Below are 72,089 nucleotides of genomic sequence, written 5' to 3'. Positions count from 1 at the left end.
GTGTGAAGGACTAAGAACTCACACGGTAAATTTTTATAAAATATATATAGATATCCTCATGGCTATTTCCAAAATGTTAAAAAAGGTCCTTAAAATGGCTGAAACTGTGTCTGTTTGTGACCCCAGAACAAAAGAAGCCACTTTGCAGTTTCGGAAATCTCACACCTCATTATCTCTGAGGAGCTACTAACCATCACCTGGGGACTGCACAACCCAACTTCAAAGGGAGATACATCGAAGGGCCTTTGTATTTGCTAACCCAGGCTGGCCAGCAGTGATGGAACATTTACTAATAGAATGGCCTCTCAAACATTGCTTTTAACCCATAATGGCTAAGAAATTATCAGCCTGGACACCAAGCCAATTTCCAAATACTGGATAAACATCCTTTGTTGAAGACATTGTGGAAAGGTAAAGACACATGACCTAGGCCTGTGGCTTGTTGAACAAATAACATTGCCTTGCTGGGCTGAATAGCTTAATCTGCTGTTTACTGTCTAATTGGCAACCTCACAGAAAGGACCTCCGCTCAGGTTGAACACCTGGCTCCATCCATACTGCTTCTGCAGGAAATTATGCACTATTGCCAACAAGACTGATTCATTAGGTTTTGATTCTGGACACTGGAACCCATGTGAAACAATATTCCTTTTCTCTGTGGTCTCTGCACTGTAAATCTTTCTTTTTGCCATCCCTCTCTTTACAGCCTGAATGTGGAGGCAATGTGACAATCCTCCATTTGCATTTTGAGTGTGCAACTAGAGCACTAAAGCAACCCTTTGAGTTTATCCTATCTTGAGTTTGCTGTGGGGTTATTAATAGAAAATTGGATTGCATCAAAACTGAGGGGTTGGAAAATATGCCGCTGCTTGTAAAGAGGGAAACAAATCAAAAACATCTTTCTGTTTATGGATAGGTGGTGGGAGGAGAAGTTAATGCTGTTTAAATTAACTCCCCCCTCCTGCCTGTAACAAAAGTAATGTATAAAGTACTTCATTGGTTGTAAAGCAAATTGAGACATCCTGCGATGGGAAATTGCACAATAGAAATGCAAGTTCTTTCATTCTAAAGTAGTGAAGTCAATGAGGAAATTTGGATCCAATAAGCTAGTTCATGAAGTTCTCCTGAGAGACAAGAGTACAGTTGGAGATAAGACATTTACAGCCCCATTTTTCTGCTGATGATATGAGTAGTGTGACTCTGGACTGAATTTTTTGTCCCTGCTAGACCCTGGAAAAGAAGTGAGAGGGTGGACTATAAAAATAGCACCTAGGCAGGTTGGAAGGCCTTCCCTCTTTGTTGAGGTGTTTCTGCAGCTGCCGGCTGCTTTGTAAAAGGGCCCCTCCCCTTCCACCATTGGCAGCTTGGCCACCAAGGCCATTTTTTATTTCAAATGTTAAGAAATAAGAGGGCACTTCCATTTTGAAGCACCTCTGCTTCACTTATCTTGAATGGCATTTTGCACCTGCTTTCAAGGTCCAAGCTCTCTGATTGGCCCTCTTGCTTCAATGATTTCTTTCCCTCTTTACAAGCATTGTCATAGAGTCATAGAGTCATAGAGGTCTACAGCACAGAAAAAGGCCCTTCGGCCCCTCGTGTCTGCACCAGCCAAACTTACTATTCTAATCCCAATTTCCAGAACTAGGCTCATAGACTTGTATGCCATGGCATCGCATGTGCTCATCCAAACACTTCTTAAATGTTATGAGGATCTCTGCCTCTACAACCCTTTCAGGCTGTGGGTTTCAGATTCCCACCATCCTCTGGGTGAAAAAACTCTTCCTCACATCCCCTCTAAACCTCCTGCCACTTACCCTAAATCGATGGCCCCCTGGTTATTGATCCCTCCATCAAGGGGAACAGTTCCTTTCTATGCTCCTCATAATTTTATACATCTCAATCATGTCCCCCTCAATCTCATCTGCTCCAAGCAAAATAACCCAGTCTATCCAATCTCTCCTCATAACTAAAACTCTCCAGCCCAGGCAACATCCTGATAAAACTCCTCTGCACTGTCTCGAGTGCAATCACATCCTTCCTTTAATGATTCTCATGATAATACAAAGGGGACTGGTGAAGATTTATTCAGTGAAATGAGAAACATGTTGGAAAAGAAAAAAACAAATTGATTTTGTTAACTCTGCTGCTGGTACACACTCAAAGAGCTGAATTTGCAGCCCTAGTGCGGAGATATTGCCAGTGACTGTCATCACATTATGGGCTACTGGTGATTGTAGAATCTGTACATACCTGTTAGCTGAAAAATCTCACCTGCTGAAGGCAGTGAAAATTGGATAATTGCCATAGACACAATCCTGGGAATGAAGGCATCATGACAAAACTCAATGCCAAGAATCTTCGAAAGCTCAATGGATTTTCCACAAAGAAAGTAGCATCTTGCATCATGAAAATAAGATTTACATCAACTCTTTATCTTTTAAGATTGTTATTAAGACCATGCAGGGTATTTATGTGTAATTTGTGTGACTGATGGCTGGAAGTTACAGGTGGCAGATTATGTTAGATAAAAAACAAACCAAGATAATGCTTCAGGCCCCGTGAACTAATTGGTGGAATTTAGGAGGCAATTAGTTTATTTTGCATCTTCTAAAGGTGTATAAACCCTAGTTCAAACTCCAGTACAGCACAAACTAGTCCCAAATGCTTTGTGTCATTTAAAAAACAGAGGTGTCCTTGTGAGGTGGGTAAAATATAATCTCTATTCTATGTACTGTGATTGAATGGTCTGATGCTAATGTATAAGTAATACACTGAAACAACACTGAATGATTTAACAGTGTAACACAGCAAAGAATATCAGTTTCATTGGTAGAATTATCTGGACCACACTATTGTAATTAAATGTTATGTAGGAAAAGAAATTAGATTGAAAACTGTTTGAGTAGAGAAATTAATATACTGTAAATAGATTAGCACTTCCATAGATAAGCAAATAGTGGAATGTCACACAATCAACAATATTTTCTAAATGGCGATACATTATCTGGACAAATTCAGTGGGAATCACAGATTCCTGACATCAATGTATTACTGACTGGGACCTTTGCGGAAGTCAAATCTGAGGCTAAAGGCAGCTCGGTCTCTCCCCAAGTTTATCTTCAGGTCCCACACCAGTCACTGAACTTTACAATCTCTGCAACTGTGTTTCCAAGGTAAGTAAAAATTGTTGGGCATCTGGGAATTGACCATTTTAACGTGCATAATGAGAAGAGGCGTTGTAAATTTCACAAACTGATTCTCTCCTCATCTGAATGAATTGGTGATACATATTCTTTCTACAGTTGTTGTTTGAAACAATTGAAGAAAAGTCCTACACCTTTGTCCCACTCTGTTATTATTCCGCCAAAAAATGATGAGATCATACAAAGAATATTGCTTTATTTACAGGACATCGAAATAACAAGGGTAGGTTTGTCAGATTATGCTCTAGCATTACCTCTCCCCGTTCTTCTGATTTTATTGCCCATAGCATCTCACAAAGAAAACCAACCTTGTTGCAGGTTTGACGTGTTCAACGTTTCACCATGGTATTTTTCCTTGTTGTAACGTACATCCTGACTGTTATCTCCATGGCCTCGACAAACCCAATCATTGACGAGAAATGGGAAAGCTGGAAGCAGGAGTATGGGAAGAGCTACCCTAGTATGGAAAGAAACCTAAGCTAATTCTCTAATAGAGCACTGAGGGACTACTACATTGTTTTGAGAAGGTCAATTTGAAATGTGGAAGTCACCCCCCCCCACCTCGCACCTGTTAATATTGTTCAGTAAGAGCCATAATCGAAAAACACAATGTCCTTCCATGGTGATTTAGATATTAAACACCAATCAATACCATGGCAGTTATTGACCATTTCTTTGCGTCAAATTTGCAAAACACAAGTAATGGATTTTTTATCAGTTCCTCTCAATCAAATATTGCGAAGACCAAAGCCATCATCTCCAGTCCCAGAGCTAAAAGCACTGTTCTCTAGCTACCAACTCCATCCCCACCCACCCCACTAGCAGCTGTCTGAGGCTGAACCAGACTGTTTGTATCCTTGTTGAAATATTTAATCCCTAACTAATCTTCTGACCACATATCTCTGCCATTACTAAGACAGCCTACTTCCACCTCCTTTACATCGACTGACTCTGACACTCTCTCACTTCATCTGCTGCTGAAACCCTCATTTGTAACTATGTTACCTCAAGACTTCCCTATTCAAATACACTCTTGGCTGGCCACGTTATATCCTCTGTAAACCAGAGGTTATCCAAATTGCTACTGCCTGTATCCTAACGTTCACCAAGTTCTGTTCACCCATAACCACTCTGCTCACTGATCGACTTTAGTTCCTGGTTAAGTAATGTCTCAATTTTAAAATTCTCACTTTTGAATTCAAATCCCTCAATAGCCTGGTCCCTCCCTATCTTTGTAATCTCCTCCAGCCCAACAACCCTCCAAGATATCTGCTGCTTCAAATTCTGGATTGTTGCACATCCCCAATTTTAATTGATCCACCCTTGATGGCCATGCCTGGGTCCCAAGCTCTCAAATTCCCTGCCTAAACCTCTCTGTCTCTCTACCTCTCTTTTCACCTTTAAGATGCTCATTAAGACATACCTTTTTGACCCAGCTTTTGGCCATGGGACTTGATATCACCTAATGTTACTCACTGTCAAATTTTGCTTTAACTCTTCTACATATGAATACAAGTTGTTGTTGTTGGAAGCAGCCAATCATGATATGACAAATTAGGATGCTTCCACAGTTGTCAGGAACCTAAAGTTGGACTTGACCATGCAGCTTGAGGAAAATGGGACTCTATATCTGCAAATGTGAGCCTGGGGAGGGGCAGAAATGGGGATTCTGGGACCTCCCTCACTGATACTGCTGAAATTGACAGGATCAGAGGGAGATCCATTAATTATTATGTGAATGGAAGGTTCTCACACCACCAGAGTTAGATTTATGGTGCCTGTTCATCCAAATCTTGCCTGGCATCATGACTTGATTTAGCCAAGTGACTATTCTATATGTTATGTATTTTGTGAGAACGAAAGTTGGTGTCATGTAAAACCTTGCTTCAGATTTGAGAAGTTGTATTTTTCCCCCGGCTTCTTTGCTCACAGTTTAAATCCCAAGGTTATTCATTCTTTATTGAAATGAGCCATGACTATTGTCTTTTATCCCATGTGTTTTACCTAATTATTTCCAAACGATCTCTTGAAACTTCTTTGGTTTCTCCTTTCCTTTCTTTGCTCCTGACAGTTCTGATGCTAGCTCTGGCCTAGAGATTGTATCTTTGGGCCTTCTCACCTCCAAATTTAATGTTGTTGGTCTTGACAATGCATGCCCTTCTGTCACTCTACCTTGTTCTACCACTGTAGCTAACATCAAGTGGTGCCGCCAACTATTTGACCATTCAAGTGCTTTCACTCATGGAAGGAATCTATTGTCTCCAACTTCAGTATCTTTTTTCTACTTGAAGGCAAGCAATAACATTGGGTATTGGATTCTATTAGTATTTTACTATAATGACCCAATCTCTTTGCATTGGAGGAAGATCAGGCCAGGAGGGAAATTTGGCTGGACAACCTGGAGAAGATTGAAGCTCACAATGCTCAGTATCGCCATGGAAATTCTATGTATGAAATGGCCATGAATCGCTTTGGAGACTTGGTGAGTCTTGCAAATAATGTCAGATTTGCTGGTTTGATACTGGACATGATGGAGAGTAACTTTATCCCAGTTAAGCCAACCTGCCTTGCTGGAAAGCATATATCAGCTGGAATTATTTCTATTTCCATTGGTCCAGTTGTCATATCTAACTAACATATCTAACTTCATGTGGACAAAACATTTCAATGAACAATCAATCATTCAACATTACTACACCCTGCAACGGTTCAATAAGGGGGCTGACCTGGGTAATGATTGTGGTCTTGGCGTAAATGGTCACATCCTGAGAACAAATATTAAAGAAGGAACTTGGAATTCTGGAAAAAAATCAGAAAAGTCTTTGTAGACCATCTGGCTGCTTTGAAAACCTAATTTCTCTCAATCATCCACTCCCTCAATCATCTCCCTAAATCTCTCTTCAACTTTTCTGCAATATTTGCCTCCACTGACTTGGTGGGCAATCTAAAGCATACATTTCCGTCACACCCCACCCCACCACCGCCCCCACAACCCTCAACACTCAACACTGTGTAAAATAGTTAAATCTAAACTGTCTCTCCATCTTTTATGCTAATTTGAGCCCAGTCTCTTGGTTCTACGATCTGTGACAATCCCATATGTATTTTTGGATTGAATGTATCTTTTTCTTTAGTATTTTGAATACTTGAATAATAACTCCCTGAGGCTTCTCTCCGCCAGAATAAAGAATCCTGGGCTCTTTAACCACTTCTTCTCACTTCAATGTCTGAACCTACCTGTCAGCTTGTTTTCCCTTTTCTGCATTGCTTGCAATGCTTTGTTATTCTAGCTGCAAGACTGCACCCAGAATTATACACTTCAAAACAGCTCCATATACAACCACTTTTCACTTGAGCCAATTACTAACCCACCTCAGACGCTTGGCTCATATTTGATGCCTCCTTGACTTGTGGGCTAGTTTTCTGTGCGGCCCACTGTCACAAACCTTGTTTAAAATCAAACTAAATCACTTCCACTTCCTTCAAATCTCGCAGAATCTTGATAATCAAGAGCTTTCTGCCATAGTGTCCCACTCACTCTACAGAGCTTCCATTCTATATGCATCTAGGCTAGAAAGTTCCATCTCTGTTATCATCAATCATGGCTGCAAATGATAAACATAATGGAACAATGTGGAGCTACAACTGTGCAAACAAATAGATTTTGGCTTTGCATTTTTTATAGAAATAGTCTTGTTGTAATATGCCTTTAAGGGATTCAAGCATGACCCACTTCCCTCTAGCGTTGTCATTCTGCAATCAATTTCACTTTTGCTTTTCAACAGAACATACAGCAGCCAGCTCTGCTGCTGGTGTCTTCAAGCTTTCTACCTCTGTATAAATGTTCCCACGTGCCTAGTCTAAATAAAGGAAGCCACAGCTTGTTTACCAAATCCCTTATGAGTGATTGGCGCTTTAATATCATTATAACAACACAAGTCTCATAGTAAGCATTCTTCAACTATTTCCTCTAGACGCCAATGGAGTTTGAGCATTTGTTCACTGATGCAAGGATTTCCGAAATGGCAAATTATACAGAAGTTGCGTTGTCAGATTTTGGAGGAACTGGAAGAAATCACCAGATTTTGGATGAAATGGAGGACCTTGCTCACTTTCCCAAAGATGTGGACTGGCGTCGAATGGGCTATGTTAGTAATGTAAAGAACCAGGTAACTACTACTTCTCACCATTTCTGTTCAATGCAGGTTAGTTGCTAAGTTTGAGTTTGTTGGGCTGTATTCTTGTTTAATATTTTGACTCCAGGGATGATTATTTTCAAGCTTTTATCATTTTCAACCACCTTGTGTTTCAAGAAATTGGAACTGTGGCAAATAGCAGAGGGAACAATTCATGGGTGCTGTTATTCTAAGAGCCCGTAGGTAGCGATACTAAGAACTGCAGCAGGCAATTGGGGTCTAAGTGTTTGATTCAGATTGCTAACAGAGAAACATATTCTCATCAGGAGAATTTTCTCCCCATTGTGGCGTGGGGAGGGGGGGTGGCGGTGGTGCAGGGGGAGGTGGTTGGGTGGAAGCAGGTGTGGGCAAGTACGCTGCCAATCGCCTGGGTGCTGCCATTTTGAGTGGGTGGGCCGATTAAGGCCTGCCCACCGTGACACACACCAGGATGTGCTGAGTGCTCCCTTTGCGGGCGGGTGGAGTAGACTGAGCTGGGGCCTGTGTTCTTTTGTGCATAATCGCGAAAGAGAGCAGAAATCTCCCCACGGCACAGAGCTGCCTTAGGGAGATTAGTTTGATTTTTAAAAATTTTATTAAAGAAAAAAAAAATTTTTAAGACATGTCCCCTCATATGACAGTGTCACATGAACTGGGACATGTCAATGAACTTTAGTAAAAACTTAATTTAATATTTAAATCCTTCATGAAACTTCATCCCACCCGTGGATGAGGTTTCATGATAAATGCGAAGACTGCCTGGGCTCTTCACTTGCCCGCGAATCTTAAGGCTGGACGGGCAGCTCAATTAATTACTTTAATTAGTTTTTAAATAGAGCATCAGAATGACGCACGGTGATGTCGAGAAATTCTCCCCCTGGATGTTAATAAGGATACATACACATTAAGGGTCTTCAGAATTTTCCAGTGCCAATGTTCCGCTCTAACACTTCACTTGATTGGCATATTTTCAAAATCTGTATGAGAAAATAAAATAATCAATGCTGATTTACAAGAGGACTTTTAATACTTTCATGTTATGAAATCACATGGTTCAAAAAAACAATGATAAGGAGCCAATGTGTTCTTGCATAAAGTGTGTGCAACCACAAGATTCTGTGCATCGAATTTTACCAGGTTTGGGGGGGGGAGCGTATTGCTTGCATCCTGGATGAAAAATTGGCTGGACACCAACTTGCGTTAAATAAGTCCGCCCTGCTGCGCTAATAGGCTCTGGGTGGCCTTAACAACAGGGAATGGAATGACTGTCCCTGAGTGGAAGAAGTCCCAACCTGAAGAGCCAATTAGATCGGCTGGCAGTCTGAGCGAGAGAAGTGGGTGCTGCTGGGACTGGAAGTGTCAAGGACTCCGGATAAGATGAGTCTGGGGTTTCTTTGTCGGGAAGGGATTGGATGCGCTAGGGAGGAAGCGTGAGGGGATTGAGGGGCAGGTTTTGGGTGCCAAGGTGGGGGAAAAGGCAACGTAAAATCATATTTGTGGGGGTGTTCCTCTGATGCATACAGGGAACCCCTTGAAGATGGACCCCGCCCATCCTAACACTCCTTTCAACAAAATTGGTTAAAAAAATACCTCCTCACTTTTGCCTGCCTTCCAATGCTCAGGGTATTATGGTAATGGAGGTGGATTGAGGCCTTAATTGCCACTTAATTGGGCAGTTAAAAACCTTAATAGGCCTAAGGGTAGGTGGTCTAGTGGGTGCCTGTATCATTGGAAATGGGTTGGGTATAGGCCGTGGGCTAGCCACCCATCATATTTTATGTGCCCCCGCAACTGCCATATTTAACGGAGGGTGGGGGTGGTGGGGGGGGGGGGTGGGGGGGTGGGGGGGGGGGGGGTGCGGGTGGGGGGGTGGGGGGTGTTGGGGGGGTGGTTGGTAGGGGGTGGTGTGGGGGGGAGGGTGGTGCGCGGTTGCAGGGAGACAAGAAGGCGCTGTAAATCCAACCCTGTATCAGTCTGCTCTGTGCGGTTCTTACTTGTGGCAATTTCTCCAGAGGGCAAGGTTACCCTGGGGATTAATTCTTCGATCCAGCAAGAATTGGGACTTTGGGTTGGGAGGACAATTGAAATTGAAGCCGTGGAGTCCCTTAAGCATGATGCGACTTGCCCGATTTCACCACATTACTGGGCTTGAGAAAGTATAGAGGTGGCATGGATGAAAGCCTTGTGATCATCTATACTCCTTGGCCACTTGTGCTTTCTCCTCCTCACTTACACACTGTAATTCACCTGCTTCTTGATTCTCAAGCTGTGCTGCTGAACTCAAATTATGGTGAGAGGAGCTGGACTGTTGTGTTCTGCCACTTGGGCAGGGTATGGACCATGAGTTGAGGTTTGGACACCCCAAAGTGAATGGATATTCAGGTAAGGGCAATAATCTGCAGCTGAATATTTTGCAGAACAGATTGCATGTCCATTCTCTCCCCCTGGAGTGTATATCAGCAAGCAAGGCAAAGATATAGTCAACCATCGGAACTCTTTATTAGTTTTCATTCAAAATAGTGAAGATCATGAAGAAAAGATTTAAAAATTTTGGCATTTGCCAACTTATCTGTTTTTCCCTTAGGGTTACTGTTTATCCTGCTATGCGTTTACTGCAGTTGGAGCTCTGGAAGGTCAGTTGGCCAGGAAAACGAACCAACTTGTAGACCTGAGTGTACAAAACATCATTGACTGTTCTGATGGATATAAGAATTATGGGTGCAATGGAGGCTTGCCATACCGTGCCTTTGAATACGTGCGAGACCATGGCATTCAATCTGATCAGTCATACCCGTACCAAGCAAAGGTACACTTGCTGCACACTGTACACTGATTGTCTTCCTTTCCCACAGTTAAACAGGGCTGTCATAAAGGCTGTTCTGAAAGATATTCTGGTTTAAGGTACAGCTTCATTTAGCTTTTACAAAAAGTGTTTACAGAAGTTGCCTAGATCCGAGTGTCCTCATGCAAAGTGGCAAGCAAGTGACATTTTGAATATCAACAGTAATGTCCTTCATTTTTAAAGTGAATTGGTGGAGTAATTAGTCCATTGTCTTTCCTAACAGAACTTGTCTCTCCCCAGTAATCATTTCTCAATTATAGCACCTTTCAATGATGCTCACTCCTTGATGAATCAAATGCTGTGAAACATTAACTAGGAAGAGTTAAACTTGTGAGAAAAAGGAATTCATCAATTGTGAATTCTTGAACATGAGGGACCTCCAAGTTATGGCAGGCACGATAATTTGGGTTGACTTTTCCCCTGATGGGGGAGAAGTTGGTGGGCGGGCACGTTTGGGCGAGCTTCTGACCAGTGTCCCTTAAGGGAGGCGTGGCGCCAGTTTGCGTGGGCAGGCCAATTAAGGCCCACCCAACGTGACATCTCCAGGGATGCGCTTTGCACACCCTGTGTGGGCGGGCTGCAATGCCCAAAACCGCGAGTGCGCTCTTTCGTGCATGCGCAGGAAGACCGCACTCATCTCCTTGAGGCTAAGTGCAGCCTCAGTGAAAACGGCTCTACATGTAAAAAAGCTCAAAATATAAAAATAAAATTTCCCTTACATGTTCCCTCATGTGACAATGTCACATGAGTTGGGACATGTACATAATTTCAAACAAAATTTAGTTAAAATTTTTAAAACCCTACATGAACACTCATCCCACCTGTGAAGATGCAGAAAAGCAAAGGGGCTTAGAGAGAGGGAGAGATTCAAAGTGGAAGGGCTGGGTCCAGATGGGCCTGACAATGATCGGTGAGTGAAAGGGACAGGGGAATGCACAGGATCCAAGTGATGGATCTTTCTTGGACTCGAACTCAAGTTCTGTCGAAGGGTCATGAGGACTCGAAATGTCAACTCTTTTCTTCTCCGCCGATGCTGCCAGACCTGCTGAGTTTTCCCAGGTAATTCAATTTTTGTTTTTGTTTTGGATTTCCAGCATCCGCAGTTTTTTTGTTTTTATCCAAGTGATGGATGATTGGTTTAGGAATTTTCAGCTGAGAGGCTGTGGAGAGTTTGGAATAAGTAAGGTTTCGATGAGGGTGAGGTACTTGAAATTGATGTGTGAAGGAAGAAAAGATAGGGGAGGAGAACAAGGCTGGGCTGTGGTATTTGAGTGGGGTTTTGCCTGTGATACAATGTTGAAGTTTATGGAAATTATTATCAGCCAATTTGCTAAACAGACTCTTATATTTTAATTACAGAGGAATAATGAGTGCTTATTTAATAGCTCGAAGAGTGTCACCAAAGTTAGAGGATTCAGAAGGATTAAGAACTATACTGAGAAAGAATTAGCTGCATTAGTGGCAAATGTTGGACCAATTTCAGTACTTATTCGTTCATCACATGATTCCTTCAAATTTTACAAATCAGGTAAAGAAAATTCTAAACCTTTATTCATTTACCATGGTTCAGATTCTATCTCACAATCTCCCTGTGCAAGACATCCATGCAAGACGACCAATGGGCTAACACTCCATCTTCAGGGATATTCTAAACATCTTCACTTTGCTACTGCTCTCTTTCGAAACTCTCTTTTTCACCAGGCCAGTCACCTTCCCTAACCACATTCTGTTTGGGTGAACTTGGGACAAGTTGCTTGATGAAAGATGGCATACGAATACTAAATCATGTTGTCTGACCTTCCCAATCTTTAATAATGTTATTTCAGATATGAGTTTAGAGTTACTTTCATGTATGGTACTATCCTCCATTTTACAGGTATCTTTGAGAATGTTGACTGCAACAGTAAGAAAATTGATCATTCAGTGCTCGTGGTAGGGTATGTGGATGAACATCCAAAAGGCTATTGGATCATTAAAAACAGGTAATTTATATCTACAAATTTAGAACATCAGGCATAATGGGAATCTTTTGGATCTTTATATAGATTATATAGAGGGATGCTGGCCAAGAAGGCCTAGAAATCAATTATCTGATGAGGAAGGATTAAGGAACAGAGGCTTGATCCTAACATGATCATGAAGGCGAGGCCAATTATGAACGAATGCAATAAAAGATATGAATGAACACTATACAATCTTTACAACGTGATTCATTTATTTCGCATTGCACCTTGTGCGATAAATATAATGAGACTAATTAAACTTGCCCCATTGCCGTGTAAGCTCTCTGCCTACATAGCAGTCTCTCAACTAACTGGCACTTACCATCAGAGTACTCTCACAGACTCTATGTGTTTATTTATTCACTTAGAGCCTCTCAGCCTCACTTTTGTTGAGTAGTAAGTGAAATCTCTGTCTTTCTGGCTGCCACAAATTGATTTATCTAGGGAAAGATGAGAGGCAAAAACTGATCTTTGATTCTTCCCCTCGACTATGTACTGAGGATTGTACTGACCAGCTGCTAATCACTGTTTCCACCTTCAGTGTAAACCCCAGCCCACTTCCCAGGATGTGAACGCTCACTGTATTGTTTTTTTAGCTATGTCCTCTACTATGCAATTTGAATGACAACTATCCTTCCATTATGGCTGCAAGCTGGCTGCACTCAATAATCCCTCATTGTCTCAAAACTAATCTGATCTGTAAAATTATACAAATATGTTGGCTGTTCCATTTGGTATTTCACCCAATTATCCTAATAATTTTTCTACATGGATTGTATAACTTCAGAAGCAAACTCTATGTAAAGTGAACCTGATTTCCTGTTGATAACATAATCTAAAACCAAATGCATTCAAGCCAAATGAAAAAGTTGCAAATATTACAGAAGCAAGGTTGCAAGGATCCTTACTCCATTCATTTTGTATGTAATTAGGTTGGTTTTAGATATTAACAAATAGTCTTGCTTTTCTAGCTGGGGAACTGCCTGGGGTGAGAGTGGCTACATGCGCTTACTGATGGGCGAAGACCTGTGTGGAATTACCTATTGTGCTTCATACCCTATAATCTGAAGAATTTCAACTTCAACAAATATGCGGAAGAAGTATTTTAGATGTCGTAATGTATTTAGCAACTATTTGATATTGTAACTGAACTTCCAGTTTCTTAACTAGATCTGTATTTAAGACTCTATCAATTCTAGATGCAACATGGAACAACCTCACCTTGTCTTCAAGTGCATTTTTGAAAATGTTGCAATGTGAGCTGAATTTTGTTGCTGTGGTCTTGGATTGTTTGAAAGGTGCTTCTATTAGTCAATAAAAGAAAGTTTCAGACAATTTGACTGTCATTGTCTCTTCCTAGTGAGGGAATGCAATAGCTGCTTGAATAAGAGAATTGTAAAGAGTACAGTGTGTGATCATGTGAGTGGAAGGATACTAGATGGGTCAAGTGAAGAAAACTATCTCGAGGGGCTAAATGGCTTATTTTTGGGCTGGAACATTTTATAATTCTGCAACAACGTTCAGAAACATACAAGTCACTTTACTCCAGCTTACAATTATAAAGTAATTAACAGGATGAGAACAGTGTTGGTAAGGTCATGCCTATCCTTAGTTGTCATGAGAGTCTAGTGATGGGTCTTTTTGAGGGGTAGTCCTCCCATGATGATTTTCAGGGTGAACGCCAGCCTTTTGAACCAGCAATGATGAAGTCATAGTTCCGGCAGGGTCACTCGTCTCCTGACCTCATTGCAGCCTTGGTCCAAAACATGGACAAAAGAGCTGAGCTCATGAGGTAAGGTGAGAGTGACTGAACGTGATATCAAGGCAGCATTTGACCAAGTGTCACATCAAGGACCCCTAGCAAAACTGGAGTCAATGGAAGATCTCCACTGGTTAGAGTCATACCTAGCACAAAGGAAGATGACTGTTGTTGTTGGAGGTCATTTATCTCAGTCGCAGGACACCACTGCAGGAGTTCCTCGGGGTAGTGTCCTAGGCCCAACTATTTTCAGCAGCTTCATGAATGGTCTACACTCCATCATAAGGCCAATAATGGGGATGTTTATTGATGATTGCGCACTATTTCAGCACCACTCGTGACCCTTCAGATACTGAAGCATCTGGTGCCTATATACAGCAAAACCCAGGCAACATCCAGGCTTGGGCTGATTAGTGGCAAATCACAATTTTGACACACAAGTGCCAGGAAATGACCATCTGCAACAAGGGAGGATACAACCTTCTCCTCTTGACATTCAATGACATTGCAATCACTAAAACTCCTCTATCAGCATTCTGGTGGACCAGCCATATAAACGTTATGGCTACAAGAACAGGTCAGAGGCTGGGAACTCTGTGGAGAGTAACTTACCTCCTGACTCCCCTCAGCCTGTTCACCTACAAGGCGCAAGTCAGGAGTGTGATGGAATACTTTCCACTTGCTGGATAAGTGCAGCTCTAACAATGCTGAAGAAACTTGACAGCATCCAGGACAATGCAGCCCCCACTTGATTGGCATCATATCCACAAAAATTCACTCCCTCCTCCACCAATGCACAGTTGCAGCAGTGAGTAACATCTACAAGATGCACTGCAGGAACTCATCAAAGCTCCTTCGAAAGCATCTTCCAAATTCATGACCTCTACCACCAAGAAGGATAAGGGCAGTAGATCATGGCAACACAACCACCTGTAAGTTTGTTTCAAAGCCACATATCAGTCTGACTTGGAACTATATCAGAGTTCCTTCACTGTCACTGCTTCAAAATCCTATAACTCCCTTCCTAACAGCACTGTGGGTGTACCTACATCACAGGGACTGCAGCGGTTCATGAAGCCAGCTCAGCACCACCTTCTTAGGGGCAACTAGGAATGGGCAATAAAAATTCTTGTCTAGCCAGTGACACCCACGTCCCGTGATTGAATGAAAAAAATGATAGCACATTAAGAATATGTTTTAAATCTAGTTTAAATTTGCTGCAGAAATGAGGTGACAATTCTTGAAACATACCACACAATCCAGAAACCAATCAGAGACTGCCAATCAAGTGGCTCAGAAGAATTAAGCACGAAAGCAGTTGCCATGCAGCCAAAGTATAAAATCAGGCTGAAAAACCTTATCGAGGAGGTTTCATTGGGATTAAAACAATCAACAGAATTCATGCTGGAAGTGGATCAATCTTAGTCAGGTTGGGTCCAATTAGACTGTAGTCAACCTAGTCTGACTAACCAGGGGATGACTATTTTAAAACATTCTGTATTGTTTTCAAGATTAATTTTTGGGCGATAAAGACATTGGATTTGAACATTCTCTCGAACATTACATATATTGCCAGGCCAGGATGGAGAATGGAGGTGGTGGTGTGCTCATGGTGTTCCTGCTCTGGTCCTTCTTGTTGGAAGAGTGTGTGAGGCTAAAAGGGGCTATTGAAGGCAGTGGGGTGAGTTGGCTGCAGTGCATCTCAAGTTAGTTGCTGCCACAATAAACTGATGGTTATTAAGCAAGTGTTGTTTAAATGACTGCTCTGTTGTGGCTGGGGTCAAGCCTTTTGAGCGTGGTTGTGGCTTCATGCATCAAAATGAATGAAGAATGTTCCATATTACTCATGAGTAGAAGCTTGCACATGGTGGAGACGGTTTGACAGTTTAAGATTTAAATCGCTTAAACTTGGCTACGAACTTTAACTTAATGTACATTTGTGTAAAGGAGCACATTTCAGTTCAACAATTTAACTAATTAATTACTGAAACCATAAAATGTTGTAAGCACTCACGTTAAATGACTGATAAAAGATAGACTCATGCTTCATACAAAGATGAAGAGATATGCAACTTTATCATGTCTTCATTTCAATTCCTTATATACTGCAGCATCTTACCAAAGCTCCATCGACAGCACCTTCCAAATCAGCAACCTCTATCACCTAGAAGGACAAGGGCAGCAGATGGCACCCCTGATAACAGCAACAATAGCTTGTATTATAACATCTTTAATGTAATAGTTGCTAGTTGCCAGTTGCTCCAAAGGAACAAAATGAAATAAAATTTGACACCAAGCCAGGGAAGCCAAGGGCAGGTGACTAAAAGTGTAGTCAATGAGCATCTTAAAGGAGGAATTAGGAGTCTGCTGTGGCATGTCCAGATGGATTATGCGCTCATTAGGAACCTGAATCCATAACAACTAGTAACTATAACTGCAGCATTGTGCTGAAAATGGGCAGCGACATTCCTATACTGTGATTATTCTATGAGATACAAAATACGATTGAGAACTACTGCATATGTTGTCCCTTTGGTTAATCTGTAGTCAGCATGCTAATTGATAGTGCAAATTCTCCATGTCAGCAAGGTAGAACAATTGAGGATCATGGTGGCTTTGCTCCTCAATGGACAATGCTGTGTCTAAGATGCAGTCGAACTCTGTTTCTGTTGATAACAACATATGCTTTTGCCAGCAGGACTCTGCAATATCCCAGTCTGGATCCAATGGGTGGGTCATCCAGCTGTAGCTGGAATTTGGGGCAGAACTGAATGTATGGTTATTGGCTTGAAATTGCTTGCTGGTGGGTGGTGGTTGAAAGTTGTGGGTTCCGTCCTACACCAGAAGCTGGTAAACAATGTGTAAGCTGACATTTCAGTGTAGTACTGAGGGAGAACTGCACTGCCAAAGGTGCACACTTTCAGGTGAGACATTAAACAAAAGGTTGTCTGTCATCTCAGGATGTAAAAAGATCCCATGGATGAGATAACAGAAGAGTTTTCCCATTGCACTGTCAGGAAGAATTCCCTCCTGTATCCTGTGCATGACAGTTGTGCTTGACATATTGTGTAATGTTCAAATGATGGGGTTTTTGGTAAAGTATTCGACGATGACAATGAAGTCAGTACCATGAACATGAAAGAGATCGGATGCCATTTTGGACCAAGAATGCATAGGAACTTAATGCAGAATCATTGATACTTTGTGCTGACTTGGCATTTTCTCTTGACATTTCATGCACTTCTTGGAAATGACCTCAATGTTTTGTTCATACCCTGCCAATAAACTGTATCTTGCAGGTCGGCTTGTCTGATTTGTGCCCACTTGTGAGTGATGACATTGTTGAAGAATATCAGTTTGCAAAGTTTCTGATGTGATAACTGGCTTACTTTTTAAAATTAACTGTCCGGGAGATGTCTAGCACATCCTAGTAAGGGCAAAATGGCCTCACATATTCATGAACATACTAAATCCAATCAGCCCATCATTTAGTGATGGTTTTCCACAGTTTCAGGACTGTAGAATATTTTGCTGTTTCTTCTTGCAGCTGCTGGCAATTGCATTGTGCAAAATGCACCAGATCATTTGACAGACTTGCATTCTCTTACAAGCGTAATTTTGAAACTCTTTTGAAACTGCCAATTTTGTGGAAAAACATTCTGGATGTTTGATGTGAGGTCAGAAATTGAGGTTATAACAGCAGTTTTTGAGATTGATCGGCCTTTTGAGGTCTGGCTGATTCCATGGATTGTCACTAGTGCAAGGCCATGGCATGGTGGTAGACCTTCATTTGCTCGGCCTTTTGTTTCTACGATGTAGAACATCTTTGACACCCAGGACAATTGATTGTACTTGCACTCCAAGATGGTGGATCCTGCACATGGACTAAGTGAACCATTGTAAGCTGAAAGTTGTGAGGTAGTAGGTTTTGCCATGGCTTGCCATGTCTGAAGATATCTTTCATTTAGAATTTGCAGAAGGAATATGTCGGCATTTGCCCTGTGTCAATCTTAGCCAATAATCAGCAGTTGACAACTTTCTTATGACAGATAATTTTAATCTTATCAAATACTTCAGATAGTGAGATGGCATCTACGTATTCCATGAGATTGGCAGTGTGAAACATGTGTTTTCCGCTCTTTGCCTCATCATGCACATCATTGTCATGTTTTGGTTTGTTAGTCACCTCATCCCACCTCTGATGGGATAATGGATGGTCATGCTTATTGCTTGAAGGTAGTCATTGTGTACGGTCTGTTTGGATCAGTGCATGGCCGTTTGTAGCTGCATCAGCATTTGCCTGGTGCACTGCTACTGCCAATAGTCCATTCTGCCACATCTTTGCAGAATTGCTGGAAAGCTGGGAAGTACCTTGGTGGATTCAGAAAGGCACGCCTTCCATATGTTTTGCTAGGGTTCGGTGTTCTAATGAGTGCTTCAACAATTGAGGTGGTACTGAGGACCTGCAAGCTTCATCAACCTGCAAGGATCAACTTGTCTTTCCGTCTATCCTTGACCAGGTCCCTCAACTTACTCACACCTAATCCTGGGCACTGAGACCGTTCCTGAGTGTAACAATCACCCCCACGGATGATGCACTCACCCATGTTAATGGAGTTGAGATGAGTGGGCACCTCTTTAAAGAAGGCTGCTTGCTGCTGCAAGCCCAGGGGAGCGTATGCATTCAAAAAGTGAAGGGCCATGCCCCCAGAGACGCACAGTCAGGTGCAGCAATCGGCCTGGCACTTGCTCCTTGACTCCCAATATCTACGGCTGAAAATGTGGGGCAAGCAAGGTAGCCCCCCTGCCAGAATTGGAGGCTAGGTGACTCATGTATACCTCCCCCAATTCGGGAGCCACTTAGCTTTGTCTCCCAGAATGGTAATGGTTTCCTGCAGGAAGCACACCACATACTCCCGTCCTCGAAGACTGTGAAGTTCTGGAACGTGCGCTGTGCTTCTCTGCTGCTGATGATGTTAAAGCTGGCTATGGTTGCCTTCATGTCAGAATCATAGTGCTCCTGCCACCATCGACTCAGTACTGGAGGGAGGGGAGGCCCGAGTATCATTTCACCCCCTCAGGAATCCAACGAGGAAGTTATCCTTTCAGTGCATCACATTTCTGTCCAGGTCTGGCACCCACTCTGCCTTGCGGACAGACCAGATCAGCAGCACCAGCTCCAACCAGAGCTCAAGGCCAGCTGGACTATATTGTGGTGACCACAGTTTAAATTCTTTTTCATGAGATGTGGGCATCGCTGGCGAGGCCAGCAGTTGTTGCCCATCTCTAATTATCCTTGAACTGAATGGCTTGTTAGGGTATTATAGAGGACACTTAAGTGTCAACCACATTATTGTGGATCTGGAGTTACATATAAGCCAGGCCAGGTAAGGACAGCAAATCCCCTTCCCGAAGGGACATCAGTGAATCGGATGGATTTTTTCATAGTTGCCATTTTAACTTGTTAAATGAAAATTCCACCAGCTACAGACGGATTTGAAATGTTGCTCCTAGAGCATAAGGCTGCACCACTGGATATGTAATCCAGTGACATTGCCACTACCCTGTCTCCCCGCTATTGGATATCAGAGTCGCCACAGGACCTATGGATATATTTAAGCATTTAATTAAGTGTGAAGGACTAAGAACTCACACTGTAAATTTTTATAAAATACATGAAGATATCCTCATGGCTGTTTCCAAAATGTGAAAAAATAAATAAAGGTCCTTAAAATGGCTGAAACTGTGTGTGTTTGTGACCCCAGAACAAAAGAAGCCACTTTGTAGTTTCGGAAATCTCACACCTCATTATCTCTGAGGAGCTACTAACCATCACCTGGGAACTGCACAGCCCCAACTTCAAAGGGAGCTACATCGAAGGCCCTTTGTATTTGATAACCCAGGCTGGCCAGCAGTGATGGAACGTTTACTAATAGAATGGCCTCTCAAACATTCCTTTTAACCCATAATGGCTAAGAAATTATCAGCCTGGACACCAATTTCCAAACACTGGATAAACATACTTTGTTAAAGGCATTGTGGGAAGTTAAAGACACATGACCTAGGCCTGTGGCTTGTTGAACAAATAACATTGCCTTGCTGGGCTGAATAGCTCAATCTGCTGTTTACTGTCTAAATGGCAGCATCACAGAAAGGACCTCCGCCCAGATTGAACACCTAGCTCCATCCATACTGCTTCTGCAGGAAATTATGCACTATTGCCAACAAGACTGATTCATTAGGTTTTGATTCTGGACTCTGGAGCCCATTTGAAACAGTATGCCTTTTCTCTGTGGTCACTGCACTGTAAATCTTTCTTTTTGCTATCCCCCTCTTTACTGTCTGTATGTGGAGGCAACGTAACAATCCTCCATTTGCATTTTGAGTGTTCAACTAGACTAACCCCTTTGAGTTCATCCTATTTTGAGTTTGCTGTGGGGTTATTTATAGAAAATGGGATTGCAACAAAACTGAGGGGTTGGAAAATATGCCGCTGCTTGTAAAGAGGGAAACAAATCAAAAACAACTTTCTGTTTATGGGTGGGTGGTGGGAGGAGAAGTTAGTGCTGTTTAAATTATCACTCCCCTCCTGTCTGTAAGAGAAGTAATGTATAAAGTACTTCATTGGTTGTAAAGCAATTTTAGACATCCTGCGATTGGAAATTGCACAATAGAAATGCAAGTTCTTTCATTCTAAAGTAGTGAAGACAATGAGGAAATTTGGAACCAATAAGCAAGTTCATGAAGTTTTCCTGCTAGACAAGAGTACAGTTGGAGATAAGACATCTACAGCCCCATTTATCTGGTGATGATATGAGTAGAGTGACTCTGGGCTTAATTTTTTGTCCCTGCTAGAGCCTGGAACAGAAGTGGGTGGGTGAACGATAAAAAAATAGCACCTAGGCAGGTTGGAAGGCCTTCCCTCTTTGCTGAGGTGTTTCTGCAGCTGTCGACTGCTTTGTAAAAGGGCCCCTCCCTTTCCGACATTGGCGGCTTGGCCACCAAGGGCATTTTTTATTTCAAATGTAAAAAAAAGAGGGCACTTCCGTTGTGAAGCACCCACTCCCTCACTTATCTTGAATGGCATCCTGCACCTGCTTTCAAGGTCCAAGCTTCAAGAGCCCTCCTCCTCCCCTTAATTTATTGTCATGGAGTCATAGAGTCATTGAAGTCTACAGCACAGCAAAAGTCCCGTTGGCCCCTCATGTCTGCACCAATCAAACAAGTTCCTTATTATTCTAATCCCATTTTCCAAGTGCAGGCTCATAGCCTTGTATGCCATGGCATCGCAAGTGCACATCCAAATACTTCTTAAGTGTTATGAGGGTCTCTGCCTCTCCAACCCTTTCAGGCAGTGGGTTTCAGATTCCCACCACCCTCTTCCTCACATCCCCTCTAAACCTCCTGCCGCTCACCTTCAATCTAAACCCCCTGGTTATGGATCCCTCCATCAAGGGGAAAGTTCCTTCCTGTCTACTCTATCAATGCCCCTCATAATTATATACACCTCAATCATGTCCCTCCTCAATCTCATCTGCTCCAAGGAAAATAAGCCAGTCTATCCAATCTCACCTCATAACTAAAATTCTCCAGCCCAGGCAACATCCTGGCAAACCTCCTCTGCACTCTCTCCAGTGCAATCACATCATTCCTATAATGCGGATTCCAGAACTGCACGGTTAGTGAGCTCACCCTCTGGCTACAAATTGGCTACTCTGGGGAAAATCACTTTGAGTGACTGTTTCTCACACGGTGGAGAGGGGGTGGGGTGTTGGGGGATGGTGGTGGTGGTGCATGTTTGGGAGTGAATTTTATGGGGCCTGCAAGAGTGGGATATGTGGTGTGCAGGGTGACTTAATTAAACAGAAACTGAAATTTTGCTTGCCTGACAGTGGGTTCAAATTTAAAGAATAATTCAGAGGTGTATTTGTGATGGGTTAGGGCACAGGCCTTCCCGTGGTCAGTTCTTTCATGTATTACATTGGCAGGATCATATTAAAACTGTTTTGTAATTGTGTCCTACCTTCAAAATTAAGTCAGTGGTGCACGAGAATCTCACAGCACCCGGTTCACGTACATTTGAAGGTGACAATAGTTAGTTTTGTGCATTTGTGTCTTGGGGGCAGTGGATTTCCTTGTTGAACTCTGCAGCACATGTGAAGGGAGCAGGAGATTGGCTGCTTACATGGAGGCTCAGGACTGGCAAGAATGAGTTAGGGTGAGGGCAAGAGGGGATGTGGAGTGGTTTTTGAGGCATGGAGGAGTTTAGTGGCAAGGGGTTCAAGGTATAAAAATTAAGGGTCGAAAGGGCAGTATCAGTTGTGCCCACATGTGGGTCCATTTCAGGGCATAGCCTGGCAGAGTCCTTACAAGGCTTTGAGTTCACCTACAACCTTTCAAGCGTACCCTATGAGAGTGATCTCAGACAATCTCCTTTACAGCCAGCTGGACCTGCAAGCTCAGCCATGTTCCACAGAGTGGTGAGTACTACACTGGACACTAACATGAACATTCAATAAAGTGTCAGACATAAACACATCATTGTTTCTTCTGCAATAAAGAAATGCCCCCGCCATCCCTGTAACGATGTATGCATGCCAACCATGGGGCACGCCAGAACATTTGCAATGAGCAGCAGTGGAGGAAACACCTTACTTGCAACAAAGAGCAATGGCTGATTCAATTGTGCAGATGCATCATTGGTACCGGCCCTACTCTGAGGCTCTGTGATATCAACCATCAAAACAGAGGAACATTGATGTAAAGGACAATGTGAATTCAGATTCTTTGTCCACATTCTAGGAGGCCCATTTACAAATCAATGGTTGAGTATACAGGAAGTGAGACACAGTGAAGTTGGAGGATAAAATCAAGTTCATGGCTAGTCCCATACTACTCCATCCGTTAGAAAGAAAGGCTTGTATATACAAAAAGCAGTTTCATGAGCACTGTTGTATGCTGTTGTGGTTGTGTAAGGGAGAGGTTCAGAGAGATTTATGTCTAAACGCTAATCATTTATTATAGAAAATAACTATGTACATATATACAAGGCAGTATGCTTCTTCAGTCATAGACATGAGCTTTCCCCATTCAGACTCCACTCCTTCCCTAACAGCGCTGTGGGTGTACCTTCATCACAGGAACTGCAGCGGTTCAAGAAGGCAGCTCACTACCACCTTCTCAAGGGCAATTATGGATGGCCAATAAATGCTGGCCTTGCCAGCGACACTCTCATCCCATGGATGAAGGGAAAAAAGGACTCCTACCAATCTAATTCTTGTCATGGAACTCTCTTTACATCATCATGTGGGTGGTGCTGTTTCCCTAGACTCACGTTAACCCTTTCAGTCCTGAAAAACTCACTACAACCACAATATGTCATAAAGCACGTTACAATTAATTAAGCACTATTATGCAGTGCAGTTTCTCGTGTAATGTAAGACATATAGCAGCCGGCTAATGCCACAACAAATGCTACAAGGACAAGGTGACAGTGACAGATCACCTGATTTAGGTATTGGTTGAAGAACAAATATTGGACAGGGTGCCATAGAAAATTCCCTGCTCGTTTACACTATTGAACCATGGGATCTTTTAGATTCACTTGCCAGGACAGATGGGGCCTCAGTTTAACACTTGATCTGGTAGACAACAGCTCCAGCCGTGCTGCACTCCACTTTTCCCTGATTGCTTATGTCACCAGATATAAATGCATAAAAAATTCCAGGCCTTAGAGAGTCCCTGAAATGCACACAATGCTGAGCTGAGAATTGTCATGAGAACTCTGCTGCTGGTACACGCAGAGAGAGCTGATGTTGCAGCCCTGTTGTGGAGATATTGCTAGTGCCTGTCATCACATTATGGGCTACTGGTGATTGTGGAATCTGTACATACCTGTTAGCTGAAAAATCTCACCTGCTGAAGGCAGTGAAAATTGGATAATTGCCATAGACACTATCCTGGGTCATGAAGGCATCATGACAAAACACATTGCCCAGAATATTCAAAAGCAAATTGGATTTTCCACCAAGAAATTAGCAACTTGCATCATGAAAATAAGATTTACATCAACTCTTTATCTTTTTAGACTGTGTTATGAACAGCATGCGGGGCATTAATGTGTAATGTTTGTGATTGATGGTTGGAACATACAGTTTGCAGAGTATTTTAGATAAAAAACGAACCAAGATAATGCTTCAGGCCCCGTGAACTAATTGGTGGAATTTAGGAGGCAATTAGTTTATCTTGCATTTCCTAAGGGTATATAAATCCCAATTCAAACTCAAGTACAACACAATCTGGACCCAAATGGTTTGTGTCATTTAAAAAACAGAGGTGACCTTGTGAGGTGAGTAAAATATAGTCCCTATTCTATCTACTGTGATTGAATGGCCTGATGCTAATGTATGAGTAATAAACTGAAAGAACACTGCATGATTGAACAGTGTAACACAGCAAAGAATATCAGTTTCAGTGGTTGAATTGCCAGTACCTCACTATTGTAATTAAATATTATGTAGGAAGAGGAATTAGATTGAAAACTGATTGAGTAGAGAAATTAATATACTGTAAATGGATGAGCAATTCCATATAAAAGCAGATAGTGGAATGTCACACAATCAACAGTATTTTCTAAATGGCGAGACATTATCTGGACAAATTCAATGGGAATCACAGATTACTGCCATCAATGTATTACTTACTGGGAACATTGTCAAATCTGAGGCTAAAGGCAGCTCGGTCTCTCCCCAAATTTATTTTCAGGTCCCACACCAGTCAGTGAACTTTACAATCTCTGCAACTGTGTTTCCAAGGTAAGTAAAAATTGTTGGTCTTGTGGGAATTGACCATTTTCATGTGCATAATGAGAAGAGGCATTGCAAATTTCACAAACTGATTCTCTCCTCATCTGAATGAATTGGTGATTCATATATTTTCTGAATTTGTTGTTTGAAATATTTGAAGACTAAAAACTACACGTTTGTCCCACTCTTATAATTCCGCCAAAAAATGATGAGATCATACAAAGAATATTGGTTTATTAACAGGGCATCAAAATAACAAGGGTAGGATTGTGAGATTATGCTCTAGCATTACCTCTCCCTGTTCTTCTGATTTTATTGCCCATAGCATCTCACAAAGAAAACCAACCTTGTTACAGGTTTGAGGTGTTCAACATTTCACCATGGTATTTTTCCTCATTGTAACTTATATCCTAACTGTTATCTCCATGGCCTCGACAACCCCAATCATTGACGAGGAATGGGAAAGCTGGAAGCAGGTATATGGGAAGAGCTACCCTAATCTGGTGAGAAACCTAAGCTAATTCTCTAATAGAGCACTAAGGGACTACTACATTGTTTTGAGGAGGTCAGTTTGAACTGTGGAAGTCACCCCCCCACCCCAACCCACCCAGCACCTGTTAATGTTGTTCAGGAAGAGCCATAATCGAAAAACACAATGTGCTTCCATGGTGATTTAGGTATTAACCACACATCAATACCATCGTAGATATTGAATATTTCTTTGTGTCAAATTTGTAAAACACAAATAATGGATTTTTTATCAATTCTACTCAATCAAATATTGCGAAGACCAAAGCCATCATCTTCAGTCCCAGAGCTACCAACTCCATCCCCACCCACCCCACTAGCAGCTCTCTGATGCTGAACCAGACTGTTTGTATCCTTGATGAAATATTTAACCCCTAACTAATCTTCTGACCACATATCTCTGCCATTACTAAGACAGCCTATTACCACCTCCTTTACATTGACTGACTCTGCCAGTCTCTCACTTCATCTGCTGCTGAAACCCTCATTCGGACCTTTGTTACCTCAAGACTTCAATATTCAACTACACTTCTGGCTGGCCACGTTATATCCTCTGTAAACTGGAGGTTATTCAAATTGCTACTGCCTGTATCCTAATTTGCACCAAGTTCTGTTCACTCATAACCCCTCTGCTCACTGATCTACTTTAGTTCCTGGTTAAGCAATGACTCAATTTTAAAATTCTCACCTTTGATTTCAAATCCCTCCATAGCCTGGTCCCTCCTTATCTCTGTAATCTCCTCCAACCCCACAACCCTCCGAGATATCTGCTGCATCAAATTCTGGATTGTTGCACATCCCCAATTTTAATTGATCCACCCTTGATGGCCATGCCTAAGTCCCAAGCTCTCAAATTCCCTGCCTAAACCTCTCTGTCTCTCTACCTCTCTTTTCAACTTTAAGCTGCTCAGTAAAACCTACATTTTTGACCCAGCTTTTGAAAATGGGCCTTAATATCACCTAATGTTACTCACTGTCAAATTTTGCTTTAACTCTTCTACATATGAATACAAGTTGTTGTTGTTGGAAGCAGCCAATCATGAAATGACAAATTAGGATGCTTCCACAGTTGTCAGGAACCTTACGTTGGACTTGACCATGCAGCTTGAGGAAAATGGGACTCTATATCTGCAAATGCGAGCCTGGGGAGGGGCAGAAATGGGGATTCTGGGACCTCCCTCACTTATACTGCTGAAATTGTCAGGATCGGAGGGAGCTCCGTTTATTATTTTGTGAATGATAGGTTCCCACACCACTAGGGGTACGTTTATGGTGCCTGGTCTTCCAAATCGTTCCTGGCATCATGACTTGATTTAGCCAAGTGTCTATTCCATATGTTATGTATGTTGTGAGAAAGAAATTTGGTGTCATGTAAAACTTGCTTCATATTTGAGAAGTTGTATTTTTCCCCTGGTTTCTTTGCTCACAGTTTAAATCCCAAGATTATTCATACCTTATTGAAATGAGCCATGACTATTGTCTTTTACCCCATTTGTTTTGCCTAATTATTTCCAAACGATCTCTTGAAACTTCTCTGGTTTCTCCTTTCCTGTCTTTGCTCCTGACTGTTCTGATGCTAGCTCTGGCCTAGAGATTGTATCTTTGGGTCTTGTCGCCTCCAAATTTAATCTTAATGGTCTTGACAATGCATGCCCTTCGGTCAGTCGACCTTGTTCTACCACTGTAGCTAACATCAAGTGATTCCGTCAACTATTTGAGCATTCAACTGCTTTCACTCATGGAAGGAACCTGCTGTCTCCAACTTCAGTATCTTCTTTCTGCTTGAAGGCAAGCAATAACATCGGGCATTGGATTCTATTGGTATTATACTGTAATGATCTAATCTCTTTGCATAGGAGGAAGATCAGGCCAGGAAGGAAATTTGGCTGGACAACCTGGAGAAGATTGAAGCTCACAATGCTCAGTATGTAAGAAATGGGCATGAATCGCTTTGGAGACTTGGTGAATCATGCAAATAATGTCAGATTTGCTGGTTTGATACTGGACATGATTGAGAGTAACTTCATCCCAGTTAAGCCAACCTGCCTTGCTGGAAAAGCATATATCAGCTGTAATTATTTCTATGTCCATTGGTCCAGTTGTCATCTTCAACTATATAACTAGCTTCATGTGAACAAAACATTTCCATGAACAATCAATCGCTCAACATCACTACACCCTGCAATGGTTCAATAAGGGGGCTGACCTGGGTAATGATTGTCACCTTGCTTCAAACGGCCACATCCTGAGAACAAATATTAAAGAAGGAACTTGGAAGTCTGGAAAAAATCAGAAAAGTCTTTGTAGACCATCTGGCTGCTTTGAAAACCAAATTTCTCTCAATCACCCACTCCCTCAATCATCTCCCTAAATCTCTCTTAAACTTTTCTCCATTATTTGCCTCCACTGACTTGGTGGGCAATCTACTGCATACATTTCCGTCACACCCCACCCCACCACCGTCCCACAACCCCACCACCCAACACCGTGTAAAATAATTAAATCTAAACCGTCTCTCCATTTTTTCTCCTAGTTTAAGCCCAGTCTCTTGGTTCTGCGAACAATGACAATCCCATATGTTGTTTTGGATTGAATTTATCTCTTTCTTTAGTATTTTAAATACTTGAATAATATCACCCTGAGGCTTCTATCCACAAGTATAAAGAATCCTGGGCTCTTTAACCACTTTTCTCACTTCAGTTTCTGAACCTACCTGTCAGGTTGTTTTCCCTTTTCTGCATTGCTTGCAATGCTTCGTTATTCTTGCTGCAAGACTGCACCCAGAATTATACACTTCAAAACAACTCCATTTAGAACCACTTTTCACTTGAGCCAATTACTAACCCACCTCAGACGCTTGGCTCATATTTGATGCCTCCTTGACTTATGGGCTAGTTTTCTGTGCGGCCCGCTGTCACAAACCTTGATTAAAATCAAAATAAATCATTTCCACCTCTTTCGAATCTCCCAGAATCTTGATAGTCAATAGCCTTCTGCCATAGTGCCCCATTGTCTCCACAGAGCTTCCATTTTATATGCATCTAGGCTAGAAAGTTCCATCTCTGTTATCATCAATCATGGCTGAAAATGATAAACAATGGGACAATGTGGAGCTACAGTTGTGCAAACAAATAGATTTTGGCTTTGCATTTTTTATAGAAATAGTCTTGTTGTATTATGCCTTTAAGGGATTCAAGCATGACCCACTTCCCTCTAGCGTTGTCATGCTGCAATCAATTTCACTTTTGCTTTTCAACAGAACATGCAGCAGCCAGCTCTGCTGCTGGTGTCTTCAAGCTTTCTACCCCTGTAAAAATTTTCCCATGTGCCTTATCTAAATAAAGGAAGCTACAGCTTGTTTACCAAATCATTTATGAGTGATTGGTGCTTTAGTATCATTATAACAACACAACAAGTCTCACAGTAAGCATTATGCAACTATTTCTTCCAGATGCCAATGGAGTTTGATCATTTGTTCACTGATGCAAGGATTTCCGAAATGGCAAATTATACAGATGATGCGTTGTCAGATTTTGAACTGGAGGAACTGGAAGAAATGGAGGACGTTGCTCATTTTCCAAAGAGGTGGACTGGCGTCGAATGGGCTATGCTAGTAAAGTAAAGAACTAGCTACCTATTGCTTCTCAACATTTCTGTACAATGCAGGTTAGTTGCTATGTTTGAGTTTGTTGGGGTTGTATTCTTGTTTAATATTTTGCTCCAGGGATTATTATTTTCAAGCTTTTATCATTTTCAACCACCTTGTGTTTCCAGAAATTGGAACTGTGGCAAATAGCAGGGAGAACATTTCATGGGTGCTGTTCCTCTAATAGCCAGTAGGTAGCGATACTAAGAACTGCAGCAGGCAATTGGGGTCCAGGTGCTTGATTCAGATGGCAATAGAGAAACATCTTTTCATGAGGAGAATTTTATCCCCATTGTTGGGGGGAGGCAGGAGGTAGTGGTTGGGTGGTAGCAGGCGTGGGTGAGCGCCCTGCCGATCGCCTGGGTGCTGCCATTTTGCGTGGGCGAGCCAGTTAAGGCCTGCCCAGCGTGACACACACCAGGAAGTGCTGAGTGCTCCCTGTGCGGGCGGGTGGAGTAGACTGAGCTGGGGCCTGTGTTCTTTTGCGCATGAGCTTGAAAGTGCGCAGAAAACTCCCCGAGGCACAGAGTTACCTCAGGGAGATTAGTCTGATTTTGAAAAGTTTTAATAAAGAAAAGAAAAATTTTAAGACATTTCCCCTCATGTGACAGTGTCACATGAGCTGGGACATGTCAATGAACTTTAATAAAAACTTTATTTAATTTTTAAACTTTCATGAAACTTCATCCCACCCGTGGATAAGGTTTCATGATAAATGCGAAGGCTGCCTGGGCTCTTCACCTGCCCGCCAATCTTAAGGCTGGACTGGCAGCTCAAGTAATTACTTTAGTTAGTTTTTAAATAGAGCATCAGAATGGCGTGTGGTGATGTCGAGAAATTCTCCTCCTGGATGTTAATAAGGATACATACACATTAAGGGTCTTCAGACATTTCCAGTGCCAATGTTCCGCTCTAACAGTTCACATGCTTGGCATATTTTCAAAGGTCTGTATGAGAAAATAAAATAATCAAAGCTGATTTACAAATGGACTTTTAATACTTTGAAGTGATGAAATCACATGGTTCAAAAATACAATGATAAGGAGCCAATGTGTTCTTGTGTGAAGTGTGTGCAACCACAAGATTCTGCACATTGAATTTTACCAGGGGTGTGGGGAAGCATCTTGCTTGCATCTTGGAAGAAAAATTGGCTGGAAACCAACATGCATTAACTACGGCCACCCTGCTGCGATAATAGGCTGTGGGTGGCCTTAACAAGCAGAGAATGGAATGTCCATCCCTGAGTGGAAGAAGTCCCAACCTCAAGAGCCAATTAGATCAGTTGGCAGCTCTTGCAGTCCGAGCAGTGTCAAGCGAGAGAAGTGAGTGCTGCTGGGACTGGAAGTGTCATGGACACTGGATAGGATGAGTCCAGGGTTTGTCCATCAGAGAGGGATTGGACACCCTAGGGAGGTAGCGTGAAGGGGTTGAGGGGTGGGACTTTGGAGGCAAAGTGGGGGGAAAAGGCGGCGTACCATCTTAGTTGGGGGGGAGGTGATGTTCCTCTGATGTATCAAGGGAACCCCTTGAAGATGGACCCCCACCCTTCCTAACCCTCCTTTTAACAACGTTGGTTAAAAAACAGTCTCCTTACTTTTGCCTGCCTTCCAATGCTCAGGGTATTATGGTAATGGAGGTGGATTGAGGCCTTAATTGCTACTTAATTGGGCAGTTGATAACCTAAATAGGCCTAAGGGCAGGTGGTCTAGTGGGTGCCTGTATTATGGGGAATGGGTGGGGTATAGGCCGTTGGCTAGCCACCCTTCATATTTTATATGCCCCCGCAACTGAAAATATGCCATGTCTGAGAGGGGGGTGGGGGGAGGGGGCTGCGTGGTTGCGGGGAGAGAGGAAGGTGCTGTAAATCCAACCCTGTATCAGTCTGCTCTGCACGGTTCCTTAATTGTGGCAATTTCTCCAGAGGGCAAGATTACCATGGGAATTAACTCTTCGATCCAGCAAGAATTGGGACTTTGGGTTGGGAGGACAATTGAAATTGAAGCCGTGGAGTCCCTTAAGCATGATGTGACTTGCCCGATTTCACCACATTACTGGGCTTGAGAAAATTCAGAGGTGGCATGGATGAAAGCCTTGTAATCATCTATACTCCTTGGCCACTTTTGCTTTCTCCTCCTTACTTACACACTGTAATTCATCTGGTTCTTGATGCTCAATCTATGCTGCTGAATTCAAATTATGGTGAGGGGGGCTGGACTGTTGTGTTCTGCCACTTGGGCAAGATATGGACCATGAACTGAGGTTTGGCACCCCAAAGTGAATGGATAATCAATTAAGGGCAATAGTCTGGAGCTGAATATTTTGCAGAACAGATTGCATCTCCATTCTGTCCCTCTGGAGTATAAATCAGCAAGCAAGGCAAAGATATAGACAACCATCTGAACTCTTTAGTAGTTTTCAATCAAAATGGTTGCATTTCCAACTTCTCTGTTTCTCCTTCAGGGCTCTGTTTATCCTGCCATGTGTTTACTGCAGTTGGAGCTCTGGAAGGTCAGTTGGCCAGGAAAAGAAACCAACTCATGGACCTGAGTGTGCAAAACATCATTGACTGTTCTGATGGATATAAGAATTATGGGTGCAACAGAGGCTTGCCATACAGTGCCTTTGATTACGTGCAAGACCATGGCATTCAATCTGATCAGTCATACCTCTAACAAGCAAAGGTACACTTGCTGCACACAGTACACTGACTGTCTTCATTTGCCACAATTAAACAAGGCTGTCCTAAAGGCTGTTTTGAAAGATATTCTGGTTTAAGGTACAGCTTCATTTAGCTTTTACAAAATGTGTTTAAAGAAGTTGCCTAGATCCGAGTGTCCTCATGCAAGTTGCAAGCAAGTGACATTTTGAATATCAGCAGCAAGGGTGTCCTTCAGTCTTAATGGAGTAATCAGTCCATTGTCCTTCCTAACAGAACTTGTCTCTCCCCAGTAAACATTTCTGAATGATAACACCTTTCAATGATGAATCAAATGGATATGAAACATTAACTAAGAAAAGTTAAACTTGTGAGAAAAAGGTATTCATCAAATATGAACCCTTGAATGTGAGTGACCTCTAAGATATGGCAGGCATCACAATTTGGGCTGAATTTTCACCCCATAGGGGGAGATGTTGGTGAGCGGGCGTGCTTCTGAGTGGTGCCCCCACTGGGAGGTGTGGCACCATTTTGCGTGGGCAGGCCAATTAATGCCCACCCAGCATGACATCCACAGGGATGCGCTATGCCCAAAAATGAAAGTGCACTCTTAAGCGCATGCGCAGGATAGAGCACACTCATGTCCCTGAGGCTAACTGCAGCCTCAGGGAGATCGGCTCTACATGTAAAAAAGCTCAAAATAGAAAAATATAATTTCCCTTACATGTCCCCTCACGTGACAGTGTCACACGAGTTGGGACATGTTCATCACTTCCAACAGGAATTTGTTAAACTTTTTAAAACCCTACATGAAACCTCATCCCATCTGTGAAGTTGCAGAAAAGCAAAGGGGCTTAGAGAGAGAGAGAAAGAGGGAGAGATTCAGAGTGGAAAGGTTGGGTCCAGATGGGCCTGACACTGATCGGTGAGTGAAAAGGACAGAGGATTGCACAGGATCCAAGTGATGGATGATTTCTTTAGTAATTTTTGGCTGTGGAGATTTTGGAATGAGTTAGGTTTTGATGAGGGTGAGGTACCTGACATTGATGTGTTGAAGGAATAAGAGATAGGGGAGGAGAACAAGGCTGGGCTGTGGTATTTGAGTGGGATTTTGCCTGTGATACAATGTTGAAGTTTATGGAAATTATTGTCAGCCAATTTGCTAAACAGACTCTTATATTTTTAATTACAGAGGAACAATAAATGCTTACTTAGTAGCTCGAAGAGTGTCACTAAAGTTAAAGGATTCAGAAGGATTAAGAACTATACTGTGAAAAAATTAGATGCATTAGTGGCAAATGTTGGACCAATTTCAGTACTTATTCGTTCATCACATCATTCCTTCAAATTTTACAGATCAAGTAAAGAAAATTCTAAACCTTTATTCATTTACCATGGTTCAGATTCTATCTCACATTCTCCCTGTGCAAGTCATCCATGCAAGAGGACCAATGGGGTAACACTCCATCTTCAGGGATATTCTAAACATCTTCACTTTGCTACTTCTCTCTTTTGAAATTCCCTCTTTCACCAGGCCAGTCACCTTCGCTAACCGCTACCTGTTTGGGTGAATTTGGGAAAAGTTGCTTGGTGACAGATGACATACGAATACAAAATCTTGTTGTCTGACTTTCACAATCTTTTATAATGTTATTTCAGATGTGATTTGGAGTTACTTTCATGTATTGTACTATTCTCCATTTTACAGGTATCTTTGACGATGTTGAATGCAGCAATCAGAATATTGATCATTCAGTGCTCATGATAGGTTATGTGGATGAACATCCAAAAGGCTAATGGATCATTAAAAACAGGTAATTTATATCTACAAATTAAGAACATCAGGCATAATGGAAATCTTTTGGATCTTAGAGATTATATAGAGGGATGCTGGCCAAGAAGGTCTGGAAATCAATTATCTGATGATGGGGAAGGATTCAGGAAAAGAGGCTTGAGTTTGGCCCTCCTAACATGATCATGAAGGCAATGCCAATTATGAAGCAATGCAATAAAAGATATGAATGATCACAATACAATCTTTACAACGTGATTAATTTATTTTGCATTGCATCTTGTGCGATAAATATAATGAGACTAATTAAACTTGCCCCATTGCCGTGTAAGCTCTCTGCCTACATAGCAGTCTCTCAACTAACTGGCACTTACCATTAGAGTACTCTCACAGACTCTATGTGTTTATTTATTCACCTAGAGCCTCTCAGCCTCACTTGTGTTGAGTAGTAAGTGAAATCTCTGTCTCTCTGGCTGCCTCAAATTGATTTATTTAGGAAAAGATGAGAGGCAAAAACTGATCTTTGATTCTTCCCTCGACTCTATGTACTGAGAATTGTCCTGACCAGCTGCTTATCACTGTTTCCACCTTGAGTGTACACCCCAGCCCACTTCCCAGGATGTGAAAGCTCACTGTATTGGTTTTGCTATGTCCTCTGCTATGCTATTTGAATGACACCTATCCTTCCATTATGGCTGCAAGCTGGCTGCACTCAATAATCCCTCATTGTCTCAAAACTAATCTGATCTGTAAAGTTATACAAATATGTTGTCTCTTTCATTTGGTATTTCACCTAATTATCCTAATAATTTTTCCAGATGGATTGTTTAATTTCAGAAGCAAACTCTATGTGAAGTGAACCTGATTTCCTGGTGGCAAAATAATCTAAAACCAAATGCATTCAAGCCAAATGAAAAAGTTGCAAATATTACAGAAACAAGCTTGCAAGGATCCTTACTCTATTGATTTTCAATTTAATTAGGTTGGTTTTAGGTATTAACAAATAGTCTTGCTTTTCTTGCTGGGGAACATCCTGGGGTGAGAGTGATGGACAAGGACATATGTGGAATTACCTATTTTTCTGCATACCCTATAATCTGAAGAATTTCGACTTCATTAACAAAACAAAAATCGGAAGGAATTATCTTAGATGACGTAATTAATTTAGCAATTAATTGTTATCGTAACTCAGCTTCCAGTTTCTTGACTAAATCTGTATTAAAGACTCTATCTATTCTAGATGCAACACGGAACAACCTGTCTTCAAGTGCATTTTTGAAAATGTTGCAATGTGAACTGAATTTTGTTGCTGTGGTCTTGGATTGTTTGAATGGTGCTTCTATTAGTCAATAAAAGAAAGTTTCAAATAATTTGACTGACATTGTCTCTTCCTAGTGAGGGAATGCAATAACTGCTTGAATAAAAGAATTGTAAAGAGTATAGTATGTGATCATGTGAGTGGAAGGATACTAGATGGCTCAAGTGAAGAAAACTATGTCGATGGGCTAAATGGCTTAATTTTGGGCTGGAACATTTTATAATTCTGCAACAACGTTCAAAACGATACAATTCACTTTGCTCCAGCTTATCCTTATAAAGTAATTAACAGGATGAGAACAGTGTTGGTAAGGTCATGCTATTGCCTATCCTTAATTGTGATGAGAGGCTAGTGTTGGGTCTTTTTGAGAGATAGTCCTCCCATGATGATTTTCAGGGTGATCGCCAGCCTTTTGAACCAGCAATGATGAAGTTATTGTTCCGCCAGGGTCACTCAGCTCCTGACCTCATTACAGCCTTGGTCCAAAACATGGACAAAAGAGCTGAGCTCAAGAGGTGAGGTGAGAATGACTGCCCTTGACACCAAGGCAGCATTTGACCAAGCGTCACATCAAGGAGCCCTAGCAAAATTGGAGTCAATGGAAGATCCCCAATGGTTAGAGTCATACCTAGCATAATGGAAGATGACTGTTGTTGTTGGAGGTCATTTATCTCACTGCAGGACATCCTCGGGGTAGTGTTCTAGGCCGAACCATTTTCAGCTGCTTCATGAATGGCCTACCCTCTAACATAAGGTCAATAATGGGGATGTTTATTGATGATTGCGCACTATTTCAGCACCACTCGTGACCCTACAGATACTGAAGCATCTGGTGCCCATATACAGCAAATCCCAGACAACATTAAGGCTTGGGCTGATTAGTGGCAAATCACAATTTTGACACACCAGTGCCAGGAAATGATCATCTGCAACAAGAGAGGATACAACCTTCTCCTCTTGACATTCAATGACATTGCTATCACTATAACCCCACTATCAGCATTTTGGTGGACCAGCCATGTAAACATTATGGCTACAAGAGCAGGTCAGAGACTGGGAACTCTGTGGAGAGTAACTTACTTCCTGACTCCCCACAGCCTGTTCACTTACAATTCTGAAGTTAGGAGTGTGATGGAATACTTTCCACTTGCTGGATAAGTGCAGCTCTAACAATGCTGAAGAAACTGGACAGCATCCAGGACAAAGTAGCCCCACTTGATTGGCATCATATCCACACCGATGCACAGTTGCAACAGTGAGTAACATCTACAAGATGCAATGCAGAAACTCACCAAAACTCCTTCGACAGCACCTTCCAAATTCATGACCTCTGCCATCTAGAAGGATAAGGGCAGTAGATCATGGCAACACCACCATCTGCAAGTTTCCTTCAAAGCCACATATCATCCTGACTTGGAACTATATCAGAGTTCCTTCACTGTCACTGCGTCAAAATTCTGTAACTCCCTTCCTAACAGCTCTGTGGGTGTACCTACACCACATGGACTCCAGCGGTTCATGGAGCCAGCTCAGCACCACCTTCTTAAGGGCAACTAGAGATGGGCAATAAAAATGCTTGTCTAGCCAGTGACACCCACGTGCCGTGAAATAATGAAAAAAATGATAGCACATTAAGAATATGTTTTAAATCTAGTTTAAATTTGCTGCAGAAATGAGGTGACAATTCTTGGAACATACCGCACAATCCAGAAACCAATCAGAGACTGCCAATCAAGTGGCTCAGAAGAATTAAGCACAACAGCAGTTGCCATGCAGCCAAAGTATAAAATCAGGCTGAAAACACGTATCGAGTTGGTGTCATCAGGAGTAAAGCAATGAACAGAATTCATGCTGGAAGTGGATCAGTCTTAGTCAAGTTGGGTCCAGTTAGACTGTAGTCAACATAGTCTGTCTAACCAGGGGATGACTACTTCAAAACACTCTGCATTGTTTTCAAATTTTAGTTTTGGGCGATAGAGACATTGGATTCGAACATTCTCTCGAACATTATATATATTGCCAGGCCAGGATGGTGAATGGTGGTGTGCTCATGGTGTTCCTGCTCTGGTCTTTCTTGTTGGAAGAGTGTGTGAGGCTAAAAGGTGCTATTGAATGCAATGGGGTGAGTTGGCTGCAGTGCATCTCAAAGTTAGTTGCTGCCTCAATATGCTGATGGATATTAAGCCACAGGAGTGTTGTTTAAATGACTGCTCTGTTGTGGATGATGTTAAGCCTTTTGAGTGTGGTTGTGGCTTCATGCAGCAAAGTGAATGAAAAATGTTCCATATTACTCATGAGTAGAACCTTGTACATGGTGGAGATGGTTTGACAGTTTAAGATTTAAACCGCTTAAACTAGGCGACAAACTTTTACTCAATGTACATTTGCGTAAAGGAGCACATTTTAGTTCAACAATTTAACTAATTCCTTACTGAATCCATAAAATGTCGTAAGCACTCACGTTAAATGTCTGATAAAAGATAGATTCATGCTTCATTCAAAGATGAAGAGATTTGCAACTTTATCATGTCTTCATTTCAATTGCTTTGTATACTTAACATACGGCAGCATCTCACCAAAGCTCCATCGACAGCACCTTCCAAATCAGCAACCTCTATCACCTAGAAGGACAAGGGCAGCAGATGGCTCCCCTGATAATGTCAACAATAGCTTGTATTATAACACCTTTAATGTAGTAGAATATACCCAGTTGCTCCAAAGGAACAAAATGAAATAAAATTTGACACCGAGCCAGGGAAGCCAAGGGCAGGTGACTAAAACTTTAGTCAATGAGCATCATAAAGGAGGAATTAGGAGTCTGCTGTGGCACGTCCACATGGATAATGCGCTCATAAGGAACCTGAATCCATTACAACTAGTGACTTTAAATGCAGCATTGTGATGAAAATGGGCAGTGATATTGATATAGTGTGACTGTTCTATGAGACACAAAATACAATTGAGGACTACTGCATATGTTGTCCCTTTGGTTAATCTGTAGTCAGCATGCTAACTGAGAGTGCAAATTTCCCATGTCAGCAAGGTAGCACAATTGAGGATTATGGTGGCTTCGATCCTCAATGGACAATGCTGTGTCTAAGATGCAGTCGAACTCTGTTGTCTCTGTTGCTGACAACAGTTGCTTTTGCCAGCAGGACTCTGCAGTATTCCAGTCTGGATCCAATGGGTGGGTCATCCAGCTGTAGCTGGAATTTGGGGCAGAACTGAATGTATGTTAATTGGTTTGAAATTGCTTGCCGGTGGCTGGTGGAGGTTGGTAATGGGGTTGTTGGGGGGGCGGGAATCAGTCCCCAGCATCCCCTGTCTACATCAAGCACTGTGTCAGGTGGAGATCCTATGCTTCTTGTGGGAAATGTCTTCCAATATTCTCACTTGGGTGTCATCAGACCTTGCAGCAGTTGACGGCTAAAATGAACCCCAAAGTCTGAGATGTTCTGGAACATGCGCTGTGCTTCTCTGCTGCCACTGATGTTGAAGCTGGCTATGGTTGCCTTCATGTCAGAAGCACAGTGCTCCTGCCAACATTGACTCAGTGCTTGAGGGAGGGGAGGCCCGAGTATCCTTTCACACCCTCAGTAACCCAATGAGGAAGTCATCCAGCCAGTGCTTCACATTCCTGTCCAGGTCCGGCACCCTCTCTGCCTTGTGGACAAACCAGATCAGCAGCATCAGCTCCGATCAGTGCTCAAGGCCAGCTGGACTCTATTGTGGCGACCACAGTTTAAATTCTTTTTCATGAGATGTGGACATCGCTGGCGAGGCCAGCAGTTGTTGCCCATCTCTAATTATCCTTGAACTGAATGGCTTGTTAGGGAATTATAGAGGACACTTAAGTGTCAACCACATTATTGTGGATCTGGAATTACATATAAGCCAGGCCAGGTAAGTACAGCAAATCCCTTTCCTGAAGGGACATCCGTGAACTGGATGGATTTTGACAATTTTTTCATAGTTGCCATTTTAACTTGTTAAATGAAAATTCCACCAGCTACAGTGGGGTTTGAAATGTTGCTCCTGGAGCATTAGGCTGCACCACTGGATATGTGATCCTGTGACATTGCCACTACCCTGTCTCCCCTGCTGTTGGATATCGGAGTCGCCACAGGACCTATGGATATTTTTAAGAATTTAACTAAGTGTCAAGGACTAAAAACTCACATGGTAATTTTTATAAAATACATATAGATATCCTCATGGCTATTTCCAAAATGTTAAAAAATGAACAAAGGTCCTTAAAATGGCTGAAACTGTATCTGTTTGTGACCCCAGAACAAAAGAAGCCACTTTGCAGTTTGGGAAATCTCACACCTCATTATCTCTGAAGAGCTACTAACCATCACCTGGGGACTGCACAGCCTAATTCAAAGGGAGCTACATCGAAGGCCCTTTGTATTTGCTAACCAAGGCTGGCCAGCAGTGTTAGAACATTTACTAATAGAATGGCCTACTAAACATTCCTTTTAACCCATAATGGCTAAGAAATTATCAACCTGGACACCAAGCCAATTTCCAACACTGGATAAACATCCTTTGTTAAAGACATTGTGGAAAGGTAAAGACACATGACCTAGGCCTGTAGCTTGTTGAACAAATAGCATTGCCTTGCTGGGCTGAATAACTCAATCTGCTGTTTACTGTCTAACTGGCACCATCACAAAAAGGACCTCTGCCCAGGTTGAACACCTGGCTCCATCCATACTGCTTCTGCAGGAAATTATGTACTATTGCCGACAAGACTGATTCATTAGGTATTGATTCTGGACTCTGGAACCCATGTGAAACAGTATTCCATTTCTCTGTGGTCTCTGCACTGTAAATCTTTCTTTTTGCTATCCCTCTCTTTACTGTCTGAATGTGGAGGCAATGTGACAATCCTCCATTTGCATTTTGAGTGTGCAACTAGACTAACACCTTTGAGTTCATCCTATTTTGAGTTTGGTGTGGGGTTATTAATAGAAAATTGGATCGCACCAAAACTGAGGGGGTGGAAATCATGCCGCTGCTTGTAAAGAGGGAAACAAATCAAAAACATCTTTCTGTTTATGGGTGGGTGGTGGGAGGAGGAGTTAGTGCTGTTTAAATTATCTCTCCCCTCCTGTCTGTAACAGAAGTAATGTATAAAATACTTCATTGGTTGTAAAGCAATTTTAGACATCCTGCGATGGGAAATTGCACAATAGAAATGCAAGTTCTTTCACTCTCAAGTAGTGAAGACAATGAGGATATTTGGAACCAATAAGCTAGTTCATGAAGTTCTCCTGCAAGACAAGAGTATAGTTGGAGATAAGACATCGAAATCCCCATTTATCTGGTCATGATATGAGTAGAGTGACTCTGGGCTGAATTTTTTTATCCCTGCTAGAGCCTGTAAAAGAAGTGAGAGGGTGGACGATAAAAATAGCACCGAGGCAGGTTGGAAGGCCTTCTCACTTTGTTGAGGTGTTTCTGCAGCTGCCGGCTGCTTTGTAAAAGGGCCCCTCCCTTTCCGACATTGGCGGCTTGGCCACCAAGGCCATTTTTTATTTCAAATGTTAAAAAATTAGAGGGCACTTCCATTTTGAAGCCCCCTCTGCCTCACTTATCTTGAATGGCATTTTGCACCTGCTTTCAAGGTCCAAGTTTTCTGATTGGCCCTCTTGCTTCAAGAGCCTGGCTGCTCTACTTAATTCATTGTCATAGAGTCATAGAGTCATAGAGGTCTACAGCACAGGAAAAGGCCCTTCAGCACCTCGTGTCTGCACCATTCAGACAAGTACCTTACTATTCTAATCCCAATTTCCAGGTCCAGGCTCATAGACTTGTATGCCATGGCATCGCAAGAGCACATCCAAATACTTCTTAAATGTTATGAGGGTCTCTGCCTCTTCAATCCTTTCAGGCAGTGAGTTCCAGATTCCCGCCATCCTCTGGGTGAAAAAACTCTTCCTCACATCCCCTCTAAACCTCCTGCCACTTACCTAAAATCTATGCTTCCCTGGTTATTGATCCCTCCATCAAGGGGAAAAATTCCTTCCTGCCTACTCTATCTGTGCCCCTCATAATTTTGTACATCTGAATCATGTCCCCCTCAATCTCATTTGCTCCAAGCAAAATAACCCAGTCTATCCAATCTCTCCTCATAACTAAAACTCTCCAGCCCAGGCAACAACCTGGTAAACATCCTGAGCACTCTCCCTAGTGCAATCACATCCTTCCTATGATTCTCATGACAATACAAATGGGACTGGTGAAGATTTTATTGAGTGAAATGAGAAACATGTTGTAAAAGAAAAAACAAATTGATTTTGTTAACTCTGCTGCTACACACATAAAGAGCTGATATTGCAGCCCTGGTGCGGAGATATTGCTAGTGCCTGTCATCACATTATGGGCTACTGGTGATTGTAGAATCTGTACATACCTGTTAGCTGAAAAATGTCACCTGCTGAGACAGTGATAATTGGATAATTGCCATAGACACAATCCTGGGGCATGCAGGCACCATGACAAAGCACATTGCCAAGAATCTTCGAAAGCTCACTGGATTTTCACCAAGAAATTAGCAACTTGCATCTTGCAAATAAGATTTACATCAACTCTTTATCTTTTAAGACTATATTATTAAGTCCATGTAGGGTATTTATGTGTAATTTATGTGACTGATGGTTGGAACTTACAGGTGGCAGATTATTTTAGATAAAAAACGAACCAAGATAAAGCTTCAGGCCCCGTGAACTAATTGGTGGAATTTAGGAGGCAATTAGTTTATTTTGCATCTTCCAAAGGTATATAAACCCCAGTTCAAACTCCATTACAGCACAAACTAGTCCCAAATGGTTTGTGTCATTTAAAAAACAGAGGTGTCCTTGTGAGGTGAGTAAAATATAATCTCTATTCTACGAACTCTGATTGAATGGCCTGATGCTAATGTATAAGTAATACATTGAAACAACACTGAATGACTTAGCAGTGTAACACAGCAAAGAATATCAGTTTCATTGGTAGAATTGTCTGTACCTCACTATTGTAATTAAATGTTATGTAGGAAAATAAATTAGATTAAAAACTGTTTGAGCAGAGAAATAAATATTCTGTAAATAGATTAGCACTTCCATAGAAAAGCAGATAGTGGAATGTCACACAATCAACAATATTTTCTAAATGGAGAAACATTATCTGGACAAATTCAGTGGGAATCACAGATTCCTGACATCAATGTATTACTGACTGGGAACATTGAGTAAGTCAAATCTGAGGCTAAAGGCAGCTCGGTCTCTCCCCAAATTTATCTTCAGGTCCCCCACCAGTCAGTGAACTTTACAATCTCTGCAAATGTTTTTTCAAGGTAAATAAAAATTGTTGGGCATGTGGGAATTGACCATTTTAATGTGCATAATGAGAAGAGGCATTGTAAATTTCACAAACTGATTCTCTCCTCATCTGAATGAATTGGTGATACATATTCTTTCTACAGTTGTTGTTTGAAACAATTGAAGACTAAATCCTACACCTTTGTCCCACTCCGTTATTATTCCGCCAAAAAATTCTGAGATGATACAAAGAATATTGGTTTATTTACATGACATTGAAATAACAAGGGTAGGATTGTGAGATTATGCTCTTGCATTACCTCTCCCTCTTCTTCTGATTTTATTGCCCATAGCATCTCACAAAGAAAACCAAACTTGTTACAGGTTTGACGTGTGCAACATTTCACCATGGTATTTTTCCTCGTTGTAACGTACATCCTGACTGTTATCTCCATGGCCTCGACAAACCCAATCATTGACGAGGAATGGGAAAGCTGGAAGCAGGAATATGGGAAGAGCTACCCTAGTATGGTAAGAAACCTAAGCTAATTCTCTAATAGAGCACTGAGGGACTACTACATTGTTTTGAGAAAGTCAATTTGAAATGTGGAAGTCACCCCCCCCACCCCACACCTGTCAATATTGTTCAGTAAGAGCCATAATCGAAAAAAACAATGTCCTTCCATGGTGATTTAGATATTAAACACCAATCAATACCATGGCAGTTATTGACCATTTCTTTGTGCCAAATTTGTAAAACACAAATAATGGATTTTTTATCAATTCCCCTCAATCAAATATTGCGAAGACCAAAGCCGTCATCTTCAGTCCCACAGCTAAAAGCTCTGTTCTCTAGCTACCAACTCCATCCCCACCCACCCCACTAACAGCTGTCTGAGGCTGAACCAGACTGTATCTTCATTGAAATATTTAATCCCTAACTAATCTTCTGTCCACATATCTCTGCCATTACTAAGACAGCCTTTTTCCACCTCCTTTACATCGACTGACTCTGCCACTCCCTCACTTCATCTGCTGCTGGAATCCTCATTTGTAACTTTGTTACCTCAAGATCTCACTATACAAATACATTCCTGGCCGGCCACGTTATATCCACTGTAAACCGGAGGTTATCCAAATTGCTACTGCCTGTATCCTAACGTTCACCAAGTTCTGTTCTCCCATAACCCCTGTGCTCACTGATCTACTTTAGTTCCTGGTTAAGTAATGTCTCAATTTAAAAATTCTCACCTTTGATTTCAAATCCCTCCATAGCCTGGTCCCTCCCTATCTTTGTAATCTCCTCCAGCCCAACAACCCTCCGAGATATCTGCTGCATCAAATTCTGGATTGTTCATATCCCCAATTTTAATTGATCCACCCTTGATGGCCATGCCTGGGTCCCAAGCTCTCAAATTCCCTGCCTAAACCTCCCAGTCTCTCTACCTCTCTTTTCACCTTTAAGATGCTCATTAAAACCTATCTTTTTGACCCAGCTTTTGACCATGGGACTTAATATCACCTAATGTTACTCACTGTCAAATTTTGCTTTAACTCTTCTACATATGAATACAAGTTGTTGTTGTTGGAAACAGCCAATCATGACATGACAAATTAGGATGCTTTCACAGTTGTCAGGAACCTACATTTCGACAGGACCATGCAGCTTGAGGAAAATGGGACTGTATATCTGCAAATGTGAATTTGGGTAGGGGCAGAAATTGGGATTCTGGGCCCTCCCTCACTGATACTGCTGAAATTGTCAGGATTGGAGGGAGTTCCATTAATTCTTATGCGAATGATAGGTTCCCACACCACTAGGGGTACATTTATGGTGCGTGTTCATCCAAATCTTGCCTGGTATCATGACTTGATTTAGACAAGTGCGTATAGCATATGTCATGTATTTTGTCAGAAAGAAATTTGGTGTCATGTAAAGCCTTGCTTCAGATTTGAGAAGTTGTATTTTTCCCCTGGCTTCTTTGCCCACAGTTTAAATCCCAAGTTTATTCATACCTTATTGAAATGAGCCATGACTATTGTCTTTTATCCCATGTGTTTTACCTAATTATTTCCAAACGATCTCTTGAAACTTCTTTGGTTTCTCCTTTCCTTTCTTTGCTCCTCACAGTTTTGATGCTAGCTCTGACCTGGAGATTGTATATTTGGGTCTTCTCGCCTCCAAATTTAATGTTAATGGTTTTGACAATGAATGTCCTTCTGTCACTCGACCTTGTTCTACCACTGTAGCTAACATCAAGTGGTGCCACCAACTACTTGAGCATTCAACTGCTTTCACTCATGGAAGGAACCTGCTGTCTGCAACTTCAGTATCTTCTTTCTACTTGAAGGCAAGCAATAACATTGGGCATTGGATTCTATTGGTATTATACTGTAATGACCCAATGTCTTTGCATAGGAGGAAGATCAGGCCAGGAAGAAAATTTGGCTGGACAACCTGGAGAAGATTGAAGCTCACAATGCTCAGTATCGCCATGGAAATTCTATGTATGAAATGGCCATGAATCGCTTTGGAGACTTGGTGAGTCATGCAAATAATGTCAGATTTGCTGGTTTGATACTGGGCGTGATGGAGAGTAACTTTATCCCAGTTAAGCCAACCTGCCTTGCTGGAAAAGCATGTATCAGCTGTAATTATTTCTATTTCCATTAGTCCAGTTGTCATCTTCAACTATATAACTAACTTCATGTGAACAAAACATTTCCATGAACAATCAATCTCTCAACATCACTACACCCTGCAATGGTGCAACAAGGGGGCTGACCTGGGTAATGAATGTGGTTTGGCACAAATGGACACATCCTCAAAACAAATATTAAAGAAGGAATTTGGAAGTCTGGAAAAAATCAGAAAAGTCCTTGTAAACCATCTGGCTGCTTTGAAAACCTAATTTCTCTCAATCATCCACTCCCTCAATCATCTCCCTAAATCTCTCTTAAACTTTTCTGCATTATTTGCCTCCACTGACTTGGTGGGCAATCTACTGCATACATTTCCGTCACACCCCACCCCACCACCGCCCCCACAACCCCCACCACCCAACACTGTGTCAAATAGTTAAATCTAAACTGTCTTTCCATCTTTTCTGCTAGTTTAAGCCCAGTCTCTTGGTTCTGTGATCTGTAACAATCTCATATGTATTTTTGGATTGAATTTATCTTTTTCTTTAGTATTTTAAATACTTGAATAATATCACCCTGAGTCTTCTCTCCTCCAGAATAAAAAATCCTGGGCTCTTTAACCACTTCTTCTCAGTTGTCTGTGTGGCACGTTGTCACAAACCTTGTTTAAAATCAAAATAAATCACTTCCACTTCCTTCGAATCTCCCAGAATCTTGATAGTCAAGAGCCTTCTGCCATAGTGCCCCATTGTCTCCACAGAGCTTCCATTTTATATGCATCTAGGCTAGAAAGTTCCACCTCTGTTATAATCAATCGTGGCTGCATATGATAAACATAATGGGACAATGTGGAGCTACAACTGTGCAAACAAATAGATTTTGGCTTTGCATTTTTTATAGAAATAGACTTGTTGTAATATGCCTTTAAGGGATTCAAGCATGACCCACTTCCCTCTAGCGTTGTCATGCTGCAATCAATTTCACTTTTGCTTTTCAACAGAGCATACAGCAGCCAGCTCTGCTGCTGGTGTCTTCAAGCTTTCTACCTCTGTATAAATGTTCCCATGTGCCTAGTCTAAATAAAGGAAGCCACAGCTTGTTTACCAAATCCCTTATGAGTGATTGGCGCTTTAATATCATTATAACAACACAACAAGTCTCATAGTAAGCATTCTGCAACTATTTCTTCTAGACGCCAATGGAGTTTGAGCATTTGTTCACTGATGCAAGGATTTCCGAAATGGCAAATTATACAGAAGTTGCGTTGTCAGATTTTGGAGGAACTGGAAGAAATCACCAGATTTTGGATGAAATAGAGGACCTTGCTCAGTTTCCCAAAGATGTGGACTGGCGTCGAATGGGCTATGTTAGTAATGTAAAGAACCAGGTAACTACTACTTCTCACCATTTCTGTTCAATGCAGGTCAGTTGCTATGTTTGAGTTTGTTGGGCTGTATTCTTTTTTAATATTTTGACTCCAGGGATGATTATTTTCAAGCTTTTATCATTTTCAACCACCTTGTGTTTCAAGAAATTGGAACTGTGGCAAATAGCAGAGGGAACAATTCATGGGTGCTGTTCTTCTAAGAGCCTGTAGATAGAGATACTAAAAACTGCTGCAGACAATTGGGGTCTAGGTGTATGATTCAGATTGCTAACAGAGAAGCATATTTTCATGAGAAGAATTTTTCTCCCCATTGTGGCATTGGGGGGTGGGGGGTGGGTGCGGGCGGTGTGCAGGGGGAGGTGGCCAATTAGATCAGTTGGCAGCTCTTGCACTCCCAGCAGTGCCCAGCGAGAGAACTGGGTGCTGCTGGGACTGTAAGTGTCAAGGACTCCGGATAAAATGCGTCCAGGGTTTCTTTGTTGGGAAGGGATTGGATGCTCTCGGGAGGAAGCGTGAGGTGGTTGAGGGGCATGTTTTGGGTGCCAACGTGGGGGAAAAGGCGACGTACAATCTTATTTGTGGGGGTGTTCATCTGATGCATACAGGGAACCCTTTGAAGATGGACCCCACCCATCCTAACCCTCCTTTCAACAACATTGGTTAAAAAAAGTCTCCTCACTCTTGCTTGCCTTCCAATGCTCAGGGTATTATGGTAATGGAGGTGGATTAAGGCCTTAATTGCCACTTAATTGGGCAGTTAAAAACCTCAATAGGCCTAAGGGTGCCAGTATTATGGGGAATGGGTTAGGTATAGGCCGTGGGCTAGCCACCCATCATATTTTATGTACCCCCGCAACTGAAAATATGCCATGTTTGAAGGGGGGTCGGGGGGGGTGCATGGTTGCGGGGGGAGTGGAAGGTGCTGTAAATCCAACCCCGTATCAGTATGCTCTGCACGGTTCCTTACTTGTGCCAATTTCTCAAGAGGGCCAGGTTACCATGGGAATTAACTCTTCGATCCAGCAAGAATTGGGACTTTGGGTTGGGAGGACAATTGAAATTGAAGCCGTGGAGTCCCTTAAACATGATGTGACTTGCCCGATTTCACCACATTATTGGGCTTGAGAAAATACAGAGGTGGCATGGATGAAAGCCTTGTAATCATCTATACTCCTTGGCCACTTTTGCTTTCTCCTCCTCACTTGCACACGGTAATTCACCTGCTTCTTGATTCTCAAGCTGTCCTGCTGAACTCAAATTACGGTGAGAGGGGCTCGAATGTTGTGTTCTGCCACTTGGGCAAGATATGGACCATGAGTTGAGGTTTGCACACCCCAAAGTGAATGGATATTCAGGTAAGGGCAATAGTCTGGAGCTGAATATTTTGCAGAACAGATTGCATGTCCATTCTCTCCCCCTGGAGTGTATATCAGCAAGCAAGGCAAAGATATAGTCAACCATCGGAACTCTTTATTAGTTTTCAATCAAAATGGTGAAGATCATGAAGAAAAGATTTAAAAATTTTAGCATTTGCCAACTTATCTGTTTTTCCCTTAGGGTTACTGTTTATCCTGCTATGCGTTTACTGCAGTTGGAGCTCTGGAAGGTCAGTTGGCCAGGAAAACGAACCAACTCGTGGACCTGAGTGTACAAAACATTATCGACTGTTCTGATGGATATAAGAATTATGGGTGCAATGGAGGCTTGCCATACCGTGCCTTCGAATACGTGCGAGACCATGGCATTCAATCTGATCAGTCATACCCGTACCAAGCAAAGGTACACTTGCTGCACACTGTACACTGTCTTCATTTCCCACAGTTAACCAGGGCTGTCATAAAGGCTGTACTGAAATATATTCTGGTTTAAGGTATAGCTTTATTTAGCTTTTGCAAAAAGTGTTTATAGAAGTTGCCTAGACCTGAGTATTGTCATGCAAAGTGGCAAGCTAGTGACATTTTGAATATCAACAGTAAGGGTGTCCTTCATTCTTAAAGTGAATTGGTGGAGTAATTAGACCATTGTCCTTCCTAAAAGAACTTGTCTCTCCCCAGTAATCATTTCTCAATTATAGCACCTTTCAATGATGCTCACTCCTTGATGAATCAAATGGCTGTGAAACATTAACTAGGAAGAGTTAAACTTGTGAAAAAAGGCATTCATCAATTGTGAATTTTTGAACACGAGTGACCTCCAAGTTATGGCAGGCACGACAATTTGGGCTGAATTTTCCCCCTTATAGGGGAGAGGTTGGTGGGCGGGCATGTGCGGGCGACCTTCTGACCAGGGCCCCCGATGGGAGGCGTGGCGCCATTTTGCGTGGGCAGGTCAATTAAAGCCCGCCCAGCGTGACGTCTGCAGGGAAGCGGTTTGCGCACCCTGTGTGGGCGGTGTGTAATGCCCAAAACTGAGAGTATGCTCTTTGACGCATGGGCAGGAAAGAACGCACTCATGTCTCTGAGGCTAAGTGCAGCCTCAGTGAGAATGGATCTACATGTAAAAAAGCTCAAAATAGAAAAATAAAATTTCCTTTATATGTCCCCTCATGTGACAATGTCACATGAATTGGGACATATTCATAATTTCCAACAGAATTTTGTTAAAATTTTTAAAACCCTACATGAACACTCATCCCACCTGTGAAGATGCAGAAAAGCAATGGGGCTTAGAGAGAGAAAGAGAGAGAGAGGGAGAGATTCAGAGTGGAAGGGTTGGGTACAGATGGGACTGACACTGATCGGTGATTGAAAGGGACAAGGGATTGCACAGGATCCAAGTGATGCATGATTTGTTTAGGAATTTTTGGCTGAGAGGCTGTGGAGAGCTTGGAATGAGTAAGGCTTTGATGAGGGTGAGGTATTTGCCATTGATGTGTTGAAGGAATAAGAGATAGGGGAGGAGAACAAGGCTGGGCTGTGGTATTTGAGTGGGATTTTGCCTGTGATACAATGTTGAAGTTTATGGAAATTATTGTCAGCCAATTTGCTAAACAGACTCTTACATTTTAATTACAGAGGAATAATGAGTGCTTATTTAATAGCTCGAAGAGTGTCACCAAAGTTAAAGGATTCAGAAGGATTAAGAGCTATACTGAGAAAGAATTAGCTGAATTAGTGGCAAATGTTGGACCAATTTCAGTACTTATTCGTTCATCACATGATTCCTTCAAATTTTACAAATCAGGTAAAGAAGATTCTAAACCTTTATTCATTTACCATGGTTCAGATTCTATCTCACAATCTCCCTGCGCAAGTCATCCATGCAAGAGGACCAATGGGGTAACACTCCATCTTCAGGGATATTCTAAACATCTTCACTTTGCTATTTCTCTCTTTTGAAATTTCTCTTTCACCATGCCAGTCACCTTCGCTAACCGCTTCCTGTTTGGGTGACCTTGGGGCAAGTTGCTTGATGAAAGATGGCATACGAGTACAAAATCATGTTGTCTAAACTTCCCAATCTTTTATAATGTTATTTCAGATATGAGTTTGGAGTTAGTTTCATGTATGGTACTATCCTCAATTTTACAGGTATCTTTGAGAATGTTGACTGCAACAGTAAGAAAATTGATCATTCAGTGCTCGTGGTAGGGTATGTGGATGAACATCCAAAAGGCTATTGGATCATTAAAAACAGGTAATTTATATCTACAAATTAAGAATATCAGGCATAATGGGAATCTTTTGGATCTTAGAGATTATATAGAGGGATGCTGGCCAAGAACGCCTGGAAATCAATTAACTGATGATGAGGAAGGATTAAGGAACAGAGGCTTGAGTTTGGCCCTCCTAACATGATCATGAAGGCAAGGCCAATTACGAACCAATGCAATAAAAGATATGAATGAACACAATACAATCATTTATTTCGCATTGCACCATGTGCGATAAATATAATGAGACTAATTAAACTTGCCCCATTGCCCTGTAAGCTCTCTGCCGAAATAACAGACTCTCAACTAACTGGCACTTACCATTAGAGTACTCTAACAGACTCTATGTGTTTATCTATTCACCTAAAGCCTCTCAGCCTCACTTTTGTTGAGTAGTAAGTGAAATCTCTGTCTCTCTGGCTGCCTCAAATTGATTTATCTAGGAAAAGATGAGAGGCAAAAACTGATCTTTGATTCTTCCCTCGACTCTATGTACTGAGGATTGTCCTGACCAGCTGCTAATCACTGTTTCCACCTTGAATGTAAATCCCAGCCCACTTCGCAGGATGTGAAATCTCACTGTAATGTTGGTTTAGCTATGTCCTCTACTATGCAATTTGAATGACAACTATCCTTCCATTATGGCTGCAAGCTGGTTGCACTCAATAATCCCTCATTGTCTCAAAACTAATCTGATCTGTAAAGTATACAAATATGTTGGCTGTTCCATTTGGTATTTCACCCAATTATCATAATTATTTTTCTACATGGATTGTATAACTACAGAAGCAAACTCTATGTAAAGTGAACCTGATTTCTTGTTGATAACATAATCTAAAACCAAATGCATTCAAGCCAAATGAAAAAGTTGCAAATATTACAGAAGCAAGGTTGCAAGGATCCTTACTATATTCATTTTGTACGTAATTAGGTTGGTTTTAGATATTAACAAATAGTCTTGCTTTTCTAGCTGGGGAACTGCCTGGGGTGAGAGTGGCTACATGCGCTTACTGATGGGCGAAGACCTGTGTGGAATTACCTATTGTGCTTCATACCCTATAATCTGAAGAATTTCAACTTCAACAAAAATGTGGAAGAAGGTATTTTAGATGTCGTAATGTATTTAGCAATTATTTGATATGGTAACTGAACTTCCAGTTTCTTGACTAAATCTGTATTAAAGACTCTATCAATTCTAGATGCAACATGGAACAACCTCAACTTGTCTTCAAGTGCATTTTTGAAAAGGTTGCAATGTGAGCTGAATTTTGTTGCTGTGGTCTTGGATGTTTGAAAGGTGCTTCTTCTAATCAATAAAAGAAAGTTCCAAATAATTTGACTGTCATTGTCTCTTCCTAGTGAGGGAATGCAATAGCTGCTTGAATAAGAGAATTGTAAAGAGTACAGTGTGTGATCATGTGAGTGGAAGGATACTAGATGGCTCAAGTGAAGAAAACTATCTCGAGGGGCTAAATGGCTTATTTTTGGGCTGGAACATTTTATAATTCTGCAACAACGTTCAGGACCATACAAGTCACTTTTCTCCAGCTTACCCTTATAAAGTAATTAACAGGATGAGAACAGTGTTGGTAAGGTCATGCTTCTGCCAATCCTTAGTTGTTGTGAGAGGCTAGTGGTGGGTCTTTTTGAGGGGAAATCCTCCCTTGAAGATTTTCAGGGTGATCGCCAGCCTTTTGAACCAGCAATGATGAAGTCATTGTTCCGCCAATGTCACTCAGCTCCTGACCTCATTACAGCCTTGGTCCAAAACATGGACAAAAGAGCTGAGCTCAAGAGGTGAGGTGAGACTGACTGCCCGTGACATCAAGGCAGCATCTGACCAATTGTTACATCAAGGAGCCCTAGCAAAACTGGAGTCAATGGAAGATCTCCACTGGTTAGAGTCATACCTAACACAATCGAAGATGGCTGTGGTTGTTGGAGGTCATATATCTCAGTCGCAGGACACCACTGCAGGAGTTCCTCGGGGTAGTGTCCTAGGCCCAACCATTTTCAGCTGCTTCATGAATGGCCTAACCTCCATCACAAGGTCAATAATGAAAATGTTTATTGATGATTGCGCACTATTTCAGCATCACTTGTGATCCCTCAGATCAGCATCTGGTGCCCATATACAGCGAAGACCAGACAACTTTCAGGCATGGGCTGATTAGTGGCAAGTAATATTTTTGCAACACAAGTGCCGGGAAATGATTAGCTCCAACAAGAGTGGATGCAACGTTCTCCTCTTTACATTCAATGACATTGCAATCACTAAAACCGCACCATCATCATTCTGGTGGACCAGCCATATAAGCGTTATGGCTACAAGAGCAGGTCAGAGGCTGGGAACTCTGTGGAGAGTAACTTACCTCCTGACTCCCCACAGCCTGTTCACCTACAAGGCCCAAGTCAGGAGTGTGATGGAATACTTTCCACTTGCCTGGATGAGTGCAGCTCTAACAATGCTGAAGAAACTTGACAGCATCCAGGACAATGCAGCCCCCACTTGATTGGCATCATATCCACAAAAATTCACTCCCTCCTCCACCAATGCACAGTTGCAGCAGTGAGTAACATCTACAAGATGCACTGCAGGAACTCACCAAAGCTCCTTCGAAAGCATCTTCCAAATTCATGACCTCTACCACCAAGAAGGATAAGGGCAGTAGATCATGGCAACACAACCACCTGTAAGTTTGTTTCAAAGCCACATATCAGTCTGACTTGGAACTTTATCAGAGTTCCTTCACTGTCAATGCTTCAAAATCCTATAACTCCCTTCCTAACAGCACTGTGGGTGTACCTGCACCACATGGACGGCAGTGGTTCAAGAAGCCAGCTCAGCACCACATTCTTAATGGCAACTAGGAACGGGCAATAAAAATTCTTGTCTAGCCAGTGACACCCACGTCCCGTGAAAGAATGAAAAAAATGATAGCACATTAAGAATATGTTTTAAATCTAGTTTAAATTTGCTGCAGAAATGAGGTGACAATTCTTGAAACATACCACACAATCCAGAAACCAGTCAGAGACTGCCAATCAAGTGGCTCAGAAGAATTAAGCACGACAGCAGTTGCCATGCAGCCAAAGTATAAAATCAGGCTGAAAACGCTTATCGAGGTGGTGTCATCAGGACTAAAACAATCAGCAGATTTCATGCTGGAAGTGGATCAGTCTTAGTCAGATTGGATCCAATTATCCTACAGTTAACCTAGTCTGACTAACCTGTGGATGACTATTTTAAAACATTCTGTATTGTTTTCAAGTTTAAGTTTTGGGCGATAAAGACATTGGATTCGAACATTCTCTCGAACATTCCATATATTGCCAGGCCAGGATGGAGAATGGAGGTGGTGGAGTGCTCATGGTGTTCCTGCTCTGGTCCTTCTTGTTGGAAGAGTGTGTGAGGCTAAAAGGGGCTATTGAATGCAGTGGGGTGAGTTGGCTGCAGTGCATCTCAAAGTTAGTTGCTGCCACAATAAGCTGATGGTTATTAAGCAACAGGCGTGTTGTTTAAATGACTGCTCTGTTGTGGTTGGTGTCAAGCATTTTGAGTGTGGTTGAGGCTTCATGCGTCAAAGTGAATGAAGAATGTTCTATATTACTCATGAGTAGAAGCTTGCACATGGTGGAGACGGTTTGACAGTTTAAGATTTAAACCGCTTAAACTAGGCGACAAACTTTTACTCAATGTCCATTTGCGTAAAGGAGCACATTTCAGTTCAACAATTTAACTAATTAATTACTGAAACCATAAAATGTTGTAAGCACTCACATTAAATGTCTGATAAAAAATAGATTCATGCTTCATACAAAGATGAAAAGATATGCAACTTTATCATGTCTTAATTTCAATTGCTTTGTATACTTTATATACTGCAGTATCTCACCAAAGCTCCATCGACAGCACCTTCCAAATCAGCAACCTCTATCACCTAGAAGGACAAGGGCAGCTGATGTCACCCCTGATAACACCAACAATAGCTTGTATTATAACACCTTTAATGTAGGAGTTGCTAGTTGCCAGTTGCTCCAAAGGAACAAAATGAAATAAAATTTGACACCGAGCCAGGGAAGCCAAGGACAGGTCACTAAAACTTTAGTCAATGAGCATCTTAAAGGAGGAATTAGGAGTCTGCTGTGTCATGTCCACATGGATAATGCGCTCATAAGGAACCTGAATCCCTAACAACTAGTGACTTTAAATGCAGCATTGTGATGAAAATGGGCAGTGATATTCCTATACTGTGACTATTCTATGAAATACAAAATACGATTGAGGACTACTGCATATGTTGTCTCTTTGGTTAATCTGTAGTCAGCATGCTAATTGATAGGGCAAATTCTCCATGTCAGCAGGGTAGAACAATTGAGGATTATGGTGGCTTTCATCCTCAATGGACAATGCTGTGTCTAAAATGCAGTCGAAATCTGTTGTCTCTGTAGCTGACAACAGTTGCTTTTGCCAGCAGGACTCTGCACTATTCCCGTCTGGATCCAACGGGTGGGTCATCCAGCTGTAGCTGGAATTTGGGGCAGAACTGAATGCATGTTTACTGTTTTGAAATTGCTTGCTGGTGGGTGGTGGGGGTTGGTGGTGGGGTTGTTGTGGGGGCGGGAATCAGTCTCCAGCATCCCCTGTCTACATCAAGCACTGTGTCAGGTGGAGTTCCCAGGCTTCCTGCGGGAAATGTCTTCCTTTATTTCCACTTGGGTGTCATCAGACCTTGCAGCACATGACGGCTAAAATGAACCCTGCGTTCGCACCTCTGTGTTTGAATGTTGTGGGTTCCATCCTACACCAGAAGCTGGTAAACAATGTGTAAGCTGACATTTCAGTGTAGTACTGAGGGAGAACTGCACTGCCAGAGGTGCACACTTTCAGGTTAGACATTAAACCAAATGGTTGTCTGACGTCTCAGGATATAAAAAGATCCCATGGATGAGATACAGAAGAGTTTTCCCATAGCACTGTCAGGAAGAGTTCCCACCTGTATCCTGTGCATGACAGTTGTGCTTGACGTATTGTGTAATGGTCACATGATGGGTTAGTTAGTAAAGTAGTCGACGATGACAGTGAAGTCAGTACCATGAACATGAAAGAGATCGGATGCCATTTTGGACCAAGAATGCGTATGAACTTAATTCGGAATCAGTGATTCTTTGTGCTGACTTGGCATTTTCTCTTGACATTTCATGCACTTCTTGGAAATGACCTCAATGTTTTGTTCATACCCTGTCAATAAACTGTCTCTTGCGGGTCGGCTTGTCTGATTTGTGCCCACTCGTGAGTGATGGCATTGTTGAAGAATATCAGTTTGCAAATTTCTCATATAATAAATGCTTGCCTTTAAAATTAACTGTCCGGGAGATGTCGAGCTCATCCTGGTAAGGGCAAAATGGCCTCACATATTCATGAACATACTAAATCCAATCAGCCCATCATTTAGTGATGGTTTTCCACAGTTTCAGGACTGTAGAATATTTTGCCCTTTCTTCTTGCAGCTGCTGGCAATTGCATTGGGCAAAATGCACCAGATCAGTTGACAGACTTGCATTCTACTATAAGCGTAATTTTGAAACTCTTTTGAAACTGCCAATTTTGTGGAAAAACATTCTGGATGTTTTGATGTTAGGTCAGAAATTGAGGTTATAGCAGTAGTTTTTGAGATTGATCGGCATTTTGAGGTCTGGCTGATTCCATGGATTGTCACTAGTGCAAGGCCATGGCACGTTTGTAGACCTTCACTCGTTCGGCCTTTTGTTTCTACGATGTAGAACATCTTTGACACCCAAGAGAATTGATTGTACTTGCACTCCAGGCTGGTGGTTCCTGCACATGGACTAAGTGAACCGTTGTAAGCTGAAAGTTGTGAGGTAATAGGTTTTGCCATGGCCTGCCATGTCTGAAGATATCTTTCATTTAGAATTTGCAGAAGGAATATGTTGGCATTTGTCCTGTGTCAATCTTAGCCAATAATCAGTAGTTGACAACTTTCTTATGACAGATAATTTTAATCTTAGCAAATACTTCAGATATTGAGATGACATCTACATATTCCATGAGACTGGAAGTGTGAAACATGTGTTTTTCGCTCTTTGCCTCATCGTACACATCATTGTCACGTCTTCCATATGTTTTGCTAGGTTTGGGTGTTCTAATGAGTGCTTCAACAATTGAAGTGGTACTGAGGACCTGCAAGCTTCATCAACCTGTGAGGATCACCTTGTATTTCTGTCTATCCTTGACCAGGTCCCTCAACTTACTCACACATAATGCTGGGCACTGAGACTGTTCCTGAGTGTTACAATCACCCCCAAGGACGATGCACTCACCCATGTCAATGGAGTTGAGATGAGTGGGCACATCTTTAAAGAAGGTCGCTTGCTGCTGCAGTCCCAGGGGATCGTACACATTCACAAAGTGAAGCACCATGACACCCCAGGAGCACAGTAAGGTGCAGCAATCAGCCTGGCACTGGCTCCTTGACTCAAGATCTATGGCTGAAAATGTGGGGCGGGCAAGATAGCCACCCCACCAGAATTGGAGGCTAGGTGACTCATGTAGACCTCCCCCTCACTACTTCGGAAACTGCTTAGCTTTGTCTCCCAGAAGGGTAATGGTTTCCTGCACGAAGCACAGTGCATACTCCCGTCCTCGAAGACTGTGAAGTTCTGAAACATGCGCTGTGCTTCTCTGCTGCTGCTGATGTTGAAACTGACTATGGTTGCCTTCATGTCAGAAGCATAGTGCTCCTGCCACCATCGACTCGGTGCCGGAGTGAGGGGAGGTCCAAGTATCCTTTCACATCCTCAGGAACCCAACGAGGAAGTGATCCTGCCAGTGCTTCACATTCCTGTCCAGGTCTGGCACCCTCTCTGCCTTGCGGACAGACCAGATCAGCAGCACCAGCTCCGACCAGTGCTCAAGGCCAGCTGGATTCTATTGTGGCGACCACAGTTTAAATTCTTTTTCATGAGATGTGGGCATCACTGGCGAGGCCAGCAGTTGTTGCCCATCTCTAATTATCCTTGAACTGAATGGCTTGTTAGAGAATTATAGAGGACAATTAAGTGTCAACCACATTATTGTGGATTTGGAGTTACATATAAGCCAGGCCTGGTAAGGACAGCAAATCCCCTTCCCGAAGGGACATCAGATGAATTGGATGGATTTTTTCATAGTTGCCATTTTAACTTGTTAATTGAAAATTCCACCAGCTACAGTGGGGTTTGAAATGTTGCTCCTGGAGCATTAGGCTGCACCACTGGATATGTAATCCTGTGACATTGCCACTACCCTGTCTCCCCTGCTGTTGGATATCAGAGTCGCCACAGGACCTATGGATATTTTTAAGAATTTAATTAAATGCGAAGGACTAAGAACTCACGCTGAAAATTTTTATAAAATACATATAGTTATCCTCATGGCTGTTTCCAAAATGTAAAAAAATGAATAAAGGTCCTTAAAATGGCTGAGACTGTGTCTGTTTGTGACCCCAGAACAAAAGAAGCCACTTTGCAGTTTGGGAAATCTCACACCTCATTATCTCTGAGGAGCTACTAACCATCACCTGGGTACTGCACAGCCCAACTTCAAAGGGAGCTACATCGAAGGCCCTTTGTATTTGCTAACCAAGGCTGGCCAGCAGTGATACAACATTTACTAATAGAATGGCCTCTCAAACATTCCTTTTAACCCATAATGGCTAAGAAATTGTCAGCCTGGACACCAAGCCAATTTCCAAACACTGGATTAAAATCCTTTGTTGAAGACATTGTGGAAAGGTAAAGACACATGACCTAGGCCTGTGGCTTTTTGAACAAATAACTTTGCCTTGCTGGGCTGAATAGCTCAATCTGCTGTTTACTGTCTAAATGGCAGCCTCAAAGAAAGGACCTCTGCCCAGGTTGAACACCTGGCTCCATCCATACTGCTTCTGCATGAAATTATGTTCTATTGCCAACAAGACTGATTCATTAGGTTTTGATTCTGGACTCTGGAGCCCATTTGAAACCGTATGCCTTTTCTCTGTGGTCTCTGCACTGTAAATCTTTCTTTTTGCTATCCCCCTCTTTACCGCCTGTATGTGGAGGCAATGTAACAATCCTCCTTTGCATTTTGAGTGTGCAACTAGACTAACCCCTTTCAGTTCATCCTATCTTGAGTTTGCTGTGGGGTTATTTATAGAAAATGGGGTCGCAACAAAACTGAGGGGTTGGAAAATATGCCGCTGTTTGTAAAGAGGGAAACAAATCAAAAACATCTTTCTGTTTATGGGTGGGTGGTGGGAGGAGAAGTTAGTGCTGTTTAAATTAACTCACCTCCTTCTGTCTGTAAGAGAAGTAATGTATAAACTACTTCATTGGTTGTAAAGCAATTTTAGACATTCTGCGATGGGGAATTACACAATAGAAATGCAAGTTCTTTCATTCTAAAGTAGTGAAGACAATGAGGAAATTTAGAACCAATAAGCAAGTTTATGAAGCTTTCCTGCTAGACAAGAGTACAGTTGGAGATAAGACATCTACAGCCCCATTTATCTGGTGATGATATGAGTAGAATGAGTCTGGGCTTAATTTTTTGTCCCTGCTAGAGCCTGTTGAGGTGTTTCTGCAGCTGCCGGCTGCTTTGTAAAAGGGCCCCTCCCTTTCCAACATTGGGGGCTTGGCCACCAAGGCCATTTTTAATTTCAAATGTAAAAAAAAGAGGGCACTTCCATTTTGAAGCACCCACTCCCTCACTTATCTTGAATGGCATCCTGCACCTGCTTTTAAGGTCCAAGATTCAAGAGCCCGCCTCCTCCCCTTAATTTATTGTCATAGAGTCATACAGTCATTGAAGTCTACAGCACAGAAAATGTCCCGTTGGCCCCTCATGTCTGCACCAGTCAAACAAGTACCTTACTATTCTAATCCCATTTTCCAGGTCTAGGCTCGTAGCCTTGTATGCCATGGCATCGCAAGTGCAGATCCAAATACTTCTTAAATGTTATGAGGGTCTTTGCCTCTCCAACCCTTTCAGGCAGTGGGTTTCAGATTCCCACCACCCTCTTCCTCACATCCCCTCCAAACCTTCTGCCGCTTACTTTAAATCTAAGCCCCCTGGTTATTGATCCCTCTATCAAGGGGAAAGTTACTTCCTGTCTACTCTATCTATGCCCCTCATAATTAAATACACCTCAATCATGTCCCCCCTCAATCTCATCTGCTCCAAGGAAAATAACCCAGTCTATCCAATCTCTCTTCATAACTAAAATTCTCCAGCCCAGGCAACATCCTGGCGAACCACCTGTGCACTCTCTCCAGTGCAGTCACATCATTCCTATAATGCGGATTCCAGAACTGCACGGTTAGTGAGCTCACCGTCTGGCCATAAATTGGCTACTCTAGGGAAAATCACTTTGAGTGACTGTTTCTCACACGGTGGAGAGGGGGGTGGGGGGTGGGGGGGTGCGGTGCGTGGGGTGGTTGTTGGGGGCTGGTGGTGGTGGTGCATGTTTGGGAGTGAATTTTATGGGGCCTGCAAGAATGGGATATGTGGTGTGCAGGGTGACTTAATTAAACAGAAGCTGAAATTTTGCTTGCCTGACAGTGGGTTCAAATTTAAAGAATAATTCAGAGGTGTATTTCTGATGGGTTAGGGCACATGCCTTCCCATGGCTAGTTCCTTCTTGTGTTACATTTGTATGATCATAATAAAACTGTTTTGTAATTGTGTCCTACCTTCAAATTTAAGTCAGTGGTGCACGAGAATCTCACAGCACCCGGTTCATGTTCATTTGAAGGTGGTAATAGTTAGATTTGTGCATTTGTGTTTTGAGGGCAGTGATTTTCCTTGTTGAACTCTGCAGCACATGTGAAGGGAGCAGGAGAATGGCTGCTTACATGGAGGCTCAGGACTGGCAAGAATGAGTTAGGGTGAGGGCAAGAGGGGATGTGGAGTGCTTTTTGAGGCATGGAGTTCAAGGTATAAAAATTAAGGGTCGAAAGGGCAGTGTTAGTTGTGCCCACATGTGGGTCCATTTCAGAGCATAGCCTGGCAGAGTCCTTACAAGGCTTTGAGTTCACCTACAACCTTTCAAGCATACCCTATGAGAGTGATCTCAGACAATCTCCTTTACAGCCAGCTGGACCTGCAAGCTCAGCCATGTTCCACTGAGTGGCGAGTACAAAACTGGACACTAACATGAACATTCAATAAAGTGTCACACAAAAACACATCAATGTTTCTTCTGCAATAAAGAAATGCCCCCAACACTCCTGTAACGATCTATGTGTGCCAACCATGGGGCACGCCAGTACATTTGCAATGAGCAGCAGTGGAGGAAACCCCTTACTTGCAACAAAGAGCAGTGGCTGATTCAATTGTGCAGATGCATCATTGGTACCGGCCCTACTCTGAGGCTCTGTGATATCAACCATCAAAACAGAGGATTATTGATGTACTGAACAACGTAATTCCAGATCCTTTGTCCACATTCTAGGAGGCCTATTTTCAAATCAATGGTTGAGTATATAGGAAGTGAGACACAGTGAAGTTGGAAGATGAAATCAAGTTCATGGCTAGCCCCATGCTACTCAATCTGTTAGAAAGAAAGGCTTGTATGTACAAAAAGTACTTTCATGAGCACTGTTGTATGCTGTTGTGGTTGTGTAAAGGAGAGGATCAGAGAGCTATATGTCTAAACGCTAATCATTTGTTATAGAAAATAACTATGTACATATATACAAGGCAGTATGCTTCTTCAGTCATAGTCATGAGCTTTCCCCATTCAGACTCCACTCCCTCCGTAACAGCACTATGGGTGTACCTTCATCACAGGAAGTGCAGCGGTTCAAGAAGGCAGCTCATCACCACCTTCTCAAGGGCAATTAGGGATGGCCAATAAATGCTGGCCTTGACAGCGACTCTCACATCCCATGGATGAAGCGAAAAAAGGACTCCTACCAACCTACTGCTAGTCATGGAACTCTCTTTACATCATCATGTGGGTGGTCCTGTTCCCCTAGACTCACATTAACCCTTTCAGTCCTGAACAACTTAGTACAACCACAATATGTCATAAAGCACGTTACAATTAATTAAGCACTATTTTGCAGTGCAGTTTCTCTTGTAATGTAAGACACATAGCAGCCGGCTAACGCCACAACAAATGCTACAAGGACAAGGTGACAGTGACCAGATCATCTGTTTTGTGTATTAGTTGAAGAACAAATATTGGCCAGGGTGCCATAGAAAATTCTCTGCTCGTTTACACAATTGAACCATGGGATCTTTTAGATTCACTTGCCAGGACAGATGGGGCCTCAGTTTAACATTTCATCCGGTAGACAATACCTCCAGCAGTGCTGTACTCCACTTTTCCCTGATTGCTTATGTCTCCAGATGTAAATGCACAAGAAATTCCAGACCTTAGAGAGTCCCTGAAATACACACAACTCTGAGCTGAGAATTGTCCTGATTCTCATGACAATACAAATGGGACTGCTGAAGATTTTTTTCAGTGAAATGAGAAACATGTTGTTAAAAAGGAAACAAACTGATTTTGGTAACTCTGCTGCTGGTACATGCACAAAGAGCTGATGTTGCAGCCCTGTTGTGGAGATATTGCTAGTGCCTGTCATCACATTATGGGCTACTGGTGATTGTAAAATCTGTACATACCTATTAGCTGAAAACTCTCACCTGCTGAAGGCAGTGAAAATTGGATAATTGCCATAGACACAATCCTAGGGCTTGAAGGTACCATGAGAAAACACATTGCCCAGAATCTTCAAAAGCAAATTGGATTTTCCACCAAGAAATTAGCAACTTGCATCATGAAAATAAGATTTACATCAACTCTTTATCTTTTAAGACTATGTTATGAACAGCATGCGGGGTATTTATGTGTAATTTGTGTGATTGATGGTTGGAACATACAGGTGGCAGAGTATTTTAGATAAAAAAATGGACCAAGATAATGGCCCCGTGAACTAATTGGTGGAATTTAGGAGGTAATTAGTTTATTTTGCATTTCCTAAGGGTATATAAACACCAATTCAAACTCAAGCACAACACAATCTGGTCCCCAATGGTTTGTGTCATTTAAAAAACAGAGGTGTCCTTGTGAGGTGAGTAAAATATAGTCCCTATTCTATCTACTGTGATTGAATGGCCTGATGCTAATGTATAAGTAATACACTGAAAGAACACTGCATGATTGAACAGTGTAACACAGCAAAGAATATCAGTTTCAGTGGTTGAATTGCCTGTACCTCACTATTGTAATTAAATATTATGTAGGAAGAGGAATTAGATTGAAAACTGATTGAGTAGAGAAATTAATATACTGTAAATGGATGAGCAATTCTATAGAAAAGCAGATAGTGGAGTGTCACACAATCAACAGTATTTTCTAAATGGCGAGACATTATCTGGACAAATTCAATGGGAATCACAGATTCCTGCCATCAATGTATTACTGACTGGGAACATTGAGTAAGTCAAATCTGAGGCTAAAGGCAGCTTTGTCTCTTCCCAAATTTATCTTCAGGTCCCACACCAGTCAGTGAACTTTACAATCTCTGCAACTGTGTTTTCAAGGTAAGTAAAAATTGTTGGGCATGTGTGAATTGACGATTTTCATGTGCATAATGAGAAGAGGCATTGTAAATTTCACAAACTGATTCTCTCCTCATCTGAATGAATTGGTGATTCATATATTTTCTAAATTTGTTGTTTGAAACATTTGAAGACTAAAAACTACACGTTTGTCTCACTCTGTTATTATTCCTCCAGAAAATGATGAGATCATACAAAGAATATTGGTTTCTTAACAGGGCATGAAAATAACAAGGGTAGGATTGTGAGATTTTGCTCTTGCATTGCCTCTCCCCGTTCTTTTGATTTTATTGCCCATAGCTTCTCACAAAGAAAACCAAACTTGTTACAGGTTTGACGTGTTCGACATTTCACCATGGCATTTTCCCTCATTGTAACATACATCCTGACTGTTATCTCCATGGCCTCGACAAACCCAATCATTGATGAGGAATGGGAAAGCTGGAAGCAGGTGTATGGGGAGAGCTACCCTAATTTGGTAAGAAACCTAAGCTAATTCTCTAATAGAGCACTGAGGGACTACTACATTGTTTTGAGGAGGTCAATTTGAACTGTGGAAGTCACCCACTCCCTCCCACCCAGCACCTGTTAATGTTGTTCAGGAAGAGCCATAATCGAAAAACACAATGTACTTCCATGGTGATTTAGATATTAAACATAAATCAAAACCATGCTAGTTATTGACCATTTCTTTGTGTCAAATTTGTAAAACAAAAGTAATGGATTTTTTATCAATTCTACTCAATCAAATATTGCGAAGACCAAAGCAGTCCCAGACCTAAAGCTGTGTTCTCCAGCTCCCAACTCCATCCCCACCCACCCCACTAGCAGCTGTCTGATGCTGAACCAGACTGTTTGTATCCTTGATGAAATATTTAACACCTAACTAATCTTCTGACCACATATCTCTGCCATTACTAAGACAGCCTATTTCCACCTCCTTTACATTGACTGACTCTGCTACTCTCTCACTTCATCTTCTGCTGAAACCCTCATTCGTACCTTTGTTACCTCAAGCCTTCAATATTCAACTACACTTCTGGCCGGCCACGTTATATCCACTGTAAACCGGAGGTTATCCAAATTGCTACTGCCTGTATCCTAACGTGCACCAAGTTCCATTCACTCATAACCCCTGTGCTCACTGATCTACTTTAGTTCCTGGTTTAGCAATGTCTCAGTTTAAAAATTCTCACCTTTGATTACAAATCCCTCCATAGCCTGGTACCTCCTTATCTCTGCAATGCCCTCCAACCCCACAACCCTCCGAGATATCTGCTGCATCAAATTCTGGATTGTTGCACATCCCCAATTTTAATTGATCCACCCTTGATGGCCATGCCTAGGTCCCAAGCTCTCAAATTCCCTGCCTAAACCTCTCTGTCTCTCTACCTCTCTTTTCACCTTTAAGATGCTCAGTAAAACCTACCTTTTGCTCACAGCTTTTGACCATGGGCCTTAATATCACCTAATGTTACTCACTGTCAAATTTTGCTTTAACTCTTCCGTATATGAATACAAGTTGTTGTTGTTGGAAGCAGCCAATCATGACATGACAAATTAGGATGCTTCCACGGTTCTCAATAACCTAATTTTGGACTGGACTATGCAGCTTGAGGGAAATGGGACTGTATATCTGCAAACATGAGCTGAGGCAGGGGCAGGAATTGGGATTCTGGGACCTCCCTCACTTATACTGCTGAAATTGTCAGGATCGGAGGGAGCTCCGTTAATTATTTTGTGAATGATAGGTTCCCACACCACTAGGGGTACAGTTATGGTGCCTGTTCATCCACTCTTGCCTGGCATCATGATTTGATTTAGCCAAGTGTCTATTCATTATGTCATGTATTTTGTGAGAAAGAAATTTGGTGTCATGTAAAACATTGCTTCAGATTTGAGAATTTGTATTTTTCCCCTGGCTTCTTTGCTCACAGTTTAAATCCCACGGTTATTCATACCTTATTGAAATGAGCCATGACTATTGTCTTTTACCCCATGATTTTATGCCTAATTATTTCCAAACGATCTCTTGAAACTTCTCTGGCTTTCCCTTTCCTTTCTTTGCTCCTCACAGTTCCGATGCTAGCTCTGAGCTAGAGATTGCATCTTTGGGTCTTCTTATCTCCAAATTTAATGTTAATGGTCTTGACAATGCATGCCCTTCTGTCACTCTACCTTGTTCTACCACTGTAGCTAACATCAAGTGATGCCGCCAACTACTTGAGCATTCAACTGCTCTCACTCATGGAAGTAATCTGCTGTCTCCAACTTCAGTATCTTCTTTCTACTTGAAGGCAATCAATAACATTGGGCATTGGATTCTATTGGTATTATACTATAATGGCCCAATCTCTTTGTGTAGGAGGAAGATCAGGCCAGGAAGGAAATTTGGCTGGACAACCTGGAGAAGATTGAAGCTCACAATGCTCAGTATCGCCATGGAAATTCTATGTAAGAAATGGCCATGAATCGCTTTGGAGACTTGGTGAATCATGCAAATAATGTCAGATTTGCTGGTTTGATACTGGACATGATTGAAAGTAACTTTATCCCAGTTAAGCCAACCTGCCTTGCTGGAAAAGAAAATATCAGCTGGAATTATTTCTATGTCTATTGATCGTGTTGTCATCTTCAACTATATAACTAACTTCACGTGAACAAAACATTTCCATGAATAATCAATCTCTCAACATCACTACACCCTGCAATGGTTCAATAAGGGGACTGACCTGGGTAATGAATGTGGCCTTGACGCAAATGGCCACATCCTGAGAACAAATATTAAAGGAACTTGGAATTCTGGAAGAAAATCAGAAAAGTCTTTGTAGACCATCTGGCTGCTTTGAAAACCTAATTTCTCTCAATCACCCACTCCCTCAATCATCTACCTAAATCTCTCTTAAACTTTTCTCCATTATTTGCCTCCACTAACCTGGTGGGCAATCTACTGCATACATTTCCGTCAGACCCCACCCCACCACCGCCCCCACAACCCCCACCACCCAACACCGTGTAAAATAGTTAAATCTAAACTGCCTCTCCATCTTTTCTCCTAGTTTAAGCCCAGTGTCTTGGTTCTGTAATCAGTGACAATCCCATATGTAGTTTTGGATTGAAGTTAACTTTTTCTTTCATCTTTTAAATACTTGAATAATATCACTCTGAGGCTTCTATCCAACAGAATAAAGAATCCTGGGCTCTTTAACCACTTCTTCTCACTTCAATGTCTGAACCTACCTGTCAGCTTGTTTTCCCTTTTCTGCATTGCTTGCAATGCTTTGTTATTCTTGCTGCAAGACTGCACCCAGAATTATACACTGCAAGACAGCTCCATTTACAACCATTTTTCACTTTAGCCAACTACTAACCCACCTCTGACGCTTGGCTCATATTTGATGCCTCCTTGACTTGTGGGCTAGTTTTCTGTGCGGCCCGCTGTCACAACCTTGTTTAAAATCAAAATATATCATTTCCACTTCCTTCGAATCTCCCAGAATCGTCATAGTCAAGAGCTTTCTGCCATAATGCCCCATTGACTCCACAGAGCTTCCATTTTATATGCATCTAGGCTAGAAAGTTCCATCTCTGTTATCATCAATCATGGCTGCAAATGATAAACATAATGGGACAATGTGGAGCTACAACTGTTCAGACAAATAGATCTTGGCTTGGCATTTTTTATAGAAATAGTCTTGTTGTAATATGTCTTTAAGGGAATCAAGCATGACTCACTTCCCTCTAGCGTTGTCATGCTGCAATCAATTTCACTTTTGCTTTTCAACAGAACATACAGCAGCCAGCTCTGCTGCTGGTGTTTTCGGGCTTTCTATCTCTGTATAAATGTTCCCATGTGCCTACTCCAAGTTAAGGAAGCCACAGCTTGTTTACCAAATCATTTATGAGTGATTGGTGCTTTAATATCATTATAACAACACAACAAGTCTCATAGTAGGCATTATGCAACTATTTCTTCCAGACGCCAATGGAGTTTGATTGTTTGTTCACTGATGCAAGGATTTCCGAAATGGCAAATTATACAGATGTTGCGTTGTCAGATTTTGAACTGGAGGAACTGGAAGAAATGGAGGACGTTGCTCATTTTCCCAAAGAGGTGGACTGGCTATGTTAGTAAAGTAAAGAACTATGTACCTACTGCTTCTCAACATTTCTGTACAATGCAGGTTAGTTGCTATGTTTGAGTTTGTTGGGGCTGTATTCTTGTTTAATATTTTGACTCCAGGGATTATTATTTTCAAGCTTTTATCATTTTCAACCACCTTGTGTTTCGAGAAATTGGAACTGTGGCAAATAGCAAGGGCAACATTTCATGGGTGCTCTTCTGTAATAGCCAGTAGGTAGTGATACTAAGAACTGCAGCAGGCAATTGGGGTCTCAGTGCTTGATTCAGATGGGCAATAGAGAAACAAATTTTCATGAGGAGAATTTTATCCCCATTGTTGGGGGGAGGCAGGAGGTGGTGATTGTGTGGTAGTAGGCATGGGCGAGCGCGCTGCCGATCGCCTGGGTGCTGCCATTTTGCGTGGGTGAGCCAATTAAGGCCTGCCCAGCGTGACGCACACTAGGAAGTGCTGAGTGCTCCCTGTGCAGGTGGGGGGAGTAGACTGAGCTGGTGCCTGTGTTCTTTTGCGCATGAGCTTGAAAGTGCGCAGAAATCTCCCTGAGGCTCAGGGAGATTAGTCTGATTTTGAAAAGTTTTAATAAAGAAAAAAAAATTTTTAAGACATGTCCCCTCATGTGACAGCGTCACATGAGCTGGGACATGTCAATGAACTTTAATAAAAACTTTATTTAATTTTTAAACCCTTCATGAAACTTCATCCCACCCGTGGATGAGGTTTCATGATAAATGCAAAGGCTGCCTGGGCTCTTCACCTGCCCGCCAATCTTAAGGCTGGACGGGCAGCTCAATTAATTACTTTAATTAGTTTTAAATAGAGCATCAGAATGGCGTGTGGTGACGTCGATAATATTCTCCCCCTAGATGTTAATAACGATACATACACATTAAGGGTCTTCAGAATTTTTCAGTGCCAATGTTCCACTCTAACAGTTCACATGCTTGGCAGATTTTCAAAAGTCTGTATGAGAAAATAAAATAATCAAAGCTGATTTACAAGTCGACTTTTAATACTTTGAAGTGATGAAATCACATGGTTCAAAAATACAATGATAAAGAGCCAATGTGTTCTTGTGTGAAGTGTGTGCAACCACAAGATGCTGTACATTGAATTTTACCAGGGGTGGGTGAGGGGGAGCGTATTGCTTGCATCCTGGAAGAAAAATTGGCTGGAGACCAACATTTATTAAATACGGCCACACTGCTGCGATAATAGGCTGTGGGTGGCCTTAACAAGCAGAGAATGGAATGTCCGTCCCTGAGTGGAAGAAGTCCCAACCTCAATAGCCAATTAGATCAGTTGGCAGCTCTTGCAGTCCGAGCAGTGCCAAGCGAGAGAAATGGATGTTGCTGGGAATGGAAGTGTCATGGACACTGGATAGGATGAGTCCTGGGTTTGTCCGTCGGGGAGGGATTGGCCGCCCTAGGGAGGTAGAGTGAGGGGGTTGAGGGGTGGGATTTTGGAGGCAAAGTGGGGGGAAAAGGCGGCGTACCATCTTAGTTGGGGTGGGAGGTGGTGTTCCTCTGACGCATCAAGGGAACCCCTTGAAGATGGACCCCCACCCTTTCTAATCCTCCTTTTAACAACATTGGTTAAAAAACAGTCTCCTTACTTTTGCCTGCCTTCCAATGCTCAGGGTATTATGGTAATGGTGGTGGATTGAGGCCTTAATTGCCACTTAATTGGGCAGTTGAAAACCTAAATAGGCCAAAGGGCAGGTGGCCTAGTGGGTGCCTGTATTATGGGGAATGGGTTGGGTATAGGCCGTGGGCTAGCCACCCTTCATCTTTTATGTGCCCCCGCAACTGAAAATATGCCATGTCTGAGCGGGGGATTGGGGGGGGGAGGGGGGTGCCGTGGTTGCGGGGGGAGAAGACGGCACTGTAAATCCAATTCTGTATCAGTCTGTTCTGTACGGTTCCTTACTTGTGGCAATTTGTTCCAGAGGGCAAGCTTACCATGGGAATTAAATCTTTGATCCAGCAAGAATTGGGACTCTGGGTTCGTAGGACAATTGAAATTGAAGCCGTGGAGTCCCTTAAGCATGATGTGCATTGCCTGATTTCACCACATTACTGGGCTTGAGAAAGTACAGAGGTGGCATGGATGAAAGCCTTGTGATCATCTATACTCCTTGGCCACTTTTGCTTTCACCTCCTCACTTACACATATAATTCATCTGGTTCTTGATTCTCAAGCTATGCTGCTGTCCTCAAATTACAGTGAGAGCGGCTGGACTGTTGTGTTCTGCCACTTGGGCAGGATATGGATCATTAGTTGAGCTTTGGACACCCCAAAGTGAATGGATATTCAGGTAAGGGCAATAGTCTGGAGCTGAATATTTTGCAGAACAGATTGCATCTCCATTCTCTCCCCCTGGAGTATAAATCAGCAAGCAAGGCAAAGTGATAGTCAACCATCTGAACTCTTTAGTAGTTTTCAATCAAATGCTACCATTTCCAACTTCTCTGTTTCTCCTTCAGGGCTCTGTTTATCCTGCCATGTGTTTACTGCAGTTGGAGCTCTGGAAGGTCAATTGGCCAGGAAAAGAAACCAACTCATGGACCTGAGTGTGCAAAACATCATTGACTGTTCTGATGGTTATAAGGATTATGGGTGCAACGGAGGCTTGCCATATTGTGCCTTCGAATACTTGCGAGACCATGGCATTCAATCTGATCAGTCCTACCCCTAACAAGCAAAGGTACACTTGCTGCACTCTGTGCACTGACTGTCTTCATTTCCCACAGTTAAACAGGTCTGTCATAAAGGCTGTTCTGAAAGATATTCTGGTTTAAGGTACAGCTTCATTTAGCTTTTACAAAATGTGTTTAAAGAATTTGCCTAGATCCGAGTGTCCTCATGCAAAGTGGCAAGCAAGTGACATTTTGAATATCAGCAGCAAGGGTGTCCTTCAGTCTTAAAGTGAATTAATGGAGTAATTAGTCCATTGTCCTTCCTAACAGAACTTGTCTCTCCCCAGCAAACATTTCTGAATGATAACACCTTTAAATGATGCTCACTCCTTGATGAATCAAATGGATGTGAAACATTAACTAAGAAGAGTTAAACTTATGAGAAAAAGGTATTAATCAAATATGAATCCTTGAATGTGAGTGAACTCTAAGATATGGCAGGCATCACAATTTGGGCTGAATTTTCCCCTCATTGAGGGAGACGTTGGTGAGCGGGCGCTTATGGGCGTGCTTCTGATCGGTGCCCCCAATGGGAGGTGTGGCGCCACTTGGGGCAGCTGGCCAATTAATGCCCATCCAGCATGACGTCCACAGGGATGCGCTATGCCCAAAAACGAAAGTGCACTCTTACGCGCATGTGCAGGAACGAGCACACTCAGGTCCCTGAGGCTAACTGCAGCCTCAGGGTGATCGGCTCTACATGTCAAAAAGCTCAAAATAGAAAAATATAATTTCCCTTACATGTCCCCTCACGTGACTGTGTCACATGAGTTGGGACGTGTTCATCACTTCCAACAGGAATTTGTTAAACTTTTTAAAACCCTACATGAAACCTCATCCCGTCTGTGAAGATGCAGAAAAGCAAAGGGGCTTAGAGAGAGAGAGAGAGAGGGAGAGATTCAGAGTGGAAGGGTTTGGTCCAGATGGGCCTGAAACTGATTGGTGAGTGAAAGGGACAGTGGAATGCACAGGATCCAAGTGATGGATGATTTCTTTAGTAATTTTTGGCTGAGAGGCTGTGAAGAGTTTGGAATGAGTTAGGTTTTGATGAGGGTGAGGTACTTGACGTTGATGTGTTGAAGGAATAAGAGATAGGGGAGAAGAACATGGCTGGGCTGTGGTATTTGAGTGGGATTTTGCCTGTGATACAATGTTGAAGTTTATTTAAATTATTATCAGCCAATTTGCTGAACAGATTCTTATATTTTTAATTACAGAGGAACAATAAGTGCTTATTTAGTAGCTCGAAGAGTGTCACCAAAGTTAAAGGATTCAGAAGGATTAAGAACTATACTGAGAAAAAATTAGTTGCATTAGTGGCAAATGTTGGACCAATTTCAGTACTTATTCATTCATCACATCATTCCTTCAAATTTTACAGATCTGGTAAAGAAAATTCTAAACCTTTATTCATTCACCATAGTTCAGATTCTATCTCAGAATATCCCTGTGCAAGTCATCCAGGCAAGAGAACCAATGGGGTAACACTCCATCTTCAGGGATATTCTAAACATCTTCACTTTGCTACTTCTCTCTTTTGAAATTCCCTATTTCACCAGGCCAGTCACCTTCGCTAACCGCTACCTGTTTGGGTGAATTTGGGAAAAGTTGCTTGGTGACAGATGACATAAGAATACAAAATCTTGGTGTCTGACTTTCACAACCTTTTATAATGTTATTTCAGATGTGAGTTTGGAGTTACTTTCATGTATTGTACTATTCTCCATATTACAGGTATATTTGACGATGTTGAATACAACAATCAGAATATTGATCATTCAGTGCTCGTGATAGGGTATGTGGAAGAATATCTAAAAGGCTATTGGATCATTAAAAACAGATAAGTAACATCTACAAATTAAGAACATCAGGCATAATGGGAACCTTTTGGATCTTAGTGTTGATATAGAGGGATGCTGGCCAAGAACGCCTGGAAATCAATTAACTGATGATGAGGAAGGATTAAGGAAGAGATGCTTGAGTTTAGCTCTCCTAACATGATCATGAAGGCAATGCCAATTATGCACCAATGCAATAAAAGATATGAATGAACACTCCACAATCTTTACAACGTGATTCATTTATTTTGCATTGCACGTTGTGCGATAAAAATAATGAGACTAATTAACCTTGCCCCATTGCCGTGTAAGCTCTCTGCCTACATAGCAGTCTCTCAGCTAACTGGCGCTTACCATTAGAGTGCTCTCACAGACTCTATGTGTTTATTTATTCATCTAGAGGCTCTCAGCCTCATTTTTGTTGAGTAGTAATTGAAATCTCTGTCACTCTGGCTGCCTCAAATTGATTTATCTAGGAAAAGATGAGAGGCAAAAACTGATCTTTGATTCTTCCCTCGACTCTATGTACTGAGGATGGTCCTGACCAGCTGCTAGTCACTGTTTCCACCTTGAGTGTACACCCCAGCCCACTTCCCAGGATGTGAAAACTCACTGTATTGTTGGTTTAGCTATGTCCTCTGCTATGCAATTTGAATGACAACTATCCTTCCATTATGGCTGCAAGCTGGCTGCACTCAATAATCCCTCATTGTTTCAAAACTAATCTGATCTGTAAGATTACACAAATATGTTGGCTGTTCCATTTGGTATTTCACCTAATTATCATAATAATTTTTTTAGATGGATTGTATAACTTCATAAGCAAATTCTATGTCAAGTGAACCTGATTTCCTGTTAATAACATAATTTAAAACCAAATGCATTCAAGCCAAATGAAAAGGTTGCAAATATTACAGATGCAAGCTTGCAAGGATCCTTACCCTATTCATTTTCAATGTAATTAGGTTGGTTTTAGATATTAACAAATAGTCTTGCTTTTCCAGCTGGGGAACATCCTGGGTTGAGAGTGGTTACATTCACTTAGTGATGGAGAAGGACATGTGTGGAAATATCTATTTTT

At 42.0% G+C, this 72,089-nt stretch overlaps 2 protein-coding genes across 2 annotated transcripts; both read left to right on the top strand.

The window, feature by feature from the left end:
* The first annotated feature begins 3,545 nt into the window (after positions 1-3,545).
* Positions 3,546-15,407, top strand: LOC121287577 (procathepsin L-like). Its single transcript, XM_041205505.1, has 7 exons — positions 3,546-3,663; positions 5,570-5,685; positions 7,178-7,372; positions 9,963-10,184; positions 11,580-11,748; positions 12,097-12,202; positions 15,206-15,407. The coding sequence occupies exons 1-7, from the start codon at positions 3,546-3,548 to the stop codon at positions 15,405-15,407; spliced, it is 1,128 nt and encodes a 375-aa protein (XP_041061439.1).
* Positions 15,408-42,445: 27,038 nt separating this feature from the next.
* Positions 42,446-52,905, top strand: LOC121287576 (procathepsin L-like). The gene is made up of 9 exons (XM_041205504.1): positions 42,446-42,568; positions 44,457-44,579; positions 45,873-46,067; positions 47,625-47,846; positions 49,082-49,250; positions 49,598-49,703; positions 50,690-50,746; positions 50,919-50,975; positions 52,704-52,905. The coding sequence occupies exons 1-9, from the start codon at positions 42,446-42,448 to the stop codon at positions 52,903-52,905; spliced, it is 1,254 nt and encodes a 417-aa protein (XP_041061438.1).
* Positions 52,906-72,089: the final 19,184 nt, after the last annotated feature.

This window comes from Carcharodon carcharias, chromosome 14 (genome assembly GCF_017639515.1).
Source record: "Carcharodon carcharias isolate sCarCar2 chromosome 14, sCarCar2.pri, whole genome shotgun sequence".
In the NCBI taxonomy this organism is placed as follows: domain Eukaryota; kingdom Metazoa; phylum Chordata; class Chondrichthyes; order Lamniformes; family Lamnidae; genus Carcharodon; species Carcharodon carcharias.
This window is presented reverse-complemented; position numbering and strand designations above follow the sequence as displayed.

What these genes read in the sequence shown, in the direction of transcription:
- LOC121287577 (XM_041205505.1), top strand. Translation starts at nt 3,546, where the DNA reads ATGGTATTTTTCCTTGTTGTAACGTACATCCTGACTGTTATCTCCATG. An exon ending in GTATGGGAAGAGCTACCCTA is followed by an intron (nt 3,664 to 5,569) that starts GTATGGAAAGAA and finishes CATTGGAGGAAG; the next exon opens with ATCAGGCCAGGAGGGAAATT. An exon ending in CATACCCGTACCAAGCAAAG is followed by an intron (nt 10,185 to 11,579) that starts GTACACTTGCTG and finishes TTTTAATTACAG; the next exon opens with AGGAATAATGAGTGCTTATT.
- LOC121287576 (XM_041205504.1), top strand. Translation starts at nt 42,446, where the DNA reads ATGGTATTTTTCCTCGTTGTAACGTACATCCTGACTGTTATCTCCATG. An exon ending in TTAGTAATGTAAAGAACCAG is followed by an intron (nt 46,068 to 47,624) that starts GTAACTACTACT and finishes TTTTTCCCTTAG; the next exon opens with GGTTACTGTTTATCCTGCTA. An exon ending in CATACCCGTACCAAGCAAAG is followed by an intron (nt 47,847 to 49,081) that starts GTACACTTGCTG and finishes TTTTAATTACAG; the next exon opens with AGGAATAATGAGTGCTTATT.